The sequence below is a fragment of the Telopea speciosissima genome, chromosome 11, assembly GCF_018873765.1.
Source record: "Telopea speciosissima isolate NSW1024214 ecotype Mountain lineage chromosome 11, Tspe_v1, whole genome shotgun sequence".
Classification (NCBI taxonomy): Eukaryota; Viridiplantae; Streptophyta; class Magnoliopsida; order Proteales; family Proteaceae; genus Telopea; species Telopea speciosissima.
The window spans coordinates 21,682,048-21,741,966 of NC_057926.1; the positions used below are offsets into that span (position 1 = coordinate 21,682,048).

At 40.6% G+C, this 59,919-nt stretch overlaps 1 protein-coding gene across 1 annotated transcript; it reads right to left on the reverse strand.

Annotated features, from left to right (window-relative positions):
* Window positions 1–23,624: 23,624 nt before the first annotated feature.
* LOC122646909 (acyl-CoA-binding protein) lies at window positions 23,625–40,784 on the reverse strand. The gene is made up of 5 exons (XM_043840544.1): window positions 40,780–40,784; window positions 25,818–25,831; window positions 24,219–24,336; window positions 24,061–24,123; window positions 23,625–23,943 (listed from the first exon to the last, which is right to left on the reverse strand). The coding sequence occupies exons 2-5, from the start codon at window positions 25,827–25,829 to the stop codon at window positions 23,864–23,866; spliced, it is 273 nt and encodes a 90-aa protein (XP_043696479.1). The 5' UTR covers window positions 25,830–25,831; window positions 40,780–40,784; the 3' UTR covers window positions 23,625–23,863.
* Window positions 40,785–59,919: the final 19,135 nt, after the last annotated feature.

Below are 59,919 nucleotides of genomic sequence, written 5' to 3' on the forward strand. Positions count from 1 at the left end.
TCTCAAGCTCATTCAGTCGGCCTCCTCACCCATGTTTTGAAACTCAAGGGGTTGGTGATATGGTTTAAGGAGAGGTGGCCCATTGAGATTTAATGGAGGGTTGGGCATTGGAGGACCAAACTGACCATGATATTGGAAATTGGGTGGTCCAGCTTGGTTATTCCATTGATCCCACAAAAATTGGGATGATCACTCCACCCTGATTGTAAGTGCCAAAAGAATTGTATTGAAATTGAGGACTCACATTCTCATCACCATAGCTACCCCCATAAAGATTAGGGCATCCTTCCATAACATGGATTGTGCCGGGAAGTGACCAATCAAAATTTCCGAAAGCCCATAGTTGGGTTGGGGAGCAAAATTGTATTGGGGTGATACAAAATTGTTCTCTATCTCACTATTTTTAGCTTCCCTAACTTGTTTAAACATTTCCTCCAAAATCATGGTTGCTTTAGCATAGGTCCATCTTTCCCCCAAAGTCTTATATGGAAGTGTATCTCCCATTATTCTAAATTAACCACCTATCCCAAATTGAGGTCTCCCATAAAAAAAAGTTTAAAGAAAAATAAAAAACTAAAAAAAAATACTAAAAACAAGAGGGAACCCAAGGTAGATAATGCATCTATCCCTCGAAATCGAAACAATGGTTCCAAAGCTGTAAGGTTGCCATATAGGTTTGACAAGGGAACCCGTATAGTCTTCACGAGCCACCTACGGGTGACTCCAAATGGATTCTGATTTAGGGTGGAGGACTACTATACGTTTATGTTTTCAAAACTCTCACTATGTTGCTTTCCAGTTATCAAGAGTGGTCACCTCCAAAGATAAGTCACATGCCAATCCAAACCACCTAACGAATCAAGGGGCACCAAGATTGGCTAGGTTTGGGCATATGAAGGACTTTAGATTGGCGCACACTATTTGAAACAGAAGAATAACAAGAAGAGGTTTTCAAAAACTTTTTTAAAAAAAAAAAAAAAAAAAAAAAAGAGGAGAAAGGAAGAAACTAAAGCACTTGAATTACTTAAAAATCAAAAAATAAAGTGGTCAATAATCTCTCCGCAACGGCGTCAAAAACTTGTTTGAGTTAAAATAATATACATAGCGTACGGGTCAATCGTAGCTACGGGTGAACACGAGGAGATATATGCCACTCTATTTAACTAACTTAAAAGTAATGCAAAGTGAACCAAATTAAAGTGTTAAATTAAACTAATTAAATTAATGAAAATTAATGCATCCTAACTCATAAGCATCTAACAAAATTAAGGGATTAAATTGGCGTCCTAACACGTGAGCATCTAACCTATCAAACTAAAGCGAATTGAAAGGAATAACAAAAACACAGCCACACTTCATAATCACATAAAAAAATAAGGGAATAAAAGTGCATCCACATACCACAACCATATAAAAAAATAAAAGAAATAGAGGGAGAAGAAGAAGAAGATAGAGAGAGATAGAGGAAAGGGAGAATGAGATTAAGGGTTTAGAGAATGAGATACCTTGATGTGCTTGAATACTAGAATAAACTCACCATGACTTCCTCTTCTAAATCTCCATGTCTTGTCATCAACATAGGAACTTAGACTAGGAAGCTTTAAACTAAAACTATTACAACCATTAAACTAGACTTATGAAATCAAAACTAAGAACTTGAATTCAAAACTAAGAACTTAAGCCACAAATAGAAAAAAAGAGAAAATTTCACTAAGTGAATGAAATAAAAATTACACTAAAAAACTGAATTAAAATTGAACTAGAAACTAACTAAAAACTGAACTAAAAAACTACTTCTTACAACCCAAAGGGCAAGGGGTATTTATAGGGGGAAGAGAAGAGAAGGGAGAAGAGGGAAGTGTAGGAGAAATATTCCCTAAGAAAAGAGAATATTCTCTTCTCCTTCCTCTTTTACAATGCCTTGAATCCTAAGAAAAAGAAAAAATAGAAAGAAGAAGAAGAGAAGATTGTTTACATAACCTTCTATTTCTAGAAAAGTAAACTTCTAATTCTAACAAGTGTTTCCTTTTCTTTGTAGATATCTTCTCCAAGCAATAAAATCAAAGCATCTTTGATTTTTCAACTTTCCATAGGTGAGAATGTCTTTCAAAATAAGTCTATCCCAAGTAGAATTCCAGAAGTGCCCTTGAGAAGTTGGAGGAGAGAGAGAGTAAGGGTGATGACTAGGATTCCTTCAAGAATAAATAAATTATCCATTCTGTCCTTCAGAAAACGTGGAGCATAGGGTGCTTATATAGGCCTCACCATTGTGTTCCTTGCGAAAAATCACCCAAAATAGACCCAAATTTCGTCCAATTTGGAGTTCGGGAGCCCAAGATATCTCAAGTTGAAGTTGGACTGTCCAGAGCCCTCCAAATGGAATCTTTCGGGTACAAGAAATGTAACTTCTAATAATTCTGTTAAGGCCCCTGCAATCTGAACTTTCACTTCACTTTGTCCCCAGCCGACTGTCAATAATTACAAATAAACCCCTATAGACCATTTTCGTGCTTCGTTACGGAAACGACCGTAACTTCTTCGTTTCAACTCGGAATCATGTGCCGTTTAAACCGTTACGAAGCTGACTCGATGGGCTACGCATCTAAGCCATTAACACCTTTAAACACCTTAAAAACATTTCCTTAGCATCATCTCCTCCATTTTCACAAGAATTCACCTAAAACCTGAAAAGCATAAGAAAGCACCGAGTAACTCTGTCCAATATGGTAAAATGTATGCTTTATGCCCTAAGATTTCACACATAAATGTGTTCATCATTAATCATATTCTATATGCGGGGGGGAGCGCACGCTGCCAAGCCTCTGCTCACGTCCTCCCCCATGAACCTAACCTTGTGCGCATCCCCTTGCGGGCTGCTGCCTACAGGTAGCAAGATTGCGGGCTGCGGGCTGCTGTCCATGGGCTTTAGCCTACGGCCTGCAGCCCAAGGCTACTGTCCGTGGGCCTTGTGCCTATGGGCTGCGCAGGGAGTGCCTACAGCCTGCGCAAGTGGGCTGCATGCACCGCCCTTGTTTTTCCTCCAGTTTAACAAAAAAAAAAAAAGATTTTTCAAAACAGAATTTTATTATATTTGTTTTGTTTTTTGGAGGATGATGATGGGTGAAGAGATTCCATCTTTACCCACTTGCAATTAAAATGCGATTTTAATTTTATGGGCTTGGATACATGTTATCACATGCGATATGGTGGTTCAATAATTGAAGGAATCCATGTTTTAATTTTTGGTTTACTTGCTTTAATGCCCATGCATGAAATTATATTATGGTGTGATTATGGGAATGGCATTCTAATAAATGGATGGATTGTTTATGTATGTGATACATGGGGTTATGGGTGGATGTGATGCTTCTCTCTCTTTCTCTCTCTCCCCCTATCTTTTTTATAAACAAATGTACTCCACCCCATGGGCAGCCCAAATGGTGGGTTGGTTTCTCCATGCGGGGTTTCTTTATTATTATGGAAAGGAAAGTGTATAGAATTTTTCCTAGGTTTCCATTGTAATTTTAGAGGAATTAGGACTCCCAGGGCATGTTGATGGTGATCCACATGTGGTGCTCAAAGCTTATGGAGATGCAAGTCACCTACTTTGAAGACGTAATCGGGCGGAGGAGATGATTGAGGCGTGGCATCCATGGCATGATAAATGCACCCAAAGTTATTAGTTTTATTTTTATTGGGAGGGTTCTTTAATTGCTTCTAATAAAAATGCCGCCATCCCATAATCACTTTTAATTAATGTTGATTAATTATGTTGTTTAAATCTATCCATGTATGTGAGAGTTAATTAATCCCTCTTCATTCACAATACATGTATGATATGGACTAGTCTTAATCGGTAGACATGTCCATGGCCTCCTATTGAAGATAAATGTAGAAAGTGTGTGACATGACCCTGCATAAGCCGACAGGACATTGCCAGGACCTCTGTCACACATTTATCTATATTTACCTCTATCTAGATACGTTAGGGTATGGATAGTGAGAGGGCACTGCGACAGTGGGCCATCTTTCATGATTCCATGATTCTAACTAATGCAATAGGTAAGTACATGACTTGGGTATATGTCAGCCGACAGGATCTGGACATGACACCCAGGTGATCAAAAATATTGGAAGCCCATGAGACGGACAGCTTAGTCCACACTACCATGGTGTGTATAATGACTCCTAACAGGGTAAGTTATGCATGCAAGGGTTATAGGTATCCAATTCATCTTTTGGGTTATGAGGGAAACCCAAATCATGAAAGACCATTGATGTGTGTGTGCTCAATTTATTATTTTCAATGGTCATTAATTAGCATGTGGTTATTTACTTGTGCATGTGTAGATTAATATACGATGGCTGCCGTTAATTCTAATTTGTTAACACTCATTAGCGAATACAAACTTAATGGTACAAACTATATCGATTGGTACCAGAGCATTAAGTTGCTCCTGACTGCTGAAGGACTGTACACAGTTCTAGATGAACAAGTTCCTCCTCAACCCGACCCGAACAATTTTAAGGCAAATGAAGAGACACAAGAGTTCCTCATGAGGGATTCCAAGGCATCACTCTATATCCTAGGATCGTTGGAAAAGTCAGTTGTAGACTCAGTCAAGGATATATGCACTGCTGGGGGTAAAATGGATAAACTTGCTGAATTGTTCAACAGGCAGTTGACACACGCACATTCTGATGTGGTGAGTCAAATCCATAACTCCAAGATGTCCCAGGGGACTCCAGTGATGGATCATGTAATGAAAATGATCAATCTGTTTGAAAAAATGGAATCCATGGGGACTGGTTTCAGCCTACGATACAAGACTGATGTGATCTTAGCATCACTCACTTCTGCCTATGCACCTTTTAGGATGTCCTACAAGATGTCCGAGAAGGAGATGGAGCTCACCGAGCTTGCTAATGCGTTGGTAGAGGCTAAAGCGTCCTTGAAAAAGGACAAGGCTGAGGTCAATGCAACTGAGGCAAAGCCTTCTTCAAATGGGAAGAAGAAGAAAAAGAGAAGTAAGGGCAAGACCCTGAAAGCCAAGGGTGGGAAGTCTAGAAATAAAGGCAAAGGCAAGTGCTTCTTTTGCAAGAAGGAGGGTCACTGGAAAAGAAACTGTCGTGCTTACCTGGCAAGTTTGAAAGACAAGAAGCTGGATGAAACAGAGGCTACTAAAGAAGGTATATGTGATGTTTATGTTCTTTATGAATTTAATTTGTCTTTTGAACCGACCAATTCTTGGTTGGTGGATAGTAGATCCACTGTTCACATTTGCAATAATTTGCAGGGGTTCAAGGAGACAAGGAACCTGGAAAGAAATGAAGTGCGTCTTCGGATGGGCACTGGAGCTGAGACCATGGCATTGGCTATGGGAACATTTATTTTAAATTTTAGTTTTGCTAGTTTAGTTTTAAAGGATTGCTATTATGTACCCTCTTTCAAGAGGAAGATAATTTCAGTTTCAAAACTTGTTTTGGACGGATATAGTTTTTCCTTTAATTCTAAATTGATTATTCGTTTTAATAATTCCTTTGTGGCATTCGGATATATGCAAAGTGGTTTGTATTTTCTAGATTGTCCTATTAGAACGAATATTGTTTCAAATGTTGATTTGAAATAGAAAGCAGCTCCAGTGAACTCAACATATCTGTGGCATCTAAGATTGGGTCACATAAATATGGACCGAATCAGTAGATTGGTGAGGGATGGGCCCTTAGAGAGTCTGAGGGTGGAACCATTCCCCACCTGTGAGTCATGCCTTCAGGGTAAAATGACCCTTTAGCAATAAAGGTGCTAGAACCACAGATCTGTTGGAGTTGATACACACTAACGTGTGTTAACCCATAAACATACAAGCAAGATATGGGTATGAGTACTTTATCATGTTCACCGATGATTACTCTAGATATGGTTACATATACTTGATGCGTAGGAAATCGGAAGCCTTTGATAAATTCAAAGAATTCCAAGCCGAGGTCGAAAGACAGCTCGATAAACGCATCAAGTCCTTACGATCAGATCGTGGAGGGGAGTATCTATCGGATGAGTTTAAAGAACATCTCATATCCCAAGGGATAGTTAGTCAGCTAACTAATCCAGGCACACCACAACAAAATGGTGTATCCGAACGACGCAATCGGACCCTATTGGATATGGTCAGGACGATGCTCACTTATACTGAGCTGCCTCTTTCTTTCTGGGGGTACACTTTAGAGACGGCGATATATATCTTGAATAGGGTTCCATCTAAGTCTGTAGCTAAGACACCCTTTGAGTTGTGGAAGGGGCGAAAGCCCAGTATTCAATACCTTAGGGTATGGGGTTGCATAGCACATGTGCGAAAGCAATAGACAGACAAGTTGGAATCCAGGACTTCGAGATGCTATTTCTTAGGCTACCCCAAAGGCACGATAGGCTATGTGACCCAGTTGACCAAAAGGTCATTATAAGTAAACATGTCACATTTTTGGAGGAAAAAATGATGACCCAGAGGTCCGAACCAGTAGTCATAAAAGAGCTATCAGATGGCTCAGAAACGTCACTTCCAGAAGTGAGACCAACTGACATACCCGCTGAAATACCAACACCTGAGGAACCTCGACGTAGTGGGAGGACTATTAGACCACCCACCAAGCTAACTCTTCTAATCGAAGAGGAAACTGTGGAAGAGTTCCACATGGTATCGGTTGAATCGGATGATGATCCAATGACATACATTGAGGCTCTAAAGGATGTTGATGCCACTAGGTGGCTGGAGGCAATACGCTCTGAAATTGATTCGATGCATTCCAACAAGGTCTGGACTCTAGTCGATCCACCACTTGGCGTCAAGCCAATTGGATGCAAATGGATCTTCAAGAGGAAGAAGGGCGCAGATGGAAGGGTCGAAAGATTCAAAGCGAGACTGGTAGCAAAGGGCTATACCCAGAAAGTGGGTATGGACTATGAGAAAACCTTTTCACTAGTAGCGATGATGAAATCCATAAGGATTTTATTGGCTATCGCAGCACACTTTGATTATGAGATCTGGCAGATGGATGTGCAGACTGCATTTCTAAATGGGTTCCTTCAAGAGAAAATCTACATGGAACAGCCAGAGGGGTTCTCTTCCTTGGAGGAAGAAAGAAAGGTGTGCAAATTGCAGAGGTCCATTTATGGGCTGAAGCAGGCTTCCAGGAGCTAGAACATCAGGTTTGATCAATCAATCAAATCGTTTGGTTTTGATCAAAACATGGATGAACCATGCGTTTACAAGAAGATCAGTGGGAGGGCAGTATGTTTTCTTGTTTTATACGTAGATGACATATTGCTGATTGGTAACGATGTAGGATTCCTTTCATCAGTAAAACAGTGGTTATCCACAACGTTTTCGATGAAAGACCTTGGTGAAGCTAGCTATATCCTTGAGATCAAACTCGTAAGAGATCGCCAGAAAAGGATGCTGGGCTTGTCACAAGTTACCTATATAGACAAAGTCCTGGCCAGATTTAGTATGGAGAACTCCAAGAGGGGAAGTGTTCCCTTCAGACATGGAGTCAGTCTTTCCAGATCTCAATGTCCTCAGTCTCAGACAGACATTGAAGAGATGAAGAGGATTCCCTATGCCTCAGCAGTAGGGAGTCTTATGTATGCCATGTTGTGTACGAGGCTGAATATTTGCTATGCAGTAGGCATGGTAAGTCGTTATCAATCTAACCCTGGACGTGAGCATTGGAGTGCTGTCAAGAATATCCTCAAGTACTTGAGAAGGACTAAGGAATATTTCTTGGTTTTTGGATCTGATCAGTTGTTAGTATTGGGATACACAGATTCGGATTTCCAAATTGACAAGGATGACAAAAAATCCACATCCGGGATGGTATATCTAATGGGTGGAGGTGCCATCGTGTGGCGGAGTGCGAAACAAAAGTCTACAGCCGATTCTACTACCGAAGCAGAATACCTTGCAGCTTGTGATGCAGCAAAAGAAGGTGTTTGGCTGAGGAAATTCCTATCAGATTTGGAGGTAGTCCCTGATCTTGTCAAAGGCCCTATTCCCCTGTTATGTGACAACAGAGGGGCCATTGCACAAGCTAAGGAGCCTAGGGCTCATCAGAGGAACAAGCACGTGCAGCGGAAGTATCACCTCATCAGAGAGATTATCCAGCAGGGTGGCGTGAGTATCTCCAAAGTGGACACAACTGAAAATGTGTCTGATGCCATGACAAAGGGTTTGTCACCAGGAGTGTTTGAGAAACACATGGAGGGCATGGGTTTAAAATTTATGGGGAATTGGCTTTGATGTACAAGTGGGAGATTGTTGGACAAGTGTGTGTCCATCAAACCTGGTTCGATCCGGTTCAACCCGGTTCACCTTTGTATTGAACATTTATACATTTTAGTTTAATACTGTCACATGCGATATAAACTTTTTGAGCATTATGTGTCCGTAAGTTATACTTAAAATGGTAGTCACGACTAGGGTTTGGGTTGGGCACCCTTATCATATGGTCGTCGCATTGGGTATGCCTAGACATGCAATATCAGGGTACGAATGCGAGTGCTCACATGTTTGATGTGTGCATTGGCGAAGAATCTACTTTGTTGATTCCCTCATGTATTACTGCCAGATGTAGGAAGGGATAGACATGTGTCACCGACACCCTGTACCTGAGGGAACCCTATCACTGTAAAGTGTGATCGCATTCTTTGGTTCATCAATGACTGAGACTCAAGCGAGTCAAAGCTGTTGTTCTGGGAATGCGTGAACACTTTGTGAGTGCAGGAGTTACCTAACATAGTCACCACTACCCGATTGGGGAACACCAAGATAGAGACTGTCTGTGCATGGTCGGATTAGAATCTGGATCCAGTACCATTTTGGAAATGGTTTTGCAAAATTTATTTTACATAAAATGATACATTATTTATAGTTATTTCAAATAAAGTGTTTTATCAAGTTTTGCGGGACCCGATCGGATGCACAGACGCTCTTATATGGACATGTACTATGGATTGGGGTTTGGCAGTACATGTGTACATGCCCTAGATTCCATAATGATGGTGTTGATTAGTGGGGGGGGTTGTATATGATAAATTCTTATCATATAAGGAGTTATTTCAAATTTGCTAATTTAATTGGCTCTTTATTTAATTAATGGATTTGGTGCTAATTTTAATTATCCATTAATAATTAAATAAAGAATCTAATTAATACTTTCCCTATTAGATTCTGCTTCTTCACCTGTGTAGCACTTTGAGTTTAAACAGAACTGCCAGAATGAGAGAGAGAGAGAGAGTCAGACTCTTACTAGGGCTCTATTAAATCTATCTAGGATTTAATTAAACCCTATCATTATAAATAGGGGACCATAAAACGCAGAAGAGGAAGCTCTCCACGTTTTTGGAGTAGACACTCTCTCTCCTACATTTTTGGTTTCTCTCTCTCCCTCTTGTGATCTCTCTTCTTCTTCTTGCTTCTCTCACCTGTGTTTGAGAGTTAGGGTTTATGAAACCCTAGATCTATGCTGAGGAGTTTGAGGGCATCTGGGACTGGCGTGTAGAACCTTGGTAGCACCATTGGAGGTTCAGATCTGTTTGCTTGGAGCGCTCGCTGGAGGAAGAACCACTGTCTATTGGAGGAGCAACACTTGAGGCTCACCAGGTTAGCAGTTCTTTATTAATTCCTTCTGTTCATTGATTATTAATATTTATGGGATGCGAAAGAAATTTGAATCGACCTTTTCCGCTGCGCATTCGAGTTAGGGATGGATCCCCCTTGCCATGTGATGGACTAGGGATGGGTTTCTTCATCCCTACTGTGATAATAAATTTTATGGGACACATGAGGGAAGGAGAAACCCTAACAGGGATGCATCAGGGTTCCCATAGGTGACCATGGGAAGCCCTAAAAATTAAAATGGGGCACCCATAGGACACCATGGGCTAACCCAGGGTGTGCAAAACCCTAAGGATAAATATCTTGGTCTCCTTAGGGAACCATGGTTTGATCCTTGGACCATTGTTTGGCCAACACTTTGATAAAGATTGGATCATCTGCTCTTAATTTTCGTGATTATGTCTGGAATCAAGAAAGAAACGGAAATTGTGAAGAAGATGCACAGAAAATAAACGGAAACTGAAGGGGAAAAATATAATTTTGATGAAGTGATGGATGGGATTGCAAGAGGAGGAGGAGGAGGTGGAGGAAGAGGAAGAAGAAGAAGAAGGGTCGATATTTCTAATTAAACATGGAAATGATGCTCTTACCCTTAGATTTTGAGACCTATGAGCACGTGCTCATTAAAGTCCCGCATAATTGGTTAAAAGTGATTTTTGGCCAAAAACCATAAACAGCTTTTGATCTACTTTTTGTTTTTGGTTTTTTTCAATATTTTTTAAACAGAAACAGGCTCCATAAACGATACCAAACGCAACCAAAAACATTTTTTAAGACAAAAATCAAAAATAAAAACTATACCAAAGATGGCCTTAGTTTGCAAAATTAGGACTTTCGTAGTTCTTCACCTTTGGATGTAATTTTTATGGACGTTTGGTTCTCATTTTGTTTCTATTAATGGTTTTCACTACTTTTTAATATTTGTTGATGATTATACTCATTATATTTGGTACTATTCCTTGGTGAATCGTTCGGAGGTGTTTGATGTTTTTAAGCGTTTTCAAGCGCTCATAGTGCGCTAGTTTTGCAGAAAAATTAAGGCCATTCAATCTGATTGGGGTGGTGAATTTAGAACTTTTTCAAAAAGTTTTGCAAACCTTGGAATTTAACATAGGGTTTCCTGCCCTCACACCCATAAACAACAAGGCACTGTGAAACATCACCACAGACATATAGTTGAATCAGGGCTGGCCTTACTTGCCCAAGCATCGGTGCCTCAACAATATTGGCATTTTGCGTTTAAGACGGCTGTTTATTTAATTAACCGTTTGTCGTCATGTGTTACTAGAGGTAAATCTCCGATCCCTTTGAACTCATTTTTAACCGTGCTCCTGATTATCAATTTTTATGCATCTTTGGTTGCTTATATTCTTAGGCCCTATCATTCACATAAAATGGAGTTTCGTTCCACACCCTGTGTATTTTTGGGATATAGTCCTTCTCACTCCGATTATCGTTGTATGGATATTACCACTAATAAAATCTATATTGCCAGGCATGTCCACTTCAATGAGTCTTCTTTTCCTTTCTCAAGACCTATGCCTTCCCTCTTAGGGCCTGTTCCCACCAACCCCCCTCTTCCCCTTGGGCTTTAGTACCTACTAGTCATCAATTTAGGAGCACTACTTTACCTCAAATCCGGCCACACCAGCCCCTCAATCCTCCACCAACATTCCACGAGCCCAACCCACCTACACACCCTCACCAAGATCACCTACCTCGGCCTCCCCTCCAAACTGGCTCTCCAACTCCCTCTCCCCGATACCTTCCCCTTCCCATATGGCCCAAACCAAGACACGGTCCTTATTGGACTTGTATGTACAAACCCAACCAATCCTTGCCCCTTCCCTGGACCACCCATCACTTCCTCAAGCCCACTCCACCACCATAGCCGACCCTATTGAACCTACCTCTTACACCCAAGCTAAAGGCAGCCTTGGATGGCGGGCGGCAATAGCTGACGTATTTAATGCCTTGGTTCGTAATGGGACATGGTCTCTAGTACCTCCTAATCCCTGACTTAATGTTGTTGGTTGTAAGTATGTGTACAGGATTAAAAGAAAGGCTGATGGCTCCATTGAACACTACAAAGCTCGTCTGGTGGCTAAGGGCTTTCACCAACAACAGGGCATCGATTATAATGAGACATTTAACCTTATGGTCAAACCAATGACTATTTAGATAGTTCTTTCCCTAGCTGTTACCAAGGGGTGGCATGTGTGCCAACTAAATGTTTACAATGCTTTCCTTCATGGTGCACTAAATGAGGAGGTCTACATGGTTCAACCACAGGGTTTCAAGGACCCTAATAACCCTGGTTATGTTTACCGCTTGCATCGATGTTTATATGGCCTCAAACAGTCTCCTGGGCCTGGTTCCATAGACTATCCCAGTTCCTCATACAGTCAGGGTTTCGTGCATCGAAGACTAGTCCATCCCTATTTATATATGTTACAGACCATGTCACCACTTATGTTCTGGTATATGTTAATGAAATACTGGTGACCAATAGTAGTGGCTCTCGATCATGTACTGGCCCTCCTTGAGCAGCTCTCTAGGGAATTCTCTACCAAGGATCTTTGCTCGATACATCATTTTTTTGGGCATTGAAGCTGTGCCTCACCCAAAGGGTCTTCTCCTATCTCAACAGCACTACATCACTGATTTACTGCGCAAGACTAGCATGATTGATTGCAGACCGATGCTCACACCGATGCCTACATCCACTAAGGACTTACAGCCCGAGGGTGCACTGTTTAGTGATGTCACCCTTTATTGCTCCACTGTTGGGGCCCTTCAGTATGTTACTCTCAGAAGACATGATGTGGCCTATGCAGTTAACCATGCTTGCCAGCATATCCAACCCCAACTGATGAGAATTGGGTCATTGTCAAGTGTATCTTGCGCTATCTCAAGCATACTTCATGTCATGGGCTACTGATTGATCGCCAGTCTAGCCCTCACATTCAGGCTTACTTTGATGTTGATTAGGCAAGGGATACCACTGATCGCCGCTCTACTGGTGGTTTTGCAGTATTTATGAGTTCTAATTCTCTCTCCTACTCCTCCCGAAAGCAACGGACCATTGCTGGTTCATCTACTGAGGCCGAATACAAGGCTGTTGCTGATATTGCAGCCGAATTGACCTGGTTTGTGGCTTTACTTACACAACTGGGTGTCTCCCTCACTCAGCCACCCATATTATGGTGTGACAACATTGGGGCAACTTACTTATCAGCCAACCCGGTCTTTCATGCCCGTACAAAACACATCCAAATTGACTACCACTTTTTTGGGAAATCTCAGTGTAGTTCATCTCCACAGCCGATCAGCTTGTAGATATCTTCACCAAGGGACTATCATCGAAATGCTTTCAATTTCTTAGTGACAAGCTCAAGATCCGACCCATTGCATTCTAAGCTTGCGGGGGTGTATCAGCCAAATATTACAGTGCTAGATTTACTTGGCATGCTTTATTCGATTCCTCCTTCCATTCTTCATGTTTCCATAATAGTACGGCATAAGAATGGCAACCCAATCTCCAGCTTGAATTTCATTATTGATGAAATTCTCTTATGTGTTGAATAGGGTAGTTTCCTTATATTTTATGTACTCTAGATAGCAACTTTCCTGTTAAGAATCCTTATCAAGGATCTCACTCTCTCATGTATATATACAATATAGTCTCACCTGTAAAGCAAGGCAATACACTAATACAGTTACATTCTCAAAACTCAATCAGTCTAGCATGCTTTGGGAAGTGATAAAGATGTAGTCAACCTGTTCAATAAGCTTTGTAGGGAAATTGTATATGATTTGGATGCCTGCTACTTAGAAAAACAAATGAGGGGGATAAAGGATTTTTGCAAGGATTAATATGCGACCAGATGGCATCTTTGGTGGACAATCTTGATCCATGATAACTTCAGTAGTCCATGGACATTTCTTTCGCTTCTCGCTGCCATTGTATTGTTGGTACTTACAACTAGCTAGACCTTCATGGCTGTCTATTCATATCTTGAACCATTGTCACCACCAGCACCACCATAGCTTGATCTATCTTCACTATGGAGCATATCCCTATTTTTCAGCCCTCAATGTTGTTTTCTCATTTTAATTGAATCGTACAGACTATTTTTTTTTGGCTTTAGTTCACAATACAGTTGAAACAGTAAGTAATAAAATAAGTGAAGTCTAGACTTTCTCAAAATCAGTTTGTTATACATCTTTCTTGTATTGAGTGGACCATCTGGGAATTAACTACCGTATAAGATATTTCTGATGGAATAGAAGACCCTAAACAGAAGATGTGAAATTTGGCTTCTGAAAGGAAATGGCTGATAGGGAAAGGGAGGGTGGAGAGAAACAAAGAACATGAGCTCTACTGTGTGTCCATCAAACCCAGTTCAGTCCGGTTCGATCCGATTTTACTTTGTATTGAACTTTTATACATTTTAGTTTAATATTATCACATGCGATATAAACTTTTTGAGCATTATGTGTCCGTAAGTTTTGCTTAAAATGGTAGTCACGAATAGGGTTTGGGCTGGGCACCCTTATCATATGGTCGTCGCATTGGATATGCCTAGACATAGGATATCAAGGTACGAATGCGAGTACTCACATGTTTGATGTGTGTATTGACGAAGAATCTACTTTGTCGATTCCCTCATGTATTACTACCAAATGTAGGAAGGGATAGACATGTATCACCGACACCCTTTGCCTGAGGGAACCCTGTCACTGCAAAGTGTGATCGCATTCTTTGGTTCATCAATGACTGAAACTCAAGTAAGTCAAAGCCGGTGTTCTGGGAATGCGTGAACACTTTATGAGTGAAGGAGTTATTCAACATGGTCACCACTTCCCGATCGGAGAACACCAAGATTAAGACTGTCAGTGTATGGTCGGATCGGAATCTGGATCCAGTGCCGTTTTGGAAATGATTTTGCAAAAATCTATTTTACATAATATAATAGATTATATATGATCATTTGAACAAAGTGTTTTATCGAGTTTTACGGGACCCAATCAGATGCACAGATACTCTTATATGGGCATGTATTATGGATTGGGGTTTGGCAGTATAAGTGTACATGCCCTAGATTCCATACTGATGGTGTTGATTCGTGGGGGGGTTGTACATGATAATTTATTATCATGTAGGGAGTTATTTAAAATTTACTAATTTAATTGGTTCTTTATTTAATTAATAGATATGGTGATAATTGTAATTATCCATAAATTTAAATAAAGTAACTAATTAAATCATTCCCTATTACATTTGCTTCTTCACCTTTTAGAAGCACTTTAAGTTTAAACAGAACTGCCAAACAAAGAGAGAGAGAGAGTCAGACTCTTACAGGGATTAATCTTAATCCATTTAGGATTTTTAATTAAACCCTGGCATTACGAAAGGGGACCAGAAAATGCAGGGGGGGAATGCTCCACGTTTTCTGTTGGGCCCCCACTAGCCTGCGTTTTGGTCTCTCTCTCTCCCTCTTGTGATCTCTCTTCTTCTTCTTCTAGTTTCTCTCTACTGCAATTGAGAGTTAGGGTTTAAGAAACCCAAATCTATGCTTGAAGAACTAGAGAGCATCTGGGATTGGTTTGAAGAACCTTGGTAGCACCATTAGAGGTTCAGATCTATTTTCTTGGAGCGCTCATTGGAGGAAGAACCATTGTCTATTGGAGGAGCAACACTTGAGGCTCACCAGGTTAACAATTCTTCATGAATTCCTCTAGTTTTAATTATTGATTATTCATGGGATGCGAAAGAAACCCAAATCGATTTATTTTCGCTTTGCATTCGGGTATGGATTGATCCCTCTTTCCATGTGATGGATTAGAGATGAATTTTCTCCGTCTGTTTTGGATTCCATAATTGCATGGGACATAAAACAGAAGGGTAGGGCATTGGTTTGATAGACCAAACCCTAATTGGGATGCACTAGGGTTCCCATGGGTGACCATGGGAAACCCTAAAATTTAAATAGGGTGCCCATGGGCGACCATAGGCTAATCAGGGCATGCAATACCCTAATTGGTTTATAATTGGTTTCCCTAGGGAATCATGACTTGATCCTATGGACCGTAGTTTGACCTACAGTATAGTATCATAGCCACCTTTCCCACCCATGAATATTAAATAATTAATTGTTTAATGTAATTATCATGAGTGGGATGCAAGCTTCAAATTCTTGATTGAATTTGCACATGGGTGGTTATATGGTTGTTGAAACAACCTTCCCATGTGCGCATGGGTAGTTACAAGGTTGTTAGATATAACATCTTGCCCATGTGATGATCGATTTGGTTAATTTCTTTATTTTTCAATTGTTGAAACATGATATCCAAGTGGGATGATGATAATTATTTTTTATTTTTTTAAAAAAAAATTGATCATGATCATGTGGGGAGGAACGCACGCTGCCAACCCTCTACGCACGCCCCCCTCTCTCCCTGATCGTGGCCCTTTGTGCACTGCCCATGAGCAGCCTTGGCAATGGCCAGCGCTTGGGCTGCTGCCTGTGGGCTGCAGGCCTGCAGGTGGTGGCTTGTGGGCTGTTGCCCGTGGGTGTGTAGCCTGCGGGTTGCGCACTTGGGCCTGCCCATGCAGGCTACATGCACCCCTCCTTGTTTCCCCTCCAGTTTTAATTTTTTATTAAAAAAGGTGCTTTTCAAAATAGAATTTTATTTTTTGTTTTGTTTTTTGGAGGAACAAGATGGGTGAAGAGATCCCTCTCTCCACCCACTTACAATTAAAATATGATTTTAATTTTAAGGGCTTGGATACATGATATCACATGTGATGTGGTGGTTCAATAATTGAAGAAATCCATGTTTTGGTTAACTTGCTTCAATGATGTCCATGCATGAAATTATGTTATAATGTGATTATGGAAATGACATTCTAATAAAATGGATGGAAATTTAATGTATGTGATGCATTGGAATTATGGGTGGATGTGATGCTTCTCTCTCTTTCTCTCTCTCCCCCTATCTTTTTTATAAACAAATGTACTCCAACCCATGGGCAGTCCAAATGGTGGGTTGGTTTCTCCATGCGGGGTTTCTTTATTATAGAAAGGAAAGTATATAGAATATTTTTCCTAGGTTTCCATTATAATTTTAGAAGAGCTAGGACTCCCCGGGCATGTTGATGGTGATCCATATGTGGCGCTCAAAGCTTATGAAGATGCAAGTCACCTACTTTGAAGAGATGATCGGGCGGAGGAGATGATTGAGGCGTGGCATCTATGGCATGATTGATGAACCTAAGTTATTAGTCTTTTATTTTTATTGGGGGGTTCTTTAATTGCTTCTGATAAAAATGCCGCCATCCCATAATCACTTTTCATTAATGTTGATTAATTATGTTGTTTAATTCCATCCATGATATGTGAGAATTGATTAATCCCTCTTTGATCATAATACATGTATGATATGGACTAGTGTTAGTAAGTAGACATGTCCATGGCCTCCTATTGAAGATAAACGTAGAAATTGTGTGATATGACCCTGAATAAGCCGATAGGACATTGCCAGGACTGCTATCACATGGTTATCTATATTTACCTCTATCTAGATAGGTTAGGGTATGGATAGTGAGAGGGCACTGCGACAGTGGGCCATCTTGCATGATTCCATGATTCTAACTAATGCAATAGGTAAATACATGACTTAGGTGTATGTAAGTCGACAGGATCTGGCATGACACCCAGGTGGTCGAAAATATTGGAAGCCCATGAGGCGGACAGTTTAGACCACACTACCATGGTATATATAATGACTCCCGACAGGGTAAGTTATGCATGCAAGGGTTGTAGGTATCCAATTCAACTTTTGGGTCATGAGGGAGACCCAAATCATGAAAGACCATTGATGTGTGTGTGCTCAATTTTTCTTTCAATGGTTGTTAATATGCATTTGTTTTTACTTGTACATGTGTAGATTATTATTCAATGGCTGCCGTTAATTCCAACCTGTTAACACTCATTAGTGAATACAAATTAAATGGTACAAACTATGTCAATTGGTACCGGAGCATTAAATTGCTCTTGACTGTAGAAGGACTATACACAGTTCTAGGTGAACAAGTTCCTCCTCTTCACGATCCAAATGATTTTGAGGCAAATGAAGAGATGCAGGATTTCCTCATGAGGGATTCCAGGGCATCACTTTACATCCTAGGATCGTTGGAAAAGTTAGTTGTGGACTTGGTCAAGGATATATGCACCGCTAGGGGTAAAATGGCGGATAAGCTTGCTGAATTGTTCAACAAGCAGTTGACACACGCCCATTCTGATGTGGTGAGTCAAATCTATAACTCCAAGATGTCCCAAGGGACTTCAGTGATGGATCACGTCATGAAAATGATCAATCTATTTGAAAAACTGAAATCGATAAGGACTAATTTTGGTTTGTGATATAAGACCGATGTGATCTTGGCGTCACTCACTTTTGCTTATGCACCCTGTAAGATGTCCTACAAGATGTCAGATAAGGAGATGGAGCTCACCGAGCTTGCTAACGCATTGATAGAGGCAGAAGCTTCCTTGAAAAAGAATAAGGCTGAGGTCAATACAACTGATGTGAAGCCTTCTTCAAATGGGAAGAAGAAGAAAAAAGAAAGTAAGGGTAAACCCCTGAAACCTAAAGGTGGGAAGTCTGGCAATAAAGGCAAAGGCAAGTGCTTCTATTGCAAGAAGGAGGGTCACTGGAAAAGGACCTGTCATGCATATCTAGCAACTTTGAAAGATAAGAAGCCGAAAGAAATAGAGGCTGCTAAAGAAGGTACATGTGATGTTCACATTCTTTATGAGTATAATTTGTCTTTTGAACTGACCAACTCTTGGTTGGTGGATAGTGGTTCCACTGTTCACATTTGCAATGATTTACAGGGGTTCAAGGAGACAAGAAACCTAGAAAGAAATGAGGTACGTCTTTAGATGGGCACTGGAGCTGAGACCATGGCAATGGTTGTGGGGACTTTTATTTTAAATTTTAGCTCGACTTGTTTAGTTTTAAAAGATTGCTATGTACCCTTTTTTAAGAGGAAGATTATTTTAGTTTCAAAACTTGTTTGGGATGCTTATAGTTTTTCTTTTAATTCTAAATTAGTTATTCATTTTAAGAACTCTTTTGTGGCATCTGGATATATGCAAAGTGGTTTGTACTTCCTAAATTGCTCTATTAGAACGAATGTTGTTTTGAATGTTGATTTGAAACGGAAAGCAGCTTCAGTGAACTCAACATATCTGTGGCATCTAAGATTAGATCACATTAATTTGGACCGAATCAGTAAATTGGTGAGGGATGGGCCCTTAGAGTGTCTGAGGGTGGAACCATTCCCTACCTGTGAGTCATGCCTTCAGAGCAAAATAACCAAGAAACCCTTTAGCAATACAGGTACTAGAGCCACAGATCTGTTAGAGTTATTACACACTGATGTGTGTGGACCCATAAATATACAAGCAAGGTATGGTATGAGTATTTCATAACTTTCACCGATGATTACTCTAGATATGGTTACATATACTTGATGCGTAGAAAATCGGAAGCCTTTGATAAATTCAAAGAATTCCAAGCCGAGGTCAAAAGACAGCTCGATAAATGCGTCAAGTCCTTACGATTAGATCATGGAGGGGAGTATCTATCGGATGAATTTAAAGAATATCTCATATCGCAAGGGATAGTTAGTCAACTAACTAATTCAGGAACACCATAACAAAATGGTGTATTCGAACGAAGCAATCGGATCCTATTAGATATGGTACGGACGATGCTCACTTATAGTGAGCTGCCTCTCTCTTTCTGGGGGTACGCTCTAGAAATGGTAATTTATATCTTGAATAGGGCTCCATCTAAGTCTGTAGCTAAGACACCCTTTAAGTTGTGGAAAGGATGTAAGCCTAGTATTCAACACCTTAGGGTATGGGGTTGCATTGCACATGTACGAAAGCAACAGACAAACAAGTTGGAATCCAGGACTTCAAGATGTTATTTCTTACGCTACTCCAAAGGCACTATAGGTTATTATTTCTATGACCTGGTTAACCAAAAGGTCATTGTAAGTAAACACGTCACATTTCTGAAGGAAGAAATGTTGAGCAAGAGATCCGAACCTATAGTCATTAAAGAGTTATTGGATAGCTCAGAAACTTCACTTCCAGAAGTGAGACCAATTGGCATACCCGCTGAAATACCAACACCTGAAGAACCTCGACGCAGTGAGAGGACTATTAGATCACCCACTAGGCTTACTCTTCTAACCGAAGAGGAAACAGTGGAAGAGTTCCACATGGTATCGATTGAATCGGATGATGATCCAATGACATACTCTGAGGCTTTTAAAGATGTTGATGCCACTAGGTTGCTGGAGGCAATGCGCTCTGAAATCGATTCGATGCATTCCAACAAGGTCTGGACTCTAATCGATCCACCACTTGGCATTAAACCAATTGGATGCAAATGGATCTTCAAGAGGAAGAAGGGCGCGAATGAAAAGGTCGAAAGATTCAAAGCGAGACTGGTGGCAAAGGGCTATACCCAGAAAGAGGGTATAGACTATGAGGAAACCTTTTCACCAGTGGGGATAATGAAATCCATCAGGATTTTATTTGCTATCGCCGCACACTTTGATTATGAGATCTGACAGATGGATGTGCAAACTGCATTTCTGAATGGGTTTCTTCAAGAAGAAATCTACATGCAACAGCCAGAGGGGTTCTCTTCCTTGGAGGAAGAAAGCAAACTATGCAAATTGTAGAGGTCCAGTTATGAACTGAAGCAGGCTTCCAGAAGCTGGAACAACATCAGGTTTGATCAATCAATCAAATCGTTTTGTTTTGATCAAAACATGGATGAACCATGCATTTACAAGAAGATCAGTGGGAGGGCAGTATGTTTTCTTGTTTTATACGTAGATGGTATATTGCTGATGGGTAACGATGTAGGATTCCTTTTATCAGTAAAATAGTGGTTATCCACACCGTTTTCAATGAAAGACCTTGGTGAAGCTAGCTATATCCTTGGGATCAAACTCATGAGAGATTGCCAGAAAAGGATGCTAGGCTTGTCACATGCTACCTATATAGAAAAAGTCCTGACCAGATTTTGCATGGAGAACTCCAAACGGGGAAGTGTCCCTTACCGACATGGAGTAAGACTTTCCAGATCTCAATGTCCTCAGTCTCAGACAGACATTGAAGAGATGAAGAGGATTCCCTATGCCTCAGCAGTAGGGAGTCTTATGTACGCTATGTTGTGTACGAGGCCAGACGTTTGCTATGTAGTAGGTATTGTGAGTCGTTACTAGTTTAATAAGTGGAGGTGTTATTGTATAGAGGAGTACAAAATAGAAATCTATAGCCAATCCCGATTTTTAAGAACACTTTGCATCATGTGATGCGGCTAATAAGGTGTTTGGGTTAGGAAGTTCCTAACGTTTCTGGAGTAGTCCCTGATCTTGTCGAAGGCCTTATTCCCCTGTTATGTGACAACAGAGGGGTCATTGCACAAGCTAAGGAGCTTAGGGATCATCAGAGGAATAAGCACGTGCAGCGGAAGTATCACCTCATCAGGTAGATTATCCAGCAGGGCGACATGAGTATCTCCAAAGTGGACGCAACTGAAAATGTGTCTGATGCCATGACAAAGGGTTTGTCTCCTGGAGTGTTTGAGAAACACATGGAGGGCATGGGTTTAAAATGTTTGGGGAATTGGCTTTGATGTATAAGTGGGAGATTGTTGGACTTGTATGTCCATCAAACCCGGTTTGGTCCGGTTCGATCCTGTTTTACTTTGTATTAAACTTTTATACATTTTAGTTTAATATTATCACATGTGATATAAACTTTTTGAGCATTATATGTCCATAAGTTTTACTTAAAATGGTAGTCATGACTAGGCTTTGGGCTGGGCACCCTTATTATATGGTCGTCACATTGGGTATGCCTAGACATGTGATGTCAGGGTACGAATGCGAGTACTCACATGTTTGATGTGTGTATTGACAAAGAATTTACTTTGTTGATTCCCTCATGTATTGCTGCCAGATGTAGGAAGGGATAGACATGTGTCACCGACACCCTTTGCCTGAGGGAACCCTGTCACTGCAAAGTGTGAGCGCATTCTTTGGTTCATCAATGACTAAGACTCAAGCGAGTTAAAGCCGGTGTTCTGGGAATGCGTGAACACTTTGTGACTGGAGTTACTCAACATGGTCACTACTGCCCGATTGGGGAACACCAAGATTAAGATTATCTGTGTATGGTCGGATGGGAATCTGGATCCAGTGCCATTTTGGAAGTGGGTTTGCAAAAATCTATTTTACATAAAATAATAGATTATATATGATTATTTGAACAAAGTGTTTTATCGAGTTTTGTGGGACCCGATCAGATGCACAAACACTCTTATATGGACATGTACTATGGATTGGGGTTTGGCAGTACAAGTGTACATGTCCTTGATTCCATAATGATGGTGTTGATTAGTGAGGGGGTTGTACATGATAATTTATTATCATGTAGGGAGTTATTTGGAATTTATTAATTTAATTGGTTCTTTATTTAATTAATGGATATGATGCTAATTATAATTATTCATAAATTTAAATAAAGTAACTAATTAAACCATTCCCTATTAGATTCTGCTTCTTCACTTTTTAGAAGCACTTTAAGTTTAAACAGAACTGCCAAACAAAAAGAGAGAGAGAGAGAGAGAGAGTCAGACTCACATAGGGATTAATCTTAATCCATTCAGGGTTTTTAATTAAACCCTGGCATTATAAAAGGGGACCAAAAAACGCAGGGGGGCATGCTCCACGTTTTCTGTCTGGCCCTCTCTAGCTTGCGTTTTGGTCTCTCTCTCTCTCTCTCTCTCCCCCTCTTGTGATCTCTTTTCTTCTTCTTCTAGTTTCTCTCTACTGCAATTGTGAGTTAGGATTTGAGAAACTCAAATCTGTGCTTGAAGAAGTGGAGAGCATCTGGGATTGGCTTGAGGAACCTTGGTAGCACCATTGGAGGTTCAGATCTGTTTACTTGGAGCACTCATTGGAGAAAGAACCATTGTCTACTGGAGGAGTAACACTTGCGGCTCACTAGGTTAGCAATTCTTCATGAATTCCTCTAGTTTTAATTATTGATTATTCATGGGAAGCGAAAGAAACCCGAATCAATTTATTTTCGTTGTGCATTCGGGTATGGGATGGATCCCTCTTTCCATGTGATGGATTAGAGATGAATTTTCTCCTTCTGTTTTGGGTTCCATAATTGCATGGGACACAAAACAGAAGGGCAGAGCATTGGTTTGACAGACCAAACCCTAATTGGGATGCACTAGGGTTTCCCAATCATAAAATTTAAATAGGGTGCCCATGGGAGACCATGGGCTAACCCAGGGCGTACAATACCCTAATTGGTTTATAATTGGTTTCCCTAGGGAATCATGACTTGATCCCATGGACCGTAGTTTGACCTACACAATGATCATAGTTGTCACGGCGGCTAGGCGACCCAAGGCATAGTAGAGGTTCCAAAATCAAGGCGTTAACAAGTAGGTGACAAAGGTGTCCAAGGCGGCCAAGGCGCCTGGACGCCGACGCCTTGACAACGCCTATGATCATAAGCAAACACATCAGAATGAAAAGTGCTATAAATTTCTTCTCTAATGGTGGGAGATAGAGATACAACAGGAGTTGAAGTCGCATTTAACAAGAAAACACTGACTGAAAGGAACAATAATGGAGCTCGCATGAGAATCAATACAAGGGGAAAAATAAATTCTGTCTTATAATTGTACAATACCATCTAGACAATAATGGAGCTGGCATGAGAAAGTTGTTTTTTGGGTGTTTTTTCCCCTCCGAATTTCAAACAAGCATACTCCAAAGAAGACTCTGGTTCCATGCTTAGCATAAATATTCTTTAAGATCCAACAACTAGCAGTTTATTTTATCCTTAATAAAAATCACAAGAAACTTCATTGCCATTCCACAAGTGAAAGTTACATAGAGGCATCTAACTAGGTACAGCCATAACCTAGCTAAATATACATGCCTGAGTTCAAGGAAATGAGTAGAACATCCATAAGCTATAGGTACAATCTACCATACAATTTGAAAGGCCTAACAGCACCAAAATAAGAAACACCCAATTTAATTTTCTAGTTCAAGACCCTTGAAATAACATTCAAGTAGAGGCAGTTCCTTCTTCCAGCAACTGCTTCACCTTTGTGATGTAATCACTCATAGCTTCGTCCGTTGATTTTCCTGGCAACCAAGAGTAATTTTAGTTAGCCTCTCACTGCTTTTAAAAGAAGCAAAATTCAAACAGGTAAGAAAATGTTTCTGCATATGACATTTATAAGCTTAGACGCTAAGGCATACCTTCCACTGCCTTCCACGCATCCCATTTTGCCTTCTCCTTCATATTGAACATCCCCGGTCGGCCTATAAAAAGAAATGCATTAGACTTTAAAGCCAAACAAACAAATTTAGATAGTTTAGTTTTTTTTTTGTGGTAGGTAGTTGAACAGTATACATACTGGTATTCACTGGTCCAACAGTTGCTTGCTTGTAAAGACCATACAGAATGAGTTTGCTCTCATTAGTTGTCTTCTCAGGTAGAGTCTTTGCTTTCTCAGCATACTCCTCAAACTCTTCCTGCAGCAAATAAAAGGTTTGTTTACAGAAATGTATAAAGATCAAAGTTTACAAAAATCACATCATAAAATTCATTACAGAGATTAGAGACCTTGATTTAGAACCGCTTAAGGGTGTCAGAACAATGCAGTTCCCCTAACATTAGGTTATTATTATATCTCTATTGGGCTAACTGTCTCTCCAGTACAATGGTTAACTCCTACCAAAGTTGATGTTGATTCTTTACGGATCCAAGGTACAAACATTTCATCCACTTCCAAGATAACAAAGCTTTAATTTCCAATTACATATGCGGCACAGTGGGGTAGGGCTCCTCTGTATCGCGATAGGGAGTGTAGTGCACATCCAACGGCCTGTAGTTTTGGGCATGCATCCCAACACCACACCTGTGTATTGGGCTGCGTGCCCAAGCACTACAGGCCTTCGGATGGTGCGCTACACTCCCTTTCGCGCTACAGAGGACCCAAATCCGGCTGTGGCAGTCCTTTAAGAAATTAAATTTTGGAAATTTGGCACAAAGGTAATGGAATGTATGATTGGGCATACAAGCAGGATGAGTTCTTTGGTGGATTCATTCTGTGAGTCCTGAAACATTGTATGAAGACGACAAGTTGAAGACATAGAACAACAGAAAATCCCATCAAGGTTCCTAATTGCAGAAAGTGAACTAGCTAGACTCCACAAAAAATTAAGTCAAACAACCCCTTTCAAATAGCCAAATATAGATGATGATGCTTTTCTGAACCTTAAAACAAAGGTTTCCACAGAACCCAGATTAAATTACAACGAGACCCATAATTGGACATAGTTTTTACTGGAAACAAAAAGACAACTCCATTGATTTATTCAGATATACTATTTAGATAACTCATCCAAATTATTAAAAGTCCAAAGCAAGGACTTGTTGTAGCCGTTTTGATCCAGACTAGGTTTTGACATTAGAAACGTATTTTCATCAAACAGAGCCAAGTTATAACCAAGGTTAGGGCTCAGAACTAACTAAATGGAGAATTTAGCAAGACTATTTAATTTCAGAGAATTGCCCGACACCAATAGCTCTTACAACTTCAACTACATTCTTCTCTGTTTAATGTTGGGAAGCAGGACAAATCATAGTACTTGGATAGCTTTGAAATCTCTCCGCTAAGAATTGATAATCTAAGAAGGGTTAATTATCTGTCAATTTCACACCTTTTGCAGAAGATCTGTAATTTCCATCCAAAGAACAGACGGAAGGAAGACAGGTCTTGCTAAGAACAGGCCAGAATTTTCTGATTTCCCACAATTATCTCACCACTTACAGATATAAACATAATCGAACAAACAAGGATTAGATTTCAAAATCACTTCAATATATTCGCAGCAGTAATAACATGCGAAAGATGCAGAGGAACCAATCGAGAAAAAGCAATCAAACATTTTAAACTTAAACATGGAAGAATTGATTCAAGAGAATATGAAATAAGAAAGACTGCACAAACCTTCAAACCCATGGCTTTCTTTGGTGTTCTCCTTCACTCAGCTCCTACCAGAGATCGAAAGTACAGAGTATAAATAGATTAGATTATCCCAAATCCCAATGGAGAACACAGCCTGGCCAGATTTTTAATATCCAAGTCGCGTTTGCTGACATATTAGTTTGAATCATCGACGTGACGTTCCATGGGTGGTGAAAGCTAAGTTTCACCCCGACCCGGATCAAAGTTCAAACTTTGGAGGTTAGGAGTAGGCCTGTAAACGGATTGGATTTGGCTTTGATACAGGGATGTGATCTGATCCAGATATTCCTTGGCCGAATATGGATACCTCTTAATGGATTCGGATCAAATTCAGATTTTCGACCATCTGTTTACATCTCTGCCTTACGTAACCTGACCTTCCTCTCCTTAGTGGATACAATTCACTGTCAATCTGTATCTCTTAGATCATAATTCTCTTTTCTTCATATTCTAGAACCTGTTGAATCTTCAAAAATCCTCAAGATCATTATTTACTTAATTTTTTGTTATTAAGTATTCGATTTATTTTTTGGATGGATTTTTATCGAAGTATTTGGATTTTTCCCAGATATCTGTAGACGAATACGATTGTCCCTAAACAAATACAAATGTGGATCGAATTCGAATTTTGGGTTAACCATTTACATCCCTAGTTAGGAGCTTTAACTCTATTTTTTTCCTAATGAGAGTTAGTACCTTTAACTTACATAGGCGGTTTATGACCCAATGTGTTGATTTAATTAAGGGCTTGAGATCTCTGTGGGGAGCATGGCCCTACATGGGCACGAGGGTCAAAGGGAGCATACACACAGCATCAATAGGGAGGTCATTACCGCCTTTTATGGGGGTAGGGTGATCATTTCGTCTTCCTTTATATCTCAGCATAGGGCACACACTCCCCACAGAAAACTTCTCTTTTAATTAAAATTGGTTTTAGCTGATTCTACCAATGTCGCAATCAATGAGAGATCATGTAGAGGCATCAACATAGATGTAAATTTTTATTTCATGAAGAGTAGGGTGCTAGTTTCACGCACTCTTGTGTTTACCCACAATAGCCACGTGACCAAATAGTGCTCCAACTTATTAAGGATTTTGTTTTTAATTCTTTTGATACATAGTTCAAAATTAACTCTAATCCAATTTAGTGTGGGTTCAAATGTACCCAATTTAACCCACCCAATTGCTATATCTCACTCTTACAGGCTAATCAATTGTTAGGAGACCCGGTCAACCCATTATTTAGATAGTAGAACGGTTTAAAAATGAACCGATTTTAAAAGAATTGCTTCACACGTCCCAGATTTTATTGTTTGTTCCCAATTTAATCGACAGATTGCTTTGGTTTCATCGCCGTTCCATGTGTAGAGTAGTTAGGAGTTAGGACTTAAAGGAGTCGGGAGCGGTCACGTAATAGAGAAATCGTTGTTTGGAAAACGAAAAGGCATTATCTGTACTAATAATTTAATCTCCACGACGAAAGCGTTACTAACTTACTATAGCATTTTTTTTGTTCATTGCGTGGACGTAATCTTCAATATTTGCTTGAATTGTTAAATGGTGACAGCTCCTTTCTTTTGGTTCAAGCAATATTATTCATGCCAAACGTTTTTCAACATTATTGTTAGTGTTTTTTGTTTAGGATCCGCTTGTTTCGGCTTAAGATGGAGAGGGTTTTTTCTGATGTAGCACGTACTCTACACCCTCGTACATTGATTATGTTACATTTATTTGTCCATCAAATCCGGCTTATTGTAGGTTGATCATTAATTTATTTATTTTAGTTTAATTTTCTAACATGTAATATAAACTTTTTGAGTATTATGTGTTCTTAAGTCTATATTTTAACTAGGATTTGGATTAGGAATCTTTATCATATGGCCGTTGCATTGGGTACACCTAGACATGTTGATGTAATGGTACGAATGTGAGTACACATATGGATGTATACTGGCAAACGATCTATTTATGTCGATTCCCTCATGTATTACTACCAGATGTAGGTTTGGGATAGACATTTGTCACTGTAACTCAGTACCTAAGAGGATCTTGTCACTGCAACATGTAAACACATATTTTGGTTCATCAATGATTAAGGTTCTATGAACCAAAGCCGATGTGCTAGGAACGTGTGAACATTTTTTAAGTGAAAGAAGCACCCAACAAGGTATTTATTGCTCAATTGAGGAACACAAGGGAGATTGTTTGTGGATGGTGGGATGAGAATCAGGATCCAGTACCGTTTTAGAAATGGTTTACAAAACTTATTTCACATAAAATGATAGATTATATGTATATTTTGATTAAAGATGTTTGCTTGTATTTTGCGGATTTCAATCTTGTACACAAACACTCTAATATGGACATGTACTATGAAATAGGGTTTAGCAGTATCTAAATACATGTCCTAGGATGTTGATTAGTAGAGGGTTGGTATACAATAAAGTGTTATTAAGTAAGGGCAATTATGGGATTTTCTAATTAAATAATTGATTTATTTGATTAATTTAATGGATTTGGTGCAATTTTAATTATCCATTAAAATAAAATAAATTAATTATTTTACATTTAGATTCATCTTCTTCTCTAATTAGAAGCACATTGGGAATGGATTTTGGAATTCAAGTCAACTTGGTGGAGAGAGAGAGAGTCAAGACTCTCCACAAAGCATACAAGAGGTGCTCTAAACAAAAACACAAGGTGGGAGAGGGGGAGCCGGCCAAGAACCCTTGGCGCAGTTTTTTCTGGTCTCCTCCCCTATGGCTGAACTCTGTCTGTTACAATCGTGTCTAAACCAGGACTAATTTGAACTTTGAGTGTAGATGCAACGGCTGTGTATACCGGAGACTTATGGGCTATATCAGTCAAACCTACACATGTAATCATTGACTGGGTGATGGGAGAACCTGTGAAAGATAGGTTACTTGATAAGGATATGGGAAGGTTTGTAGACTGCGTAAGGTTTGTTGATTACCCCCCGCACGAGCCAATGGTGTGAAGAGAGCCGGATTAGATACCCAAATTCACTTCCAAAAGATTGGTGATAAGTAACTAACCATGAATCACTTCACCTAACCATGCATGATAGCTAATGGCATGTGATGCATATAAATCATAGTATTAATGCATGTGAATGCATATGAGTGTACCGGAGAAAGTCCCAAGCTCAACTAAGGATTTAAAGTAGTTTGGGAGCGTAGGGTACTCACCTTCAACCAAACAGGCCATAGTCAAGGCTTGGTTATAACTATTAGTGAGTTCCTTCACCTCCTCATTTTGGAAACCCGAGCAAGAAGAGAAAGAAAACCGTAGAGAAGGAGAGGAGAAGGGAGAGAAGGAAGGGGGCTCAACTAGTGTTGGTCCTTGCACCTTGTTGGATCTTACACCTCCCTCTCCCTCTTGTCTTTTCCATTTTAGTTAGGGTTTGGGGATTTTGATAGGAATTTGGAGAACTACCTCAAGGGGATTTTAATGCCAACATTTAAGACTTTAAATAGGGCCCTTGCACCTCTTCTTGCACCCCTCTATTGCCCCATTTGAAGCCCAACAACCCAAAAGCTTGGGAAGAACCTAGAAAACTAAGGTTTGAAGGGTTTGACCATAGAATAGGTCATCCCCCATGTTTGGAGCGAACCTTAGGGTGCTAAACAATCAATTAGGTGTGGGAAGACCCCCAATCAACCCCATTAGCTCATGTGAGCTTGGTCAAGCTAGAAGCCCAAGCCTTCTAGCTGAAAAACAATAATTTTGTGCTCATGTGGCTGATGCATCAACCGCACACATCAACCACATGAATTGAATCTTCTCAAGGTTTGAGTACTGCCTGCATCCACTGCATGGTGGGGGGAAGATGGCCCATCAGTCACCAGATCTATCGCACAGAGCAGTTCAACAACTGCTAAGGGACAGATTTGGAATTGTGACTTGTATACTATTACTCAACCTAAGGCACACTTAATTGTGAATTTCTAGAGTACCTACAACCTACGGGAAGGATGTATAGGAATATGAAATTATAGGAATCTCTTAAATCACAAAAGTTACGACGACTAGGTGAGTGGGTTAGATGCTTGAGTTATTTTACAGAGTATTTATAACCTTGGATGATGCTTGTGCCATACTCATGCATATCATTGATATGTTATTAGTTACATATGTTTAGTATGTTACTCATGCTCAAACCTCACTATGCTTATTAAACTAGGAACATAAATTCTATTATGATTGTTAGTTTAGGATTTGTTTTCTGTCATGATTACAATACTCACTATGTATGCTTTGATGTAGATGCTTAGGATCCTTTCTATATGCTTGGATTTCTTGTGATTAAATGTGTTGCTAGAATTGGCTATGTGATGGATTGTTGGAAATGGGATTCGGGCGCCGAGGGGAATACCGGGGCTTGTGATAGCCATATTGTTAAGTAGCTCATGACCATTTAGACTAGGCTTTGGAAACAGGATAAGGTGTGGCCGATGAGAATTCTGGTTCCGTATTCACCGTACTCACTGTTGCACTTTAATTTATATAACTATTGTATTAGAGATAACTATTGCATTAGGCTTGGAAACAGGGTGTGGTGTAACTTATGGGGATTTTGGTACCACATTTGTTGTACTTATGTCATGTGTGTATTTATGCTAGAGGAGACGAGAGGATGGTGTGGCCGATGGGAATTCCAGTACCATGATCTTGGCCTCTAGTATATACATACACATGCAACCATTGCTCATGTATATGTATGCTGGTTAGGATATGATGTGACCCTACACTACAACCCCTTGACAACATGGAGCTAGGTGTCAGACAACTCATAGGGGTAGGCCCGATGAGATTTTTTGGGATATCTTTTCTGTGGTATGATGTGATTGTTACCAGAGGCGAACCGAGTTCGGGTGACCAATGGTAATTATGGGATCAAACGCCAGGATGGGTTGTAGGGGCTTGTTAAGAGACTCATGGCATATTCGGGGACTGGAGGCTCTAGTTCACAACTCGGGTTTGACATTGTTGGGTGATAAATGGTGATTCTGGGACTGGGGTTGCTACCTAAGGTGTTGCAGTATTACTATACCCTCAAACTTAATTTTGTTGCTTATGTGGAATTAATAAAATAAGCTCATTTATGCATTCATGGACTTATTGTGTATGCTTGCATGATCTAACTACTCATTGGGCTTAGTGAAGCTCATCCCCCGAGGGTACTTTCTTTTTAGATGATGATGTAGGTGCATTGGAGCCGGTTTGTTGATTGCAGCGATGACTGGTGGACTCCCGACGTAGAGGAACATGGTCCGACCTCTGTGTGTGATGGATGTGCTTATGGAGTATAGTGATTCTCGGGCATGATGATGCCTTATGTTTTGATACATTGATTTATGTATTTTTGGTACAGTCTCCTTTTAATGTATTAATTCTTGAATGTAATTAATACATACATTTGCAATTAAACAATTTCGCGAACTGGAAAATTTGATACAGGACAATAAATGATATAACACTTAGCTTCCATACTATGATTTTGTTATATATGCCCTATCTTCCGTAACTTTGATTGATTTAATGATTGTTACCTTTGAGGGTTATGCACTACATCTATAATCTTGGTGGTTGAGTAAGGTGTCAGTGTACATCCTAGTCACACTACCCTAGTAATAGGGAGTGGGGTATGACAACGTGGTATCAGAGAGTGATGCTCTACCATAATCTAACTCACAGTTCAACAGACAATTGATCTACTCTGTGATAGGAAACACAATAAAAATTTTATATAACACAAATGTAATAGAAGATAAACTAAGGAACTCACTTAGATAGGTTCAAAAGTCGATGCATTAAATGCATTAATTATAGAAATTTAGTATAAGGCTTGACATATTACCAAAAGAAAAGGATTACATTAACCCAAGTAAAGACACTTCAAAACCACGTTAGAAACAAAGAAAAATTTGCATTCAAAAGAAAATAAACTACTAAGAAATAAAAGATAGAATCCTAGAACTATCACTGCTGCTACCACGGTGGTGTTGGTGGTGGAATCCCAAAGTGCTCCTCCATATTTAAGATCAGGCCCCACAACTCTATAATCTGTTGGCCCGTGGTGGCAAAGCTGGTTGCCACAGTTGTGTATAGAGCATCGACACGCTATGTGAGCTGGCCCCAACCTATAGAAAGTCAAGTGGATTGGGATGAGGAGGCCTCTCCTAAGTGAGTCGTCGAAGGGGGAACAACCCCATGACTGTGCTAACTACCCTAGGGTGGATCATCCTTAGCAACCTCAGTGGTTTCTCCCTCCTACTCATCAAACACCTCCTCATCCTCATTGCCATCCCGATCACCCTCATCACCTTCCTCGTCATCAGAAGAAGGAGGAGCCACACTACCCTCTCGGCTAGTCATACACATCTTCTTTAAGGACGTAGCATCAAAAAGAGTATCGGGAGGACCTCTCATCTCATCAACCAACCATACCCCAAAGTGTTCGAAAATCCTAGTGAGAACCTTACAATTGGACAAGTTACCCTTGTCTGGGTGCGCTACTTTGTACGCCATGATTCTCACTATGATATTTGGAAGGTTAAGGCGGTGACCTGTGTAGAGGTAGTAGACGGTGTATGCTTGCATAATGGACACCTGAAGAAGAAAAACATATAGAATCTCAAAATGCAATGTTATCAAGATGTATTAATTTATTATGTATTATTGCGCACTGTGAATATAAAGACAAACCTGATGCATGTGGCAGCCAATAGGAAGCACGTTCAGCTAAATAATACGAGCTACAATCTGAGGATAAGGATGGAATTGGGCAACAAATGTTGGACATATGTGTCCATCAAACTCGATTCAATCCGATTTGACCATGTTTATTATGTATTAAACATTTCATACATTTTTGTTTAATATGATCACATGCGATATAAACTTTTTAAGCAATGTATGTCCATAAGTATTACTTTAAATTGGTAGTCACGACTAGGGTTTGGGTTGAGCAGCCCTTATCATATGGTCGTCGTACTGGGTACGCCTAGACATGCTTGATGTTAGGGTACGAAATGCACATGTTGATGTGTGTGTTGGCAAAGAATCTTATTTTGTCGATTCCCTCATGTATTATTACCAGATGTTGGTTTAGGATAGACATGTGTCACTAAGACCCAGTACCTGAGAGGGCCTTGTCACTGCATGATGGGAGCGTATTCTTTGGACCATTAATGACTACGGTTCAAGAGAACTAAAGCCAATGTTCTGGGAATGCATAAATATTGTGTGAGTGAAAGAGTCACTCAATATTATCTCCACTGCTCGATTGAGGAACATCAAGGGGAGTTAGTCTGTGGATGGTCGGATTTGAATCAGGATCCTGTACCATTTTGATAAATGGATTTTGCATAACCTATTTTAACATAAAATGATAATTTTTAATTATGTATTTGATTAAAGAGTTTAATTATGTTTTATGGATTCCGATCACATACACATACGCTTCGATACGAACATGTACCATGGAATGAGGTTTGGCAGTACTAGTGTCAAACCTGCCCCCCTGACTGACTGGGAATTTGGATGAAGAATAGGAAACCCTAGGCAATCACCCAAGCACTCTGTGGAGCATCACACCAGTGGCTGATCCAACAGGAATGATCTCCTACATACCGGCCAGAAGGTGGATTGCAGCTCCATGCCACTGTACTGCACATTGCATAATGTACAACTTGGACTCTAGGTATTCTCTCTCCTCTCCATAAATGTGGGGCCCACACCTAAAAATATGTATATTTGACCCTGGGTGAGGTATAGGTGTAAGGCCTAAGCCCTGGGCTAAGCCCCTGTGCAAGTCTAATGGGATACAGTTTTGCTATATTCTCTGGGTGATGCACTGGGCGATGCCCACATCACCCAGTGAATCACCCAGAGTGGGAAAAAGTGAAATTTTAATCAACAGAGGTGTGGGGACCACCCATACTGGTCATGGACACCCTCCAGAGGTAGATGGGAGTCTTGGGCACCATAAATTACCCTTGGACCCCTGTGGACCCCACCAGAGTGGCCAGAATTAGTTTTAAAAATGCATTTTTGTAGTGGGCCCAGGCTGCCAAACAGGCCTTAGTTGTGGCTAGTCTATAAATAGAGGACCCAGCCTAATTTTAGAACCTTTATCACTGTTCAAACCATGGGAAGGGAGAGAAGAGAGAAAAGAGAGGAAAGGAGAAGGAAAAGGAGAAGAAGAGGGAAGAAGGTGGAACTGCTGCCCAGCCTTAATTCCTGTAGTATAATCAGTCCAATCACAGGTATAAACCCATACCTATATGTTATCTCTGTTGGTTCTCTGCTCTTTTCCTTAGATCTCTGCATTTTGGAGGTGTTTCTAGTCATGGACAGCCCCAAACACCTGGGAGCTGCCATGTACTGCTCCAGATTTGACATGCAAATTTATTGCAAGGAAGATCTAAGCTTTTTCATGGGGTTTTTACTGTTGTTATTTACTTGGGACTGAAATCTATCCCTATGCCAGACTGCACTGCCAGGCAGTCTGGGCTTGGATCTGTACACACAGGCTGCCCTCGGCCTAACCCTGTGTTGCAGCAGCCTTGAACCACCCTATTTTACGTAGGATCACCCTTGCATGCAGCCCAAACCATGGCCATAAGTTGGAACACAGGTGGGCTACTATTCTCTGTGCTGACTGGATAGCTCCTGGCTGCCAAGTGGTGGGCCCAAGTCATGATCCATGTGGACCACTGTAAATCACTCCACATGGGGTCCACAATGACCTAACATTCATGAAGGATCAACCACGGCACTGCCTGTGGTGAAAAACCCAAGATCTGGAGCCTCTTCACGTCTTAAACAGGCTCTGGGCGATGCACTAGGCGATGCACACATCACCCAGTGAATCGCCCAGAGAATTAAAAAGGGTTGTATTGCAGATCTGACCTTGGGGGCTTCCACCTGTGGACCATGAACAATGTAAGGAGGTGGTAAATGACCAAAATACCCCTCCTCACATCTGTCCACCATTACTTGCACTTTGGGTACCCAAGTGGGCCCAATAGGGCTGGGAAACCCTGCCTGATTTGGTCCAGCAACACAGCTGACCTAAGGACTACATTGTGGGACTATCGGGACCATGAACTATGTACTACATTGGTAAAATACCATACTTGACTCAGAACCACATTCTCCGAATGATGCACCGAGACAAAGACCTAAAGCCCAGTGCAAGACCCAGAGAATTCCAAGTGATACTGTACTCAGCACCGAGTCAGACTAGTGAGCCTAGATCAGCACTAGGACATCCAAAAATAGATTTGAATATTAAATAACACACTTTTGATTTAATACTTTAAGATCTGACCCCACGCTCAAGGTGTAGTGCCAGACTCCAGCCGAAACTGAAACAACAGCTGATCTTATAAAACCAGGCCAAGGTGAGTGGAATGTCATCATGTATGTACGTGTAACATAAATAATATGCTGAAATTAAATTCTTATAATAATAACACTATGATACATGTTCATTTCAAATCTCATAAATTCATTACAACACTTTGTTGACTGTTGGACAATTCTGCTTGAATATTCTATGCTGATTGTGAATGCTAGACTAGATGTTGTAGCTGGCTTGAAAATGAGGCCTGTGGTAGTCTGTAGAATGGGATATGGTTGACACTGCCTAACTCATACTATGTCATATAGACATGGGGTTAGAGTTTCACCACCCGTACTACGCACCCTTGTCAACAGGGGTTAAGGTGTTGGATGCCTGTGGGAGTGACCATATATATGAGAAAAGAAAAAAAGAAAATAAAAGAAAAGAAATGTGATTATGGGCTATATGTCAGGCTTTAAGTCAGAGAAGAAAAGAAAAGATAAAAAGGGACGGATGCCTCATAGGTTAATCACAGAGGGCTGGTCGGGCTAACCTTGGTGAACGAATGCGGGAGCTGACTGGTCCTCTCCGACAACTCAATGGGAGTATAGCTGGAAGGGGTTAAAAGCCCGCACCAGGGATACATGTATTGGGGATTGTAGTAGCACTAACCTGCCTTAGTTGTGATGTTAGGTGGCTAATAAATAACTGGACTGCATTTTCATGTAGGATCCATATGATTGTAGTTGCATATGCATACATGATGATATATTTCATTCACGGGCTCAATGGGGCTCACACTCTGTTATACATGTCTTTCTATTAGATGATTGTACAGGTGGATGTCACTATGGCGGGGAGGCTAATTATGCGGAGGAGAGCCATGGTGGTTATGACCATATTGGTGTGGACCCCAATGGAGGTTGTGCCGATGGGCCGAGTGTTCTTAGTGACTACTGAGGACTGGCCCATGAAGGGTGTTTGTCAAACCCTGCCCCTGATTGACTGAAATCTTGACTGAAGGACAGGAACCCCTGACATGGCATCCAAGCACACTGTGGAGTATCACTCTAGTGATTGAATTTGATGAAGAAACCCTGAGGATGTCTTCCTATATACCTGTCAGAAGATGGATAGCTGATCCCTGCAATTGCATGACCCACAACATAATGTACTGCTTGGACTCTAGGTATTCTCTCTCCTCTTTATAAATGTGGGACCCACCCTTGAAAATAGGTGTAAAAGACCTTGAATGACATGTGGGTGCAAGGCCCTGACCCTAGGTCAAACCCCTGTGCAAGCCCACAGAGAATCAGCCTTGCTGAAATCTCTGGGCGATGCAAACATCACCCAGAGTGGGAAAATGTAGTTTTTCTGATCTGTGGGGACCACCCATATTGGACATGGGCACCCCCCATAGGTTGAGGGAAGTTTGAGGGACAACCTCATACCCTTGGATCATTGTAGACCCCACCTGAGTGCCCAGAAAGGCTGAGAATGCAGTTAAAAATGCATTTTCAAAAGAGGCCTTAACAGCCAAACAGACCCAAGTTATGGGTTGGGCTATAAATAGGGGTACCTTAGGCTCATTTAGAGCTCTTGGTACTGTTGGAATCGTGGAGAGAAGGAGAAGAAAGAAAGGAGAGAAAAGAGAAGGAGAAGAAGAGAAAGGAAGGGAAGAGGAAGGGAGGAGAAGGAAAGAGAAGCAGCCCTACCTCCAAGGCCTGGACTAAGCAGCCCTCTAAGCATTCAGGTATAAAATCATACCCTTGATATGTTGCTCCATTGCTGCTACTGTTCATCGTCATATTTCTCTGCGTTTTGAATGGATTTCTGGCCATTGGCAGCCCAGAACAGCTGGGGGCTGCCATGTACCATCTTAGATCTACCATGCAAGCATGATGCATGGAAGATCTGAGCATTTTATGGTGATTTTCATATTTGTTTTGCACCTGGGACCGAAACCTGGGCTGTGCCAGGCTGCATTGCCCTGTTACACTAAGAACAGGCAGTCTAGGGCCCATATTGTATGTCTTGGCTGCATGGAACCTAACCCTAGGTTGTAACAGCCTTAGGTTGCTAATTTACACATGAATCCAGCCTAGCATGCAGCCAAAACCCTGTTTTGCAACCAAGGATATGCTAGGTTACTATTCACTGGGCTGTCTGGGCAGCTCCTGGCAGCCAAGTGGTGGGCCCAACTGAAAATCCATAAGGACCAGTGCAAAGTATAACCCTGGGGGTCCAAGATGGCCTAACATGCATGGGGAGAGGATCCATGAACTGCCCATGGCCTGCAACCTTGGAATCTCAGCCTGATTCTGGTTTTGCAATCTCTGGGCGATGCAGACATCACCCAAAGACATCGCCCAGTGAATGAAATTTCACTTTAATGCTGATCTGACTTGGGGATCTTCACCCATGGGCCATAAATCAGTGTAGGGAGGTGGAAAATGACCAAAATGCCCCTCCCCACATCTGTCTACATGTATGAATGCCTTAGGTACCCAAGTGGGCCCGTAGGACTTGGAAACCCTGTCTATGAAGGTCCTGCAGCACTGCCAAGTTGGGGATTGTACTATGAAGCTTGAATAACCTAGGGACATGTATCAATATGATAAATGACCATTCTGCCCCTAGACCACAACTTTGGATGATGCACCAGGACATAGGCCTAAGGCCCAGTGCAAGGGCCAGAGATTTCCAAGTGATGACCACCGAGTCAACCCAGTGAGCCTAGATCAACCCTAGGACATGCAAAATCAGTTCAAAATATTAAATGACATATTTCTGATTTATATCTAGGGTTTGATTCCGTGCTTGAGGCCTACAGCCAAACTGCAGTCGAAATTGAAACTACAACTGAATTTCTAGAACCAAACCCAGGTGAGTGAAATATTATCGTGTTTGTGTGTGTAATAGTATTATAATGCCAGCAATTAAATTCTTCAATTATATTGCTTGTTACTTAATTAAATTCAATTTCTCAATTATTACACATCGTACGACTGTTGATCAATTTTTCTTGAATATATCATGATGATTGTGAATGTTAGACTAGATGTCGTAGTTGGCTTGGAAATGAGGCCGGTGGTAGCCCGTAGTATGGGATATGGTTGACACCGCCCGACTCATACGATGCATATAGACATGGGGCTAGAGTTTCATTACTCATGCTATGCACCCTTGCCAACAGGGGTTAAGGTGTTGGATGACTGTGAGGACTTCCATAAAACCTCGGGTGTTTATGCCAGGAAGCCTCAGCATAGTTGGGATGCCTCAGGGCAAATATGCCGGGAAGCCTCGAGCTACAAGCTTGGGAAGCACCAATAGGTGAATCATGGCTATATGCCAAACAAAGTTTATGCACCGGTAAGGTGAATTGATATTAAGTCAGTTACCTCACAAGTTCAATCTAGAGGGCCGGTCAGGCTGACCTGAGTAGGGAGATGCTGGAGCCGACTGGTTCTCTCCGACAACTCAATGGGTGTATCACGGGAAAGGGTAACCAAGCCCACACCAGGGACACATGTATTAGGGATTGTAGTAGCACTGACCTGACTTAGTTGTATTGCTAAGTGGCTAATAAATAATCTGGACTTGCATATCATGTAGGATCATGTGAAATGTGATTGCATATGCATGCATGATGATATGTTTTGCTCACGAGCTCAGTGGGGTTCACACTCTGTTATATATATTTTTCTCCTAGATAATTCTGTAGGTGGATGCCGCTGTGGACCCCGAGGAGGAGAGCCCTTGTGATTATGATGATATTGGTGTGGACCCCGATGAAGGTCATATCGATGATGCAAGCGTTCACAGTGGTTATTGACGAAGACCAGTGAGGAGCGCTTCTGATGCTTTTTGTCTTGGGGACTCCTTTTTGTTTTCATAAGAGTTTATCCCTATCCTTGGTTCTGACTTAGTCTTTTCTTTCCTTTTTGGGGTTGAATTATCTCGCCCTGTATATATATATGTACTTTTCTTTTTCTTATGTATATGTCAGCTTTCTCTTTTCAGTGTGTGGGTTGTACTGGGAATGTTTCAGAACATACATATGTATATATGTATATATCACCAACATTCCCGTATCGCTACGCTTTCTCTTTTGTTATTATAATTTTAGTTTATCTGCAGCACTCTGATCTTACTTGTAGTAATGTGATGAATGTGGGACCGTGAATGTATTAACTGCTTTTAGATCTGCTTTTTATCTTGGGAACTCCTTTTTGACTTTGACAAGAGTTTATCCCCATTTCTGCTTTTAGTTTTCTTCTTTCTTTTTAGGGCTTGAGTTATCTCGCCCTGTATATATTTACCTTTTATTTTAGTTGATGTACATATTAGCTGTTACTGTTACTGTTCTGTTTGTGGGAGTGAGAGAGGGAATGATAAAACCTACTTATGTATATAACAATCATTTCCTGTACTGCTACGTTTCTTTATCTTTTAATGTAATCATAGTTTCTGCAGAAATTTGAATTTACATGTTGTATTACTATGGATGTGTGTCTGTGAATGGAGTAACTATTTCTAGATCCGTGGGATTTGGCGGATTGCCGTTATGTAATTCGGGTTCCTTACCTAATCCTCCCAGGGGGTGGTTTGGGGTGTGACAACTAGTGTACATGCCTTAGATTCTATGATGACGATGTTGTTTAGTGGAGGGTTAGTGCATATTTGATATACAGGGTTAGTTCTAGGATTTGCTAATTATTAATTGATTTATTTAAACTAGTATGGGCTTGATGCTAATTAATTAATGGGCCCATTAATGTTTAAATCAATTGATTAAAATTATTCCCTTTTAGATTCTGCTTCTTCACTAATTAGAAGCACATCACTTAAGCCCATCAGGGTTTCAAGTCAAATAGGAGAGAGAGTGTCACACCCCTATCCCAATAAAGGATAAAATACTATAAAAAGGGTATGACTAGGATGCTTATCAACATCCTAATAACCACTACCAGGATCTCGATGCAGTGGCCAACTCACAGTCTTAAACTAATATTAAATTACAGTAATATCAGAGTGCAAAAAGTAAAGAAATATTACATTCCAAAAGATCAAAAATAAGCGAAAGTGTTACAAATACTTAGGATTCAAAGTCTACATGATAGATAGTTTAATATTTTACATTTCGACCCAAAGGATTAACTAGAAACTGAAACAGTAGAAATACTACCAAATATATATAATACTCATGATAAATAAAATAATAAAAGATATAATTGTTTCCCAATGGCACAGTCCATGAGTATACGCCATGATCAAGGTCCAATATCACAGACTCCAATCAGTCCACATCAAAAGGATCACCATGTTACATCACCTGTATACAACTAAAAAGGGTTACGCAACAGGGGTAAGCTCCACTGAGCCCAGTGAGGGAATGGGGAATGCACAAACATACAATGCACACAAAGTCCATGATGCATGTAAATGTTAGTAGATTTTTCACCTAACAAACAATTCTAAGTCCGGGTATATGCTACTATGACGACTCGGGAGATACTATGGGTCACTTATGTTATTGTCATAATGAAACCTCAATCGTCACCAAGGGACCTACGCTGGTCGAAGCCACCAAAACCACCTAGTGGCAGACCCCAATGATCAGTGATCATCCTTGACTTGGCCTCTCTCTCCCCCACAAGCAACAAGGAGCTCTGATCACCCAACACCTAAACCCCAATTGGTAAGGGTCGTAGCATAGAGAAATAAGATTCTAACCACAGTTATAGTACATGCAAACCCTATCATCTCGAGAGATATTCCGGGTGCATCAACGTCCCATTTCATCTAGCACCCGGGTACCAGCACAACATGGCGCATATAGGCCAATATGACAAACAATAAGAGTTCATAAACACTCTTGGGGTTTCGATACCGGTACACCCGACACCGTAACCCGATACAATAATGAAGCAATTCACATATCCACATTTGAATCAGTTCACAATCCAGATAAATAATGCAAATATGCAATATGCTTATTAATCATACAAGTAGCATGGTAAATGAATATTTAATAAGCAAACCCAAACAATCACCCAAAACCTACTCACCTGTTGTTCGATCATAGCTTGAGGTACTTAATAAGGTTTACCTTGGTACACGCTCTCTCGTACTGGTTAAGTAACCTAGGGATGTGTGAGAATAGTGTTAAAAGAGTGTAGGTGGGATCCCATGAGGATTCCTCAAGTGTTACTATTGTTAAGTTTGACAAAATACAACACAAACTTCTTAAGTCATTTACTTACAATCTTCATCTCTATAGGTGTTATGGTTTTAGGATCCTAAGAGGATCACCTCAAGGTCCAACAAGACCATTAAGGCTGAGCCTAAGCATTAGTCTTGGGATTCACAGGTTTGGAATCACTTTAGGGTTTTCCAATTCTAGGATGAGGTCACAAGTCCCTTAGGACAGCAAGGGGGGTTTTGAGGGTATCAAGGGTAGACCTTGGCACCACAATAGGTCATTTAATTGATACACTTAGGAGGAAATTTAGGTGATAATTAACACCCAATAAGATTTATCAAGTCTTACACAAGCAGCCACGACATGGGTGAGGTCACCGGATTATAGTTATGCTCTAAAGTTGCTATCAAAACATATCAGCTAGGTTTGGGCCTACTTTTTAGGGTCTTTTATTCGGATTAGATCCATGATTCCTTCATAGGAAATATATCCCTTTGAGTCTATTTTACAATACAATTTAAATCGCATCAATACGATATATATAGACAAATTTATGGCTAAAATACTAAGTAGCAGTCAAGTTGTCAACAACGGACGGATTCACGAGCGGAGGCACTTGTGTGAATCCGTCTGTGGCTCCATTCTCAGATACAATGAACAGAGGCCGACAGAGGCACGATGGTGAGTCCATCGCTGAGTCCGTTCGCAGCAAAAATGAGTTTTTCAACTCTGAACTTCATCCAAATCAATCCCCAAGGCCATTAATGGCTTCAATGGCTTGTAGGGATGGTTCCTAATGTTCATTAGGGTTTTAGTAACCCAGCCTAATCATTGGTTCTAAGGAATAAAGAGTTGGAATCCCTTTCTAGTCCATTTACATGGGGTTGGGTCATGAGGACTTTAGGACAGCTACTTGGTTGCAAATGAAGCCTTTCAAGGTCAAAATTAGTATACAAAACTCCATTGATGGAGTCCTTTATATGGCCATGGTCTCAACTTGGGTCCCAAGTGGAACCCTAGGTCGACCCATCACTTGGAGAGTTTCCACCAAACCAAAAATAGAATAGAGAGAGAGAGAGAGAGCTTACCTCTAGATGAGCTCCACTTCAGCCCTCCATCGATCCCTCCTTCCTCTTCTTCTTCTTCTTCTTCTTCTTCTTCTTCTTCCTCTCCTTCCTTCTTCCTTTCCTTTTCTCCTCTCCTTCCCACGTTTTTGTTCCTTGGAGAAATGAGGAAAAGCTTAAGAGCTTCCTCCTTTATAATTAAAATGGACCTTAGGGTCCGTTTGCCTAAGTCATTAAACCCCAAAATCCATTTTAACTCAAGTTGGGCCTTAGGACCAGTTTGGCTAAGGTTCTAATCCCTTAGGTCCAATTAGTTAGGGTATGTTTGGCTTAGCTTAAGGCCCAAAAATGTGTTTTAGTCTAGGGCTTGTTTGGCTTGGTCCAATTAAAGAAAAATCATTATTTATTTTAGTTAAACCTTGTGGGTCCCGCGACATAGCATAATCAACATTCAAATGTTAAGGGTGGGGTCCACCATGTTCGGGGGCATAGCCCCGAAGTCCGGGACACAGGGACGTGGGCCCCACACAAAAAAATAATTAAAAAGCAAGGAACAACACCAATAGATCCCCGAACAGAACCAGTCTCGTGAGTCCGTTTATGACTCCATCGCTGCTGTAAGGGCTAAGAAAGTTGTCGAGCTTGGACCTGCACTTCAAGGACATTGAGGAGAGGACAAACAAGTGAACTTGGAGTTAGTATCATACCCCTAGGTCGTCACAGCACGCCCTCCAAGATTCTAAAAAGCTTCCCTACCGTAGTGTTAGTCTCATTACAAAACGAAGTATCTAAGTGGGGCGACATGGGGTAAACCTTCTGGTATGCCTCACTCTCTGGACTCGTGCTAGGAGGGAAGTCGACAAAGTCATCATCTACGAATCTTTCCCCACTGCCAATTAAGAAACCTCTCTTCCACAGGTAGATCTGTGTTAAAGTCAATGACTTTGTGGCTAGGCTTGACCACTAGTGTACAGCTCACTAGCACACGTGGCAACAACATCTACACGTCACAAGGATAACAATTACATATTAGGGCCTTGGGTGCGGGTAGAACATTCCCCCCACCTCACAATAAATTTTGTCCCCAAAATTTGCCATACCTTGTAAATAACCTAGGAAAGGGTACTTTGCCTGCATTTCCACTTCTGCTTCCTAAGATGCTCCTTCTTCTGAATGGTTGCACCACTTCACCTTCATGTAGTGGATGGGTTGGTTGTGAAGGTGTAAAATCTTACCATCTAGAATCTTCTCGGGCAGTTCCTTGTAGGACATATCTGCTGCGAGCTTCGACGGTTCCTGAGATAGAACATGGCTCGGGTCGTGGACATACTTTCGCAACATAAACACGTGGAAGACATCATGCACACCATCCAAGGATAGCGGGAGTGCCAACCGATGAGCCACCGGCCTGATCCTTGCAAGGATCTCACACGGCCCAATAAATCTTGAGATCAACTTGCCCTTCTTGCTGAATCGCACCACCCCTTTGGTAGGTGACGCTTTAAGAATACCTTGTCATCGATAGTAAACTCTAGATCCTTTCGACCCTGATCCGCATAACCCTTTTATCTAGATGGGGCTGCCTTGATTCGCTCACAAATCAAACCCACCTTCTCACTCGTTGATTGGATCAACTCGAGACCAAGGATGCGACGTTCACCCACCTCATCCCAGTGCAAAGGTGTCCGCCACTTCTTCCCATACTGAGTTTCAAATGGTGCCATCCCAATAGTGGCTGGTTAACTGTTGTTATTAGCAAATTCAATGCGTGAGATGTGCTCATCCCAACTGCCTTGCATGTCAATAGCGCAGCCCCGAAGCATAACTTCCAAAATTTGAATGGTTCTTTTCGACTGCCCGTCTGTCTGGGGATGGAAGGCCATACTAAAACTCAACAAGGTACCCATTGCCTTCTGAAACCCACTCTAAAACTTTGATGTAAATTTGGGATCACGGTCAGAGATGATACTAACTGGTACTCCGTGTAGTCGAACCACATTACCAATACACAAGTGAGCTAGCTTGTCCATCGAGTAAGTGATCCTCATAGGGATGACATGAGCTGTCTTTGTCAATCTGTCATCTATCACCCATATGGCATCGACATCTTTAGGTGTACGGAGTAACCCAATGATGAAGTCCATGGTAACATGTTCCCACTTCCACTCCGGAATGGACAACGACTGAAAAAGGCCATGAGGTCGCTGCCTATCTGCCTTCACCTGCTAACATGTGGGACATCTTGTCGCAAATTTGGCTGCATCTTTCTTCATCCCACTCCACCAATAGCGCTCTTTCAAGTCTCGGTAGCTGCCTGGGTGAATTTAATAAGGAGAGTCGTGGGCTTCAGATAACACTCCCTTCCTCAACTGAGCACCACTAGGTATGCACAACCGATCTCTAAACATGAGAACACCATCCTCAGTCAAAGTGAAGTCCAGTTCTTGTTGCACATCTTCTTTGATTACCTCACTTATCCCTTGAAACTCCTCAATGGAAATCTGGGCCGACTTGATCTTTTCCACTAGTGTCGACTGTACTGATAAGGCTATCATAGACAGGGTAACACCCTCTACCAGCAACTCTAGGTCCACTCTTTCTGTAGTGATATAACTCTTTTATCTAGTTTGAGCTACCTGGACTAAGGATTCTAGTAACATTCACCACTAACGATGTAGTTTAAGATGATCTGGGACCTGTGGGTTATAAGTTAACATGCATAAGAGCCCAAGAGGTTCGATCTCTGGATATAAACCATAAGGAAACAAAAGGTCCAACTAAACCTCTGGACCACATCCAAAGTTAGAAGCCCATCACTTGGGTTGTAAGGAATGGTTTATACTACTTTTCTCATGAGGCTTTTGATCTGAAGACTTCTACTTTTGATTCTCCATTACCTGACTCAACTTTACAATAAATTGGAATATTGATGGAATCTCCTATTGTTCACTCCCAATACGGAGGGAACGCATTGGTGACCCATTACTCCACTCATACCTATTGTTGAGTAAAGTTCTGCCAAATCCTTCAGTTCCAATTTTCAAAGCCATTCAACCACACAAGACTACAAGACCAACGCTTGATAGAATATTCTATGCCAACTTCCATCCCAAGAGTTGTTACCGACTTCTTTACCTCTAGTCTAGACTACCTCTTCTAACCATCCTTCAGTTGTGGGTGAACAGTCGTATTAACTCTCCACTACACGCCTTACAGTCTTTCACCGTCCCTTCAGAATTTAGACACACATCTGGGATCCAATAGGATAAGGTCCATGGACTAGTCCCATATACCAAGTCATTACCAGCATTTCCGGTAGGGTTACCGACAAGTCCTAGGAATGGCACTCCCAAGTAACACGGGTGCCATTGGCTCACCCAAGAGCACTTAGGAGCACTCTCAGTACTTCCAGTACGGTCACTAATGAATTCTAAGAATAGCACTCCCAAAGGGACGCATGAGGCCGATGCTCAAACCCGATTGACTCACCTAAGTGATGCTCAAGGCCGGGCATGATTTAAGAATCAGTTCTCCTGAGGCACACTCAGGGAAAATACTGAAATCTCCATCTGAAAATCTTAAGTAGTACTCGGGGTCAGGTAAGATCTAAGAATCCGCTCTCATGAGGTCGCTCAGGGCCGACACCGAGATCTCCATCTGATACTCCCGAGTGGTACTTAGGCTCAGGAAAGATCCAATCTGCTCTCTCAAGGATTGCTCAGGGTTGATACCGAAATCTCCATCTAACACTCTTGAGTAGTACTCAGGCTCAGGCAAGATCTAAGAATCAACTCTCATGAGGTCGCTCAGGGCCAACACCGAGATCTCCATCTGATACTCTAGAGTGGTACTCAAGCTCAGCCAAGATCCAAGCTGCTCTCCCAAGGATCACCCAGGGCTGATACTAAAATCTCCATCTGACACTCCTAAGTGGTACTCAGGGTCAAACAAGGCCAAGGATAGGCACACCTAAAGGTATTCAAGGCCAATCTCAACACTACAGATATCTCCCAAAGAAGCTCGGGCCAATCACTGAGGCCACGAGAAAACAAAAGAAAAGAAAAGAATAACCCCCCTTCTAATCGTTAGACTACGTAATAAGTCCTTTGGTGAGTCTCTTACCGACAGAAGCCTACGCACTAAGGGATTCCTACAACAGCAATCTAAAAAAAATAGAGCATATGCATATAATAGGTATGAACATATGGTACCTGACACAATGAACTTCATCTTAAAGTCATGTTAGCAATGTGAAGAAAACAATGCATGCCAGGCATTAGGAATAAGATACCTGTCACTATGCTCAATGGTGACTCTGTCCACTCTAGAATCATGGTGAGATGTTGCCTTGGGATCCACTATCCCACTATGATTCCTAAGGATACAAGACATTTAGATACGACCTGTACTCGGCCTTATGGTATGGGCAATTCCTAATCATATGCCCCCGCTCATTGCATCCATAGCAAGTAATATTCGGATCACAAGCCTAAGGGGTATTGGTGGATCGTGACGATCGATTATGTGGAGTTGCATTCCATCTCCCGAGCTGCACCGGAGTTGAACTAGGGTAGGTCCCTTTAAAATTGTTATTGGGTCCCATGGGTCCCTATGGACTTGTAGGTCTCTTTCTGGATCTTGGTTGAGTTACGTATTCCTCCTCTTGTCCGTCCTTCCCAGACTTATCAGGTACAGGGTGCGTATCGGGCACTGGAGGAGTCCCTGGTACAGCCTATGCTGGCTGTGCAGTGTGAAACCGTGCATTCAGACTAGCCATGAACTGCTGCTGCTAATGTTGCACTGTAGTAGTTACCTCATTCATGAATAGTTCTTGACGTTGCTAAAGGTCTTTTAGCATATCCAAGAATGCGCCCTTCAAAAATTCATCTTGGTGTCGCAGGAAACTTCTCATCATATCATTCACCATAGCGGTGACATCGTGAGCAGTGAGGGAGGGTTGTGCAACAGGTGCAGGGGGTAGGGATGTAAATGGATAACCGAAATCCGAATCCGAATTCGCATCCGTATTCGTTTAGGGGCATCCGTATTCGTTTAGAGATATCCGGAAAATAATCCGAATACTCCGATTAAAATCCGTCCGAAAAAAAATCCGAATACTTAATAATAAAAAATTAAGTAAATAATGATTTCAAGGGTTTTTGAAGATTAAATAAGTTCTAGAATATGATGAAAAGAGAATCATGATCTAAGAGATATGGATTGAGAGTGAATTGTATCCGCTAGGGGAGGAAGGTCGGGTTACACAAGGCGGAGATGTAAGCGGATGGTGAAAATCCGAATCCGATCCGCATCCGAATCCGTTTAGAGGTATCCGTATTCGACCAGGGAATATCCGGCTCCGATCACATCCGATCCGTATCCTATCCGAATCCGATCCGTTTACATCCCTAGCAGGGGGTGGGTTGCCCTGCGCACCAGTGGTAACAGGTTCCGAGGGAGGTACAAGTGGTGATAGGGGCACTGGCTGCCTTTCCCTTGCTATTACTTAAAGGTGGGCGTTCATGGTTTGCATGAATAAGTACTGCACTTGTTGCATGGCCTGCTGATCCTGTAGTATAGCTTGCAACATGTTTCCCAGCATTGCGGTAACCTCAGCGTCATTTTGAACTGGAGGTGTCTCTAACAGAACCGCACCTGAGGAGTCCGTGGCCTCATCATGGGGAGGGAAACGATTCCCACTAGAACGTGTATGGACCATTTTGAGTACCTGCTCATTTGTCACCCTCAACATAAATACGCCATAACATCAAAGTACAAAAGAAGAGTTTAAGTCATTGAGTTCCCACACACATATGCATGCATGATAAGTCGTAAGTGATGGTAAAAACATAATATGAGTTAGAATTGGACTGACCAAAGAAAGCTAGTAAAAAATTCCACAGTTGGCTTGGACGGTTGAAGTGCAAGTTGCAAGTAGATCACACAATCGCTTGATCAACCACTTAAAAATTTTTACATTCAAACACAGAGACTGACAGTGATAGTGACATGGAATCATAAGCTTAGGGTCGATAGTTCTTTTATGTTTTCTTACGTTTTATGCTCTTTACATTATTTTAGTTCAAGTAGTAGTAGTCTATTTTTTTTCCCATTTATGTAAGAGCTCAAGAAATTCAGCTGAAATTGTGACTGAATAGTTGTTTCTTCATTACTGTGCCTTGTTACTTTGTTTATTATCGATGTTATTGGCTTTCACTCCTAACTAGTCTTCTACCTATGCTGTGTACTCATCAACTTATTGTCTTGCCAACTTTTAAGTTTTGAACCTAATTGTGTAAAGTAAATCAAGGGTCTTCGTTAGACTGTAATTGGTGCAGAACTTCAAGCTCTGATACCATGCTGTCACACCCCTATCCCAATAAAGGATAAAATACTATAAAAGGGATATGACTAAGATGCTTACCAACATCCTAACCACTACCAGGATCTCAATGCAGTGGCCAACTCACAATCTTAAACTAATATTAAATTACAGTAATATCAGAGTACGAAAAGTAAAAGAATATTACATTCCAAAAGATCAGAAATAAACGGAAGCATTACAAATACAAAGGATTCAAAGTTTATGTGATAGATAGTTTAATGTTTTACATTTTGACCCAAAGGATTAACTAGAAACTGAAACAGTAGAAATACTACCAAATATGTACAATACTCATGATAAACAAAATAATAAAAGATATAATTGTGCCCCAATGGCATAGTCCATGAGTATACGCCATGATCAAGGTCCAATATCACGGGCTTCGATCAGTCCACATCAAAAGGATCACCATGTTCATCACCTGCATACAACTAAAAAGGGTTGCGCAATGGGGGTAAGATCCACTGAGCCCAGTGAGGGGATGGGGAATGCATAAACATACAATGCATACATAGTTCATGATGCATGTAAATGCTAGTAGATTTTCCACCTAACAAACAATTATAAGTTCGAATATATGCTACTATGATGACTCAAGAGACACTGTGGGTCACTTATGTTATCGCTACAATGAAACCTCAATCGTCACCAGGGGGTCTAGGCTGGTCGATAGTCCTTCTACTGCGTCGAGGTTCTACAACTTTATTTGAGAAAACAATGTTGAAAAATCCATTGATTTATGAGCATAATAGCATGAGATATAGTGAGAAGGATGTTATGATGATATTCTTCATGATTATGAAAACATGACAATCCTTTGCATGCTTATGGATGTATGTATTTTTTTTTATTTAAATTTTGATTGAGAAGATGAGCCTGTAGTATGGTATGGGGCATACTTCTTGTCCTCACCTTTGGTGAGTGAGCTGCGCTTGTAGTACGGTGCAAGACAGGTGTTTGTGATTACATTGATGTGCATGTTCATGATTAAATTTGATAACGTGGTTATGCTTTTGGCCAAGTGTAAGCATGGTATTGGTACTTGATTATATATATGTGATGTTGTAGCTTTTGTGAAATTTGCTATAGGGATGAGTAACCCTAATTTTATGTATATATTTTTCCAACTCTATTATGGTGCATGTTTTTTTTTAAATGTTCGTATGAGGTTTAGATGTTATTTTGCTAAGTTTCTTCCCGAAGCTTACCCCACTTATGTTTCAGATGGAGAAACTGTAGTTATTGATCAGACCTGTATGGAGAGTCATGAAGATGAAGCTTATGATTGTGAAGGAGACATCATTAGGATTGAATCTTGAAGTTGATTTAAATTCTGTTTTAGACTTGAATTTTTTTTGGACATGTAACTTTGATTAATTTGGGTTTTGAGACGATGTAATAGTCAGTTAAATTTTTAGTACTATTGGAGACTTGAATTTTATTATATTGATTGAATGGATGTGGTTAGAGACTTCCGCTAAAATTTATGTTTTGCGGTTACCTGATGATTTATAAATTTAGTTCACACTTCGGTTCCTATTTCCCAAAGACTTAGATCATGTGGACCATTAACGACCTAAACTCCTGGATGGATTTAGGGGCATTACGGAGTGGTACTAGAGCCAGGTTTTAGGTTGAAATAAGAATTAGAAACATGAACCCTAGACACTGATATTGGACTTAGAAGAACCTAGAAACTCAAATTTGAATATTACAAATTAGAAAATTTCTCTGTAGTGGGTAGAATAGTAGTCTAGTATTGAGTTTGATGGTTGACCTACTTTGGAGTTAAATTTGGATCTGAAATTTTTACTGGGAGTAATTTAATATATTTAGAGGATCTCCAAAAAAATTCATTTTATTTGAGAATGATTTGGTAGGTCAAATAATTTCTGCAGTCCAAACTATACAGTTTCTGTTAAAATCTAGAGACTAAGAAAGAAAGGATTCATAGAGAGAATTAGAGGTTGAAATTGGAGGTGATTTTTGGACTGTTGATACATTTAGAAGTATTACTAAACCAAAAAAAATTAGAGATATAAATGATTTTGTGAACCCCACTATTTGATTATTTTAAAATTCTTGGACAGAATCTGCCTGCAGTCAGAGCCTGATTTTGGAGAACATATAAACCTAAGTTAGGAAAACATTTTTAATGTGATTTTTTGTGATGTTTTAAAAATCTAAGTCAGGTTTCATAAAAAAATTAACTTGCACTATTATAAACTTCTGGAATTTTAAATTCTTAATTTTACCTTAAGTGGACAGAATTGGAGGATGCAGAATTTTTTTTAAACAAAGAAACATTAAATAAATTGCAACTTTAGGGGGGTGAGTGGTTGACTTTTTGTTGTGTCCCTTGTTTTGGTAGGTATCATGCCACCCCGTAGATCTGATTGTCATGGTAGGGGTCGCCATGAGTTGGGTCTGTGCCATTACCACCCACTGATAGGAATCCACCCAATGATGGAAATCCTCCAATTGAAAATTTACCGCCACCGCCATTGTTGGTAGCTGGAGTGATGCCTCAAGCTTTTATGGGGATGTTTGCATCATTTATGCACTTTATCCAGACACAAGCTACTTCTAGACAACCATATCCTACTCAACAAAATAACCTGAAGCAACAAACTCCAAGGAGAGAAGACAATGGCCGTGTACTAGAAAGATTTAAGAAGTTGGGACCACCTAACTTCCAAGGGACGGACACTGATGCCCTTTGGCCGGCTAGTTGGATTCAGGAGATGGAAAAGATCTTCATGGCTATGGATTGTACGGATCAACAAAAAGTGTCTTGTGCGACCTTGATGTTACAGGGAGAGGCCTATACTTGGTGGCAGGTCCACAGGCAGATTATGATAGTTACAGACCCGATCATCACTTGGGCCAGATTTTTAGCAGCCTTCTATGAGAGTTATTTCCTAGATAGCGAGAAAGAAAAGGAGGTTGAGTTTCTACATTTGACATAGGGGACAGATTCGGTAATGATCTACAGAAAGAAGTTTGAGGAGCTCTCATGGTTCCCACACATTGACATTGAAGCCAAGAAAGTCAAGAAATTCTTGAGGGGTCTGAATAATCAGCTAAAGACCTATCTCACTATTAAACCTTGTTTGCAAGAAATAATAACCGCAAGCGTACGGATCAATCGTAGCTACGGGTCGAACTCAAGGAGATGTATGCCACTCTATTTTACTCACTTAAAAGCAATGCAAAGTGAATCAAATTAATTAAAGGGTAGAATTAAACTAATAATAATTAAATTAACACGTCCTAACTCACAAGCATCTATCGAAATTACGCATCTAAGGAATGGAATTAGTGTCCTAACACATAAGCATCTAACCTATCAATACTAACGCGGATTGGAAGGAATAAATTACAGCCACACATCACAACCACATAAAAAAAAAAAAACAAAGAAGAGATTCGAGATATAAAACCCGAAGGGGCTTGAACTGGATTGAAATTGCTTAATTCACACACTTGAAATGGCACTACCAAATCTAAAATTAAAACAGAAATAATTAAATTAAAATCCTACCATAATGCATAATGATAATAGTAACAAAAAAAAAAAAAGTCCTAAAAGCATGATTGAATTAGAGAGATAGAGAATGAGAATGAAAATAAAAATAATGGAGAATGAAAATTCCTAATAGAATGTAGGGATTAATAGAGATGAGAATACTAATAAAATAAAACTAATAGAAGAAGAAAGAGGTAGAGAATAAGAAGAAGAAATTAGAAACTAAAAGAATTAAGAGGTTAAGAAGAAGAAGAACATAAAATAAAAATAAGAAATTGATACTCCCTTCTACCAAAGTTGAAAGTGCATGAATTAATTAGGTTTTGCATGAATGTAATTTGATGAAGCTTGAACACTTGATTAATCCTTGCATGGCTTCATCTTCCAAGTCTTCTAAATCTTCTCACTAGAATTAGAAGCCTAGACTAAAAAGCTTTAAAACTAAACTAGAAATAAATTATTACAACCATATTGAAGACATAAAATTAAAGTATAAATCAAAAACATTACAACCATGGAATTGAAATCATAAAATCAAACTAGAACTTAGAAAGCCAAAAACTAAAAGAAGAGAAGAAGAAATTTCACTAATGAATTGAACAAGTTTACAAGAGAGAACCATGGGGTATTTATAGGGAAGGAGAGGAGAAGGGAGAAGAGGTAGGAGAAATATTCCCTTCTCCTTCCTTTACATAGCTTGATCCCCAAGAAAAAAGAGAAAAATAGAAAGAGGGAGAGATAAAAAATCTTAGCTACATAAACCTTTTATTTTTCAAAAAGTGACTTTCTAATTCTATTCTTGTGCTTCATTTTCTGTGTAGATGTCTTCTCCAAGCAATGAGATCAAGACATCTTTGACTTTTCAACCTTTCAAGGATGAGAGAATCTTCTCCAAAGAAATCTACCCAAAGTAAAATCCCTAAAGTACCATTGGAAAGTTGGAGGAGAGAGAGAGTGAAGACTAGGATTCCACTCAAGAATAAATAAAATACCCATTCTGTCCTTCAAAAAAAAGGGGAGCATGGGATGCTTATATAGACCTCACTGTTGCATTTCTTGTGAAAATCACCCAAAATAGACCCAAGTTTTGTCCAATTTGGAGTTCGGGAGCCCAAGATATCTCTAGTCGAAGTTGGACTGCTCCAAAGCCTTCCAAATGGAATCTTTTAGCTAACAGAAAAGATAACTTCTTCGTTTCAACTCAGAATCAAGTGCCGTTTGAACCGTTGCGAATCTGACTTGATGGGCTATGCATCCATGCTATTAACACCTCAAAATTATGCTAAGGAACCCACTGTAATTACGTTCTAATTTGACTAATCGGCGTGATTCTTTCAGTGCTCAATCCAAACTTGATTTTCTCAACTCCTGGATGCTTTCGACTACTGCCAAACACCACTAAACAGCTTAATAATGGCTCCTTAGCATCATTTGATCTATTTTCACAAGAATTCACCTAAAACCTAAAAACACAAACAAAAACCTCGAGTAGCTCCGTTTCAAGTATAAAAATGCATGTTTTATGGCCCTAAGATTTCACACATAAATGTGCTCATCAGATTCCCCCACACTTGAACGTTACTTGTCCTCAAGTAAACAAAACAAAAATTATCCTAAAATACAGAAATCCTAACTCACTTTTGTAGGAATCACGGTTGTACTTAGCATGTGCAACAAGCCTTTAAACCTCTAGGTTACCCCTAGTGGACGAGTTGTGTCTCGTGGGTGTTTGCAGTGAATATACACCCAAAATTCAATAAAAAGAAAGAATGTTGCAAGTTTTAATCATGGCATAAGTAGGAAAGTGCACACAATCTCCAAAATTTTTCAACTAAAGATGAAGGAGCTAAAGGTTCCCCCACACTTGAATTTTATCACCCCACATCAATTCAAGTAACAAGCATGCATCAAGTTCAAGGGATCTCCTCATATTTTTTGAACACTACTCACCTTCAGGTAAACCACTAATAGCATCGATGGAACCACAGACTTAGGCTTTGAGTATTTTTGACCATACTTTCTTTTTAGGCATTAAGGCAAAAAAACACCTTTCTTTCACAACAGTAAACTCTATTTCTGCTCCACTACTATTCTCTGAATGACATGGTGGAGCATACACCAAACACCCAAATACTTGGTAGCTTCGCTTTTTGCATATATCCATAAAGACTTTGAGACATTGATGCAAGAGTTTTTTTGAGTTTCCTCCCAAGGAATTTTGAACAAGTCACCCTGCTTCCTGAGGCAACAATGCCCTGTCTAGTCCTAAGGAATTCCACTTTCCTTTCTTGTTTCTCTTTTTTTTTTTCACTTTCACTTTCACTTTCATGCCTTGCCTTGCCACAAATAAATTGGTCTCGACTACTAGCCAAAAGATCAAAGGGTCCATAAAACACATGGAGGAATCTAGCCATCAAATGAAACAACGCTCATATTTTCCAATTCAGTCCCTCTCATCGGATGCAAACCAATTACCGTCCTTGAAAAGGGATTCTTTATTATTTCACATGCTAAGGCAACTAATTCCCTCTTTCTCTCGCTTCGCAATCAAAGAAATGTATGCACAAAACCAAACTACCACCACAATCAAAATTCACCAATTAAGCCCAATACCCCCCACACTTAATTCATGCAATGTCCTTAATGCATGCAAAAAAGAAAGAATAAGGACAAGGGAGGAGATACATACCAGGAGATCAGTCTTCAAGGTAAAGAGGCTCATGGAGATCCATGACCTCTTCCACACTTAGAATGGGCATCTCAATGTATGGCTTCAAATGTTGGCCATTTACCTTAAAAGTAGCACCTGTACCTTGATTGGCCACTTCAATAGCCCCATGAGGATAAACAGTCTGAATAATATAGGGGCCATCCCATCTTGCGCCAACTTACCCGGAAAGATGTGCAAATGAGAATTGTACAACAAAACTTTCTGACCTACCTCAAAAATTTTTTTCAAAATGTGCCTATCATGGAAAGCCTTGGTTTTTGCCTTGTAAATCCGGGCATTCTCATAATGCCTCATTTCTAAGCTCTTCCAACTCAGATAGTTGGAGTTTCCTATGGGCACTTGCAGTGGGTAGATCAAAGTTAAGTCTTTTAATAGCCCAAAAGATTTTGTGCTCAAGCTTAATAGGTAAGTGACATGCCTTTTCATACACCAAATGGTACAGAGATTGACCAAGATCGGTCTTGAAAGCGGTCCTATGGGTCCACAATGCATCTACCAATCTATTAGACCAATCCTTGCGATTTGGGTTTATGGTTTTCTCAAGAATTTGCTTTATCTTCTGATTTGAAACCTCAACCTGGCCACTAGTCTGGGGATGGTAGGGTGTGGCCAACTTGTGAATGACACCATATTTTCTCATGAGGGCCTCAAAGGGCCAATTGCAAAAGTGCTTACCCTGATCGCTAATGATAGCACGGGGAGTACCAAAACGGGAGAAGATGTTCTCCTTTAGGAATTTCACAACCACCTTGTGGTCATTGGTCTTACAAGCAACTACCTCAATCCATTTGGACACATAGTCCACATCAAGTAATATGTACAGGTTACCAAAAGAATTAGGGAAAGGCCCAATGAAATCTATACCCCATACATCAAATACCTCAACCACCAGAATTGGGTTGAGGGGCATCATATTTCTCCTGGTGAGATGCCCTAAAGATTGGCATGAAGGACACGCCTTGCAATAAGTAAAAGCGTCTCTAAAAAGAGTAGGCCAATAAAATCTATGCTATAAAACCTTGGCCGCTATCTTATTGGGCCCAAAGTGGCCTCCACAAGCCTAATCATGACAAAAAGATAAGACAGATTGTTGTTCATGATCAGGAACACACCTTTGGATTACTTGATCTGAACAAGTCTTAAAGAGATAAGGATCATCCCAAAAGAAATATTTTACCTGTGAAAAGAAACGATTCTTATCTTGGGTGTACCAATGTGCAGGTGCCACACCCGTAATCAGATAATTGACAATGTCTGCAAACCAAGGTTCACTAAACACTACCATCAGAAACTCATCAGGAAAGTTCTCGTTGACTGGAGAATCAACAGTCAAGGAATTAGGCAGCTGGTATAGATGGTCTGTAACCAAATTTTCAGTGCCTTTCTTATCCCTAATTTCAAGATCAAATTTCTGCAATAAGAGGACCCACCTAATGAGGTGAGACTTAGCATCTTTCTTCTGCACAAGATATTTGATAGCTGCATGGTCAGTATAAACAATCACAAGTGATCCAATCAAGTAGGGCCTAAACTTCTCTAATGCAAACACAATAGCTAAAAATTCTTTCTCAGTGGTGGTATAATTAAGCTGTACATCATGAAGAGTCCTACTTGCATAATAAATCACATGGGGTAATTTGTTGATTTTTTGCCCAAGAATAGCCCCTATAGCAAAATTAGATGCATCAAACATAAGCTCAAATGGAACTGTCCAATTTGGAGCTTGAATAATGGGGGCTGAGGTTAATGCTCTTTTTAATTGCTCTAAACTCTCTTGACACTCAGGGAAAAAATCAAATGGGCAGTCCTTTGCCAAAAGGGAAGTGAGAGGTCTAGCTATCTTGCTAAAGTCCTTGATGAACCTTCTATAAAAACCTGTATGACTAAGAAAAGATCTAATGTCCTTCACACTCTTGGGTGGTGATAAATTAACAATGAGGTCCACCTTAGATCTATCAACCTGAATCCCATCTTTAAACACAATGTGACCAAGAACTATGCCTTGCTTCACCATGAAGTGGCACTTCTCTCAATTCAAGACCAAGTTCTTTTCTATACATCTTTTGAGAACCAAAGAAAGATGATGCAAGCAATTAGAAAAGGTAGAGTCGTGAATAGAAAAATCATCCATAAATACCTCTAAGAAGTGCTCTACCATATCAAAAAAGATATTCATCATGCACCTTTGGAATGTAGCAGGGGCATTGCAAAGCCCAAAAGGCATACGCCGGTAAGCAAAGGTTCCATAAGGGCATGTGAATGTGGTCTTATGTTAGTCCTCCAAAACAATACGGATCTGATTATAGCCTGCATATCCACCAAGAAAATAATAATATTCATGGTCATCTAGTCTCTCTAATATCTGATCAATAAAAGGCAAGGGGAAGTGGTCCTTCCAAGTTATCGCATTCAATTTTTTGTAGTCAATGGACACTCTCCATCCCATTTGAATACGAGTTGGAATCAGTTCATTATTAGCATTCTCAACTACAGTGACTCCTCCTTTCTTTGGCACAACATGAACAGGACTCACCCATTGGCTATCAAAATTAGGATAAAGTATGCCATGATCCAAGCACTTTAGGATCTCTTTCTTAATTGCCTCTTTCATGATAGTATTAGCCCTCTTTTAGGGTTCCCTAGAAGTTTTGGAAGTCTCCATCAGATGAATATGATGTGAATAATGGAGGGGCTAATACCTTTGAGGTCTGACATGGTCCAACCTATGGCTTCCTAATGTTTTTTCAGAAGCTTAATCAACTCTTCTTCCTGTATAGAAGTCAAATTAGAAGCAATAATTACAAGGAGAGTGTCATCTTGCCCTAGGAAGGCATACTTGAGGTTGGAGGGCAATGCTTTCAACTCTAATGTGGGGGGCTCAATAATAGAGGGTTTAGGAATGGAGGTGGATAGGGGTCCAAGGGGCTCCAAAGGTGGTTGGATGCTCTAGACCTCAGATAAGAGGGTATCATCAACACCCTCCAATTCCTGCATACATTCTTAAAATCTCGAATCAAAATCAATCTCAAAGAAAGTGTCAACATCATCAGGAAATCCCTGAAGGATATGTACTTCTTCATCAATATCAGGCTGCTTGCCCAACCTAAACACATTAAAGTCCACAGAAGTATTACCAAAAGATAGCTTCATGAGACCATTCCTGCAATTGATTAATGCATTACTGGTAGTAAGGAAAGGTCTACCCAAAATAATTGGGATTTGATCCTTAAAATTGGCAGTAGGTTGGGTATCTAAGACAATAAAATCCATAGGAAAGACAAATTCCCCAACCTTTAACAGGACATCCTTAATCATCCCCTTAGGAATTTTAACCGACCTATCTACAAGTTGGAGAGTAATTCTGGTCAGTTTTAGCTCTCCCAATCCCAACTGTTGGTAGACATGAAAGGGTAACGGGTTCACACTTGCACCAAGGTCTAATAAGGCATGATTAATGGTGGTATTTCCTATTGTCACGTCCTTATCCCAAGCTTATGCCACAAGCACAGTTAAGAGGGTGATTGGGATGCACATGTCACCCCAATACCTACCAGGATCAACGACATAGTGTCCTAGTGCATGATTATCACCCAAGGGCCCACCCAATAAATACATTGAGTAAAAAAGAATACAATTCCAATATTTGTCAGTCATAATGAGCGGAAACATTAATTACATAAGTAGTTACAGTATGTTTAGCCATCTAAGTGATAATATAGTAGTAGTACTGACGTCAACTAACCATGACATAACTACTCAAAATTATAATAAGTTATTACAGAAAGAGTCTATAATGGGTACAATATCCCAAAAGAAACAAAAGTTAGGGAAGTATCCCTGAAAGTGTCAGTTCCCATAAGCACAATCGTCATAGGGGCAACCATTACCATGTTCCTCTGACACGTACTCAGGTTCCTCTGTCCCAATACCATCATAAATCGTCGACTATACATCCAGACCGGCCAAGTAACCATCACCTGCATCAAAGTCTAAAAAGTTGTGTACGCAGGGGGTTAGCTCTACTAAGCCAGTGAGGGGAAAGAGGAGTGCACATACATACAATCACACATAGTCCATGATGCATGAAATGTTAAATTCATATTTTCCACCTAGCAAGCAATCTAAGTCATGGCATACGCTACTGTGATAACTCAGGAGACACTGAGGTTCACTTATCCTATCACCCCAGTGAAACCTCAATTATCACATGAGACCTGCGCCGATAGAAGCCATCATGACTACCTAGTGGCAAACCCCGGTAGCCATCACTACCCCTGTCTTGGTGTCAAACCCTGCCCTCTGACTGGCTGGAATCTGTGCAGGAACCTCTGACCCAGCAACCAGATTCACTATGGAGCATCACTCCAGTGACATAGACCAATGAGGAAACCCTGTGCATGTCCTCTTTTATACCTGTGAGAAGATGGATAGCAGATCCCTACTCCTGCACAGCTCATAGCCTGATGTATGGCTTGAACCCCAGGTATTCTCTCTCCTCCCTATATAGGTGGGACCCACCTCTGAAAAAAATCATGAAACAATCTTAGGTGGGCATGTGGGGATAGTACCCTGCCCTAGGGTCAAACCCCTGTGCATTTCCCCCTTGATTTCAGGCTGCTGGAATCACTGGGCCATGTACTGGGCGATGCAGCAAGGCCCAGTGCAAGGCCCAGTGGCTGTTTTTGGATATTTTTAAATTATTTAAATTATGGGGACCACCCAACTCGACCATGGACACCCTCCACTGATAGAGGGGACTCTGAGGGACCACCTCATGCCCTTGGTTCAGTGTGGACC

Coding starts and splice junctions, on each gene's coding strand:
- LOC122646909 (XM_043840544.1), bottom strand. Junction 24,124..24,218: donor TGTTGGACCAGTGAATACCA/GTATGTATACTG, acceptor TTCTTTTTATAG/GCCGACCGGGGATGTTCAAT. Junction 23,944..24,060: donor TGCGTGGAAGGCAGTGGAAG/GTATGCCTTAGC, acceptor CTTGGTTGCCAG/GAAAATCAACGGACGAAGCT.